This window comes from Pituophis catenifer, unplaced genomic scaffold (genome assembly GCF_029215685.1).
Source record: "Pituophis catenifer annectens isolate HBS135680 unplaced genomic scaffold, rPitCat1.0.hap2 SCAF_1, whole genome shotgun sequence".
NCBI lineage: Eukaryota > Metazoa > Chordata > Lepidosauria > Squamata > Colubridae > Pituophis > Pituophis catenifer.
The window spans coordinates 17,419,176-17,491,264 of NW_027256881.1; the positions used below are offsets into that span (position 1 = coordinate 17,419,176).

At 42.5% G+C, this 72,089-nt stretch overlaps 1 protein-coding gene across 1 annotated transcript; it reads right to left on the reverse strand.

Annotated features, from left to right (window-relative positions):
• Positions 1–4,854: 4,854 nt before the first annotated feature.
• On the reverse strand, positions 4,855–40,916 carry LIG3 (DNA ligase 3). The gene is made up of 20 exons (XM_070946147.1): positions 40,844–40,916; positions 39,222–39,724; positions 36,875–37,018; positions 34,400–34,600; positions 33,886–34,037; positions 32,600–32,766; positions 32,303–32,380; positions 30,717–30,879; positions 28,832–28,987; positions 27,805–27,936; positions 26,889–26,968; positions 26,213–26,300; positions 24,460–24,537; positions 22,386–22,509; positions 18,945–19,087; positions 16,789–16,863; positions 15,389–15,535; positions 10,432–10,606; positions 9,144–9,238; positions 4,855–5,446 (listed from the first exon to the last, which is right to left on the reverse strand). Exons 2-20 carry the CDS (start codon positions 39,505–39,507, stop codon positions 5,210–5,212), a joined length of 2,721 nt encoding a protein of 906 aa, XP_070802248.1. The 5' UTR covers positions 39,508–39,724; positions 40,844–40,916; the 3' UTR covers positions 4,855–5,209.
• Positions 40,917–72,089: the final 31,173 nt, after the last annotated feature.

Consider the following 72,089-nt stretch of genomic DNA (forward strand, 5'->3'; position numbering starts at 1 on the left):
ATACTATCTTCTTCCAAGGGCATTTCAGAAAGACAGTTTTTCTCCCCATGTTGTATAAAAGCCTTAAGAAACATGACACTTTCATATCAGCTGCTTCCTTCACTGTTGTGTCTTAATTCCAAGTCAGCCCAAGTGCTTTCTTAAATTTTGGCTGTTTCCCAAATGGTTAAATGCCTTGCAGGTTGAAGATGCCTTAGTTTGCCTTAAGCCAACAGTACACAATCTGTATCTTCCAGATGTTTTGTACTGCAGTTCTTTTTAGCCTTAGCAGCAAGGGAATTGTATTTCAGAACATAGGAAGCGCCCTATCCCTGCCTTAAGTCCTGAAATGTGTGTAAATAAGAGTAACAGTCAATTTGTGTATAGGTTGCATCGACGGGTAGATAAGTTTTATTGTGGAAAGGTTGCTTTACAAATCTTTCCTCCTCTTCTCCTATTGAATTTCACAGGCGTTCAAAAGAAAGGTTTTTTTTTTAAGAAATCAATTTGCACATGCAACATATATTACCTTCTCCTTTATTATGGTTTCCAAAGATTTAGCCTCAAAATTGCACTATTGGGCATGGCAATATCCCAAATGCCTGGCACATTAGCCCTGGTCCTTGTTAACCTCTGTTCCACCTGCTTTTTTGTAACCGCTTTTGATAACAATTTGCGAGATATAATCCTTACATGTATATCTGTAATCTCTGCAACCAATATTATAGTTTGTGGATAGTAAAAAAAGCTTTTTTTGGAGGGGGTGGGCCTTTGGTGCGTTTCTAAACAACACGGATTGACTGTGTATAAAGCCAATGTGGGAAACAATTTGTAACCCATTTCTTTGGGATGATGGGTGACAGAGTGGAGTGGGAAAAATTTTTTTTCCCATGTAGGAAATCTTAAAACTTCAGTTAATGTTAGAAATCTTATTTGAGTCACTGCTGTTTGGCTCTTAAATTTCCTTTTGCCCCTCTTAGGAAGGACTTTTTAAAAAAACTTTACATTCCAATAGGGGGCCCATTAATGAATATATATATAGTGAACATCAGATGTTGATCATGCATAAAAGAAAATTTCTGGTACGGGTAGTAGTGGGGGGAGAAGAGGTAAGAACCTAAAAAAGGAAAATACCCAAATTTCTTGTAAAGTTCAATGTGAACAGGGGTGGGGACTTAACAAGTTAGACATGGCTGCCCTTTCCAAAGTGTTGGGCTATTCCAGGGGTGTCAAACTCGATTACATTGAGGGCCGCATCAGCGTTGTTTTTGAACTTGGGGGGCCAGGGTGGGTGTGGTCAGGTCGATATCACTCCTGTCGGGGGCAGCTGTGGTGGCCCGAGCACTCTGCTAGCGAAAACGGGCTCCCGGGCTCCGTTTTCGGCTTCCAGGGCCTCCTGCAACCCGCATGCGGCCCTCACAAGTTCCGTTTTCACTGGCAGAGGGTTGCAGGAGGCCCTGGAAGCCGAAAACGGAGCCCAGGAGGCTGTTTTCGCTGGCAGAATCACCACAGGACAGTCCTTTGCTGTTTCCAAGGTGGCCCCGGAGCCCCCGGGCCTTGAGTTTGACACCCTTGGGCTATTCTGATCTTCCCCACTGATGGAAAAAAATAAATAAAGAGTTGGGATGGCAATAATGTTCCAATAATGTGTAAAACAAGTAGCTTGTTCCTTTCTTTCTTGGTATCACTTGTGTAATGAAGTTCCCACTGCCACCCTATTTTGATTCAAAATTTGGTATTTTCCATGACTGTGATTTGAATTTTGGTGAAGCGAAACCTTCTCCATAGTGATGCTGCTTTGTGACTGATAAAGACTGCTGCTGCTGCACTAAGCTATGGAGAATTTCTGTTGTTCTGCCAGAAAAATTTAATATAGCAATGTATGCTTGTCTGAACAGTGGGAAAGTTAATTTTGACTGTGAGAAACTGTGTTTCAACAGGTCTCACTAGCACAGAGTCCTGCTTTATAATTTTATAATAAAATGGAAACGTGTTATTAAATTATGCTCCTCTTTTCTTTTTAAACAAAGAATATGTTTCAGGTGTAATATGAGTTACTTGATACTTGGCAAAATATTGTTTAGACTAATAATGAAAACTGGAAACCGACCCTTTTTAAAAAAATCATGTCTTGATGGCATAACAGTTTGAACAAGAGCCTGTTGTGTCTGCAGTGTACATGAAACTCCAAGGAGCATCCAACAATCCACCTACCTGTTCCTTCCACTATTTGCAAAGAGCAGTTTAAAATTCCCTTTGGCCATTTTTCTTGCAGGTCGGTTATTGTAACACCTCACTCTTGTGGCCCTCAGTTGAAAAACTAAAGCTTATTTATTTATTTATTTATTGGTTCAATTTATATGCCGCCCTTCTCTGGAGACTCAGGGTGGCTTACAATGTGTTAAGCAATAGCCTTCATACTTTTGTATATACCTGCTTAGTATGGCTTTTGGTCCCCCCTAAGCGGAGTTCTTTTTTATACAGCTTATTGCCCCCACAATCCGGGTCCTCATTTTACCTACCTCAAAAGGATGGAAGGCTGAGTCAACCTTGAGCCTGGTGAGATTCAAACTTGAAGTAATTGCAGGCAACTGGTGTTACTTAACAGCACTTAATCTGCTGCGCCACCAAGGCTCTTATTTTGAGCTTGTTTTGAATTCCATTCTCTCTGACAGAATGCTCAAAACGCTATGGAATGAAATGCTCCATTTTGTCCTAAATTTTGTGGGGTGGGTGGGTGGAATCACCAGTGTTTGGTTTTCAGTTCAGAAAATGTCACAACTCCTGCAAAAAAATTCCGTTTTAATTATCAGTATGTAGGACTGGTGAATGTGAATTTCCATGAAACATGGGCTGTTAAGGTAATCTGTTCCACTGCTTAAGGGCTCTGAAGTCAGGAAACTCTTCCTTATTTTGAGTTTGGATTTTCCTCTGAAATCTTCCATTCATTGATTTTTGTGGTACCCATGGGAGTTCCGGAGAACAAACCCACAGCTCTCCCTGAGACAACATTGGAAGATTGGTATCGTGTCTCCCTTTAGTCTTTGCCTCTTTAGGTTGAACATGCCCTGTAAACATTCTTCATAGGATTTAGCCTCCAGACCATTATCTCAGTTGCTTTTCTCTGCACCATTTCACTTTCTCTGCGTCCTTCTTGGATCATGACAGAAATCAGTGCAATATTTCATGTGTGGTCTCACCAATGCAGCATCGAATAGAGCACTCATTTCCAGTGATCTTGACACTGTACCTCTGAGGATGCAGCCGAAGTTTGCACTAGTGCTTTCAGCAGCAAAACATACACTGCTGTTGGCTCATGTTTAACCTGTTGTCTAACCACAGGGGTCTCCAACCTTGGCAACTTTAAAGACTTGTGGACTTCAACTCCCAGAATTCCTCAGCCAGCTGCAAAGCCAGCAAAGCTGGCTGAGGAATTCTGAGAATTGAAGTCCACAAGTCTTAAAGTTGCCAAGGTTGGAGACCCCTGGTCTACCAGGACTCTGTGATCCTTCTCACAAGTACTACTGCTGAACCAGGTACCAGTTATTTTGTATCTAAGCACATGGTTTTTCCTAAGTCTAGAATCCTACAAAGATAGCCCTCACTTAACCATTTGTTTAGTGACCATTGGGGCAAACAAATTACCATTCAAAGGACCAACTAGTCCTTCAAATTAAGACCAAGAGTGTCTCAAGAATGATGTGATCAAAATTCAGCCTCTTGGCAGCCCAGCTGCACTTATGATGGCAACATATGCTTTAACTCCTTCCATCCACTTCGTCGTCTCTGCCCTTTTGGGCACCCTGCACTCTGCTACCCACCACGAGGTGCCACAAAAAGGCCAGCAGCCGTCTCTGCCAAGCCTGCCACATTAGCAGAGGAAGGAAGAAGACAGTGAAGGTCAGCCGGGGATGGTGAGGATAGATAGCAGCAGAGTGCAGAATGGCCAAACGCAGAGATGGCAGAGAAAGGTGGGGAGTTGAAGGAGAGGTGAACTTGATAGGGCAGCAGAGACTCATCTGCAGAACAGAGCTCACTGAACCCAGCTGGGGAAGAAGCTGAGGGATGGAGCCTGCAGTTTGCACATGGCAAGAGAAGTGTGAGGTTCTTGCCTAACAAACACAACTGGAACTGCCAGAACTACCATCGCCAAGTGGTGTAGTCACATGCTATTTCACCCAACAGCAGCTTTGCTCAGTGATGGAAATTCTGATTAGGTTCATTAACCAGGGTCGATCTCAGAGGTGTCAAACTTGCGACGTAACGTGTTGTATCACAACTTTTTTTCCTTCGCTAAACCGGGGGTGGGCGTGACCAGCACATGATGCATTCAGCCCACGAGTTTGACACCCCTGGTCAGTCTATATATCTTGACACTGAACTGCACTTCGTTGTATAGGGTCCTACGTTCAAGTCTATCAGTATCCTTATGAATTTTGAAGCTGTTTTCTGAGATTTAGAAATCTCTTCCAGCTTTGTGTCACCTCAAATTTGATAAGCATCCCTTCTGTCATTTTATCCAATTCATTTATGGAAATACTGAGCATTAGACCCAGGACAGAATCCTGAGGTACCCCACTGGATACCATATTCCAGATTGACATAGAGTACTATATTAAGGATCATGTGGCAGGTATGGTCGTTCAACTCTGAAAATCCATCTGGTAATGAGACCATCTATCCATTAAACATTCTGTCAAAAATAATCAGCTTTTCACTTCAAACAAAACATAAGAGATAAATGCAGGCTAGTAACATCTCTAAAAACATCCAGACACAAAGGATAAAATAAATTATCAAGTAGTGAAGGGCTGAGAAATAGAAACGAAATAGAAACACGTGGTTATGTAGTGCCAAATTGATCTTTAAAAAGTTACATACAAAATTTCTGCACAACATACTATGATTTATGGCACATGATATGTGGAGTCCTTGATGTTGTCTAAGCTTGTTTTCTTGCAGATGTTTCATTACCCAACTAGATAACATCAGTGGTATCACTGAGTGAAAATTAGGGAAGGGAGCTTCCACATAAGGTTTTATTCGTATTCTTCATTAAAAAAAAAACCTACACATTAAAAACCAGTGGAAATATTTTAAATTGATTGCTATTCAGTCATTTTTTCATTAGGTACTTGATTCATTCCAGATGGTGCTCATTTAATGGTTAAGGAGTCTCTTAAATTTAATCATTTTTTCCCATTGGAGCCATTTGCTTACATCAGATAATCTAGCATGGAGTCACCAGTCTTCTCTTTCGGATGCATTCCCAAATCCACTCAGGGGAGACGTACTTAGCAGCTGGGTTGTCTTCCATCCTCTCCATCACATGCGTTGCTGAAGTGGCATCATACTCTTGAACCAGGTCTCCATCATAGGCTACGAAATAACGCTTGAGTTTCCTGAAACCCTCCACAGAAGGGGGAAGATAAAGCTTAACCCCAGTGAATATGTCCAGTAGCATCTGCTGTTTTGAGGTAGGAAACACACGAGAAAGATGATGAACAGACAGTGAGAATTATGTTTTTAAAAGATTCTAATTCAGAAGGAAACAGGGCTGTGGCAATATATGGTAACAGCTTTCATTAAGAGAAACATACTTCAGCATTTAGGGGCTATTAAGAATGCTTAACCAGGTCTGTGGAAGATTCTGGAACAACTACATTTCCTGAAAATGCTAAACTTGGTTAGAATTAACCTAGGGCTTTATTCTTGCTTTGCATGCTGTGGGAATGCAGACTATAAGGTACTCCTTGACTTACGACCACAATTGAGCCCAAAATTTCTGTGGCTAAGCAAGACCAGTTAAGTGAGTTTTGTCCCATTTTATGACTTTATTTCCCACAGTTGTTAAGCAAATCACTGCAGTTGTTAATAACAGAGTTAAATGACTCTTGACTTTGCTTCTGGGGGGGGTGTCACAAAAAGTGGTCACATGACTGCAGGGCATTGCAACCATCACAAATAAATGCCAGTAGCCAAGCAACTGAATTTTGATCATATGACTAAGGGAATGCTACAGTGGTCCAGTGAAAAACAGTTATAATTCACTTTTTTTTTCACTGCCACTGTAACTTCAAATGGTCACTAAACGAATGGTTGTAAATTGAGGATTTGGTTAAATGTGCTGCGTGCACCCAGAAAATAGATCATTTTAATGAGATGATGAAGTTTATGTGTAAATGCAATTAGTGACAAAATGTAGTTCTGTAGCTACTTAGGATTTTAAAAAGCGGAATAATTCAAGAACCTTGCTTTACTTCAAGAGGAAGGAAATTCAAGGAAATGGTAAGCGGGAACCCAATTTATAATGCATTAGTGACCTGTGACAGCCACTAGGGAAAAAATAAACAGCCCCCAACCCCCATCAGATGGAGAAATCACCTTTCTGGCAATTATACTCAATGTTGCAAATTATACTCAATGCTTGTTAAAATGTGAAATGGTTGCATCCAGTGTCTTTTCTTCCTCTCTTCCACATCCCAGAGAATTTTTCTATATACAGGGGTGAGGTGATGCACTCATACCAGAGTGCAAAGCTACCAAAATTCAAATTAATTGACCAACTGGGTTTTTTGTGCTGTTTTTTTTTTTTGTTTAAGTGAAAAGTGTTTAAAATTTGTGAATAAGAGTAGAACAGTCTGGTTTACTGCAGTCATTTAATGGCTAAATCTGAGATGGTGTTTTGAGAGTATGTTACGAGGTCTCAAATAGGGCCTGGTGTCCTTACTGCCTTCCATTGAACAAGAGAGAAGTGCTCTCCGCTAGCTCTCCAATTCAGCTTCTCTGTAAGAAAAACAATAGTTGTGCTGAAGAACTCATAGTTTTGTAATAGGCACAGGATCCTTGAAAAATCCAACCATCTCCTTGCCAAGATAGTATGTAGTTCAATATTGTTTCTAACGAGGAAGGAGAAGTAGACAAAAAGATGCTTCTGGAAACTTTCAGCTCTGTTCTCAGCATATCCTGAATGGGTGATTGGCAACAGATTATCTTTTAATGGAGAAATGCAATTCTTTTATATTAGTCAAATGTTGGCGATCAAACCGATCCTCTAGGAGATCAACTCTGACTGCTCTTTAGAAGGCCAGATCCTGAAGATGAAACTCAAATACTTTGGCCACCTAATGAGAAGGAAGGACTCACTGGAGAAGAGCCTAATGCTGGGAAAGATTGAGGGCAAAAGAAGAAAGGGACGACAGAGAATGAGGTGGCTGGATGGAGTAACCGAAGCAGTAGGCGTGAGCTTAAACAGACTCCAGAGGATGGTAGAGGACAGGAAAGCCTGGAGGAATATTGTCCATGGGGTTGTGATGGGTTGGACACGACTTTGCAACTGACAACAACAAGAAGCCAAATGTTGATCAGACAATACTGTCCGGCTCCCCTCTAGAACAATTCCAATTTCTGCAGTGCAGACTATATTTCTTCAAGAAATAGCTGAAGCTAAAGAGAACTTTCAAAATGCAGACTGGCTACTATACGGAAGTCCTCAATTTACAACCATTTGTTCAGCAACCATTTGAAATTACAAGGACACTGAATGAAGGGACTTGTACCCAAAGTTACATCTGTTGCAGCTCCCCCATGATAAAAATCCAGATGCTTGGCTGTCTGCGCACCCACACTATGACTGCAAGGATGCTGCAACCCTCCTCACCCATCTATCTCTTTCCCCATCTCACCCGCCCACCCATGCATGCAAAGGTGCTGCAATCCTGAAGGCCTGCTCTCCAACTCATCACACCCAGGAGGCCCAAGCTTGCTCCCCACCCACCGGATCTAGGAGGCCTTGATTGGTTACAATTCCACAGCGTGTGCAAATTGTCCCACTTAGCTTTGCAGTTTTTCTACAGCTGCGGATAGGCGCATCCAGCCTATGCGAGGCAGGGCCGCCTTCCCACCAAGGTGGCCCTGCTCCAGTCTTTAAGCAGGCACTATTTTTGCAATTATAGTTAACCTATAAAGCCCTTCATGGCTTTATAGGGCCTGGTGGCTCAGGAGACTGATAGCATTGTGATTAATACCAGCTGTCTGCAATTACTGTAAGTTCGAATCTCACCAGGCTCAAGGTTGATTCAGCCTTCCATCCTTTCTAAGGTAGGTAAATTGAGGACCCAGTTTGTGGGGGAAATAAGCTGGCTTTGTATAAATATACAGAAGTATGAAGGCTATTGCTTAACGCATTGTAAGCCGCCCTGAGTCTCCGGAGAACGGCGGCATATAAATCAAATTTAAAAAAAGAATAAAAATGGCTTAGGCCCAGGTTATTTGTCGGACTACCTGCAACCAGCGTCAACTTCCCATCGCCTGGTGCGCTCTCACAGAGAGGGCCTACTCAGGGTGCCGTTGGCTAGACAATGTCGGTTGGCGAGTCCCAAGGGTAGAGCCTTCTCTGTGAGCGCCCCCACCCTTTGGAATCAACTTCCCTTGGGGCTCCGGTTGGCCCCTGACCTTCACACCTTCCGCCGTGAATTGAAAACCTGGCTATTTATGTCCCCCGGCCTGGACTGATGGGGTAGTATATTTTAATTTTTTTTTAAGAAAAAAACTTTCTTGATTTTTATGTATATTCGTTGTTTTTAACAGTTGCTTGGTCTACTGTCGTTGTGAGCCGCCCTGCGTCCTTGGAGATAGGGCGGCATACAAATTTTATAAAATAAATAAATAATAAATAAATAAATATTTGGAAGGCTGTTTCTTAAAATTGCATAATGGGCACCCTGGGCCTGGAAGGGAGCAGCCACGGAAGGTTTCCACATGCTGGTGAACCCTGAAGTCTCTGTGTGCCAGGCTTCCAGTGCCTACTCCAATCCCCTCAGACACCAACATGCTCCTTACCTCAGACTCTCTATTTACCGACCTGAGAGACTGCTTATGATCACGACTGGGACTACCAAAATTGTGGTTGTTGAGCAAAATGGTCACATGACAACTCACTTAATGACTGTTTTGCTCAACAACTTGAGATTCTGATCCCAATTGTGGCAGCAAGTTGAAGACTACCTGTAATATGAAATGCTTGAGAACTGGAACAGACTCGAGTAACATTGACTTGGGGCGTGTAATTCAGTTCTCCATCCTTATAAAAAGCTTAGAATGTAAAGTATAGATGACAAGGAGGTTCACAGAATTTTCTAATTTGTTTACATTGAGATTCTTACCTTTCTTTTGTCCTCTTCCATCTCGGGTGCTTTTCTTTTTTCTCCTCGCTTTCCCTCAGTTTTCTTCAGTGGAGATTTATCTACCAGTTTGCTGGCTAATGAGGGGGAAAAACATTTCTACATCAATCCTAAGGAGATGGCAAAAAACAATGGATTCATATAAGAAAAACTATCCTGCCTATGCAAACATAGATAGAGGACACCTTCAGACAGGCTCTACAGCCATTCCTGCTGACTGATGTTATACCGTATTTTTGGGAGTATAAGACACACTCCTCCCCCCCCCAAAAGAGGCTGAAAATTTGGGTGCATCTTACATTCTGAATGTAGCTTTTTCAAAGCTTTTTTTCAGCCCTAACAAGGCGCTAGCGAGTGAAACAATCTTAGTGCTTTGCCTGCTTTTCTCATTGCAGTGAAGCAATCTCAGCTGTGCTTTAGAAGCTGTTTTTTATCCTCAAGCAGGGGATAAAAAAACCAGCAAACTAATGTGCTGAAGCTGACCAGACTAAGAATACTAGCCAGATGAATACCTAGTAGGCAGATTTTTTTTCCTTTCCTCCCCAAAAACTAAGCTGCATTTTATACTCTGGTGCGTCTTATACTCCGAAACATACGGTAATTGAAAATAACAAAGCTTTTCATCCTGATTTTATAGCTTGCTTCATCATAAGATTCAAAGTTGGTAATAGGTAATTGTTTCTGCAATGACTAGAATGATGTATGTACCTTCTCACACCGACCACCAAAAGCAACCTGAGGAAAACCTAATCTTTATATTATACCCGAGAACATTTTGAAAATTGGTAGCACAAATCAAAACAGAACTTGATTCAGTTTCTAATGGATCAAAGTTGCCCATGAGAAGTGAATTTTCATTGCTGAAGACAGGGAATGGCCCAAAAACATTTTAAAGCTTCCAAAATATATAACGGTAATTAGCCCCACATATCTACCAAATAAGTACTAAAACAATACTTTTATATTGTTATAAAATATAACTGATTTAATAGATTAGCTAAGCACCTGGCAATGTAAATAGGATCCATTAAAAACATGTTTAAATTGGAAAGAAGGTGTTGCAGTGTTTAAATCACAGTGGAGGAAATCACTGTGCACATGGGGTACACAGCAATTATTCCAAAAATTCTGGTCCTCACAACCATGATCCTCTCTGAAAACTCTCCAGAACAAAATCTTACTAGAAGAAATTAACTGGCGGGGGGGGGGGGGGGGGGCGAGTAAAAATGGATCCCTGGAGACTTTTTAATACCTTTTCTTCACTGCTCACCTTCAGGCTTCTTGGCTTTCGCAGGGGACTTCCTGGAATGCTGTTTTGCAGCCTTCGGAGGAGAAGACAACTTGGGCTGGCCCTCAGTTTCTCCACTGCTGCCCGCTGTGGAGTTGTCCTCTTCTGCTGCAACTACCAAGAAGTCCGATTTTTCTTTAGATAATTGGTACAGCTCCTGCACAAAAACCAGAAAGTTCCATGAAGAGGGTGGGGGGGAAACACTTTGTAGCAAGTCCTTCTATAACTTCCCACTTCTGCCTGCAAAATACAATTCAGATTCTTTTGGAACAAACAGGACAATAGGCAACTGGCAAATGATTTCCAATGAAACATCTGGGCAACAAATGGCACAGATTCCAGCTTCATGTTGATGAGAGAATTCTGGGGTTATCAAAAGCTTCAATTTATTGTCTTTTTCTCAGTGTGTACATACTAACTTTTTAATTACTGTTGACTATTTTCTCTTGAAGTAGAATTTACATGCTTTCACTCAAGCCAGCCTCTTCCAGATAGATGGGTTTGAATTATCCTGACTGACAGTTGGACAAAAGCTGATCTACAAGGCCAGATGTGAATCAGACTGATCCACCAACTCTGGATCCCATTACCCCACAATGTCACCCATATGCTTTTCAAAGAATTCACCAGTGCAACGTAGAGAGCAAAGGTCTGTCCAATATGAGGAACCCAGAAACCTACCGAGAGACCCATTCCTACATTTCATGGCTAAGAACACTAAACAATGCTTCCTTTCCCATTCCTATATTATTGCTTATACCTATTGCTATTCTTAGCGTGGCCACTGAAAAATGAAGATATCTTATGGTTATCTTGACCAAGTAAGTGATTCAGGAGATGGGGATTCTTTTTCAAAAGGGACTCTGAGATAATGGGTTGGAGAAGTTCTCAATGACAAGATGTAAGCCACAGAGGAAAGATGAAGTGTGCGGGTACCGTGTTTTCCCAAAAATAAGACCTCTCCGGATAATAAACCCTTCCCCAGAAATAAACCCTCCCCTGAAGATAAGCCCTCCCTGAAAATATTTAAACGCATGCACAGCCGGTCCCCACCATTTCCTCTGGTTAGGGAGACAGTGCTGAAAATCAGGTAAGACAGCAAGAGGAGCCCTGTCTAGCTCCACGCGCCCCAAAATAATAAGACCTCCCTGAAAATAACGCCAAGCGCTTATTTCAGGGTTCAAAAAATGTAAGACAGGGGGCTTCCGGTTTGCTGCTTGTCCCTGCTGGACGCTCCTTCGGGATCGTCGAACCCACTGCCTGTAAGAGCCGCCTTTTTCAGCGGAATGGCGGCTCGAAAAAAGAGCCGGCTGGGGTGGGAAGAGTCCTCTGCCTAATCCCAAAAGTTTTTTATTTACTTTTGGGAGGGAGCGGAAGAGACTCCCCGTATCCCCAGCCGATGCTCCGGGCTCTGGGAAATCTCTGCTACACGCAGAGCTAGGGGGCAAAAGCAAGCCTGTAAATCTGTCAAATAAATTAATTAAAGAAGATATGAGTTGGACCTCTGATCCTGAAGTGCAAGTATTCTTTTTATTCTATTTTGCCTAAGAAGTGAAGTGAAGGGAAAAAAAAAGTTTTTTTTTTAAAATGGCGATTGCTGCTGCGGCTTGAAGAGAGGCTGAAAGGGAAACTCCTTCCGTTTTCAATTACAAAGTAGCGGAATGAATATTTTTGGCTGTAACTGAGGCAAAATCTCACTCTCACTTCTGTTTTTTTTTTTTTTTTTTCTTCTCTTTGAGGATCTGATATTGATCTTGGTTGGAAAAAAGTTTTTTTTTTTTTCTCTCTTTTCCAGTAAATTTTGTCTGCGTGGAAAAATGGCACTGAGACTTATAAAACTAGACAAACAGGCAGTGGGGGGGGATTCCCCCATTAATAAATTACATCAACAAGTTTTAACTCTCCAGTCTCAGAAACCTGACTTTAATATAATAGAATTTCTTCTTGAGGAGATTGTAAGAAGGGATGAGATTGTGAATCAGCAACTTGAAAAATTTAAGTTGGAAATCAAAGAAATTGGTGAATTGGTGAAATCTAAGTTTGGCTTTTTGGATCGAAAGATTCTAAAAGTAGCTAAAGGCTTAGCAGACTTTATGACTCAGTTGGAAGCAAATACTAACTCTAAAATGAAAGAAACTGAGGAGAATTTGGATGACAAGATCCAAAAAATTAAAAAGGATTTGGTAAACATTCAGGATAATAGTTCAGAAGACAAACTTAAAATGGAGGCTGATCAAAAGTCTGTTAATGAAGAAAATGTACAATGTACAAATGTACAACAGAGGATTGAAAGAGAAGTTTTAATGATCCAATACAATTTTACAGAATATGCAATTAGACTGAGAGGTTTGCAGGAAGATGACAGAGATGATTTAAGGAAGATATCCTCTGAAATTCTGGCTGGGATTTTAAAGGTTCAACCTGATGAAGTGTTTTGCAGGATTGACAGAATTTATAGAATAAACTCCTGGTTGGCAAAACAAAGGCAATTGCCTAGAGATGTGGTGATTTATTTTACAGACAAAGAAATTAGAAATAATATTGTCCAGAATTCTTATGATTCTGCTTTGCAATTTCGTGGAAGAAAGATTTGGATTTTTAAGGAACTCCCGCCCAAGATGTTAATGGAGAGGAAGAAATTTGGTTTTCTAGTGAATGAGTTAAAAAAAAGGAATATTCTATTTAGGTGGGACGTCCCAGTTGGTTTAATATTGAGATACCAAGGCGTAAGATACCAACTGAATACTGTCGAAAAAGCGGAAGAATTTTATCAAAAAATTTTAAAAATAAATTTAACATCTTTAGGCATAATACAGGACAAGCAAAAGGAGTTGGAAATAAAGGGAAAACATCAAATTACAGAGGCTGTGGTAGATAAACTGTCTTTGGACTCTTTGGATACCCCAGCTGGACTGTCTATAAATTTGAGAGCAGTGTCATCTGATTCTAATGTGATGAACTATCAACTTACAGACAAGTGCGCAAATCAATTAGTTGATATACAAGTGATGGAAAAGACATATGAGATAATAAAACAAAACCAACAAGATCAATCTACAAAGCAGAATGACAACCGAACAGCTGATACACAACTTGTAGGAAGGAAATCTGGATGGAAATGCAACCCGCAAAAGAAAAAGAAAAGAAACAGATCTCGTAGAAATAGTAGTTTCTAAACCAAGCAACAGTGAAGCCAGGGATTTTAAAAAAAATAAATGAATATGTGAAAAGATATTGGAGGCGAATTATTGTTTAACACTATCTTGAGGAAAGTGGCAGATCTCTGCAATGCCGTGATTTTGGGATGTGGAAAGAGCCTTATACTGTTGGATTTGAACTATCTATTTTGGATTTCTTTTACCGATAAATATATCTATTTTGAGTTACAAGGCAAGAGAGTCATGCTGGGGCATGCAGAAGATCTGGCTGTTACCCACTAAGATGATGGGGATTTATAATCCTGATGAAAACCACAATTACAACTATATGGAATATAATTATAATGTCACTCGGGTGGTTGTTTTTACTTTTATATATACATGAGGATATTCATTATTGATGGGGGCAGAAGATGACTGAAGATTTTGAATAAACTGTTGCACCAGGATGCTATGTTACCCTATTATGGATGACGGATTTAATAATCTAGTGGAAAGACATCAAAGAAGATACTAAATGAATTATAAATTTAAAGTTATTGTCTTTTCTTTTTTTTATAAAATGGAATGTATATATAGACATATGTATATTTTAGCAGAGTGGGCAGTGGATTATATTTAGAATTGTAGTGCATGGTAATCTTGCAGGAAACTGGGTTGAAATAGGTTAGTTTAGTGATTGATTAGTTTAAGAAAAAGGATTTTTAAGTTATATATTTCGGGGAGTGGAAGAATTGGATAGAACTGAATAAATGTTAAATTTGGAGAAGGCTGCTTTGAAATGTTAAATTAATATATATAAAAGTAAAGGTTATGTTGTAATAATAATAATATTTTATAAGTTTGGGGGAGGAGAAAAAGGGTAGATTGTGAAAAGCGGAGAAAAGCGGAGTTATAAGAATACTATGCTAAGGGTCAGTATTTTGAGGAGTGAGTAAGGGTATGGTAAAATATTATGTAATTAATTATGAATTAGTTTATTGTTGTGAAGAAGAAGTCACAGGGGGGGATGGGTGGTGAGGGGGGGTTAGGGAAGAAGGGAGGAAAAGGGGGAAAAACTTGTATTCGAAAAACTTTTTCAATAAAAAAAAAAAATGTAAGACAGGGTTTTATTTTCAGGGAAACACGATATGTATGTATGTATGTAATGTATGTATGTATGTGTATATATGTATATGTATATATATGTATCGGGTGAAATGTTCCCGGTTCAGACCAGATCGGGTGATCCAGTAGCGACTGTGGCAAGTGGTTTGGAGAACCCGTAGCTCCGCTCACCTGCCCGGGTGTCATTAGTTCCTGCTTTTAAAACGTAAAACGTAGACGATCGCGCGGCACAGCTAGGATTGTCAGAGCTTTTTTTTTTTTTTTTTTACTTTTACTTTTTAAAGCATTTTTTTTTACAACTTATTTGGCCAAATAGGTTGTAAAAAAAATGCTTTTAAAAGGTTTTTAAAAAAAGTTGGCCACGCCCACCCAGTCACATTCCCACCACCAAGCCACGCCCACAGAACCGGTAGTAACAAATTTTACATTTCACCACTGATATATATGTATGTATGTATGTATGTATGTATGTATGTATGTATGTATGTATGTATGTATATATATATATATATATATATATATATATATATATATATATATATATATATATACATACACACACACACACACACAAAATGCAGAAATGCTGAGAATGATATTCACATAGATACAGATCTCAGTATAGTATGTTCAGAATATATAGGGTGGCTATATCTGTAAAACAAGTGACTCACCCTGAGTTGTGGGAGGGTGGTCGAGGTAGTCCAATCTTTGTCATCCCGGATACGAGTACACCGGGGGAAGCGGATTGAGATCCCATCAGCTGTGTGGGCCTCTGCTTTAGAGAATTCAGCGCCTGTGATCTCCCACACTGGTGCTGCCTAAGACAAATGGTAACGACTGAGAAAAAAATCCTCCTCGCCAATGAACCAAGAGATGGAGTTCTGTGTGGAGCACCGTGAGTGATGTGGCGTCCTTGGTGTTCTCTGAGCTTGTTTACTTGCAGATGTTTCATTACCCACCTAGATAACATCACTGATATCACCTAGTTGGATAATGAGATGTTTGCAAGCAAATAACCAAGCTCAGAAAGCATCAAGGACTCAACAGTTTAACAATGATCTACATATATATTTTCTTCTACAAGAACCATGAGTAAACCATCAATTCTATACATGCTTCTATGTTTTTCGTTAATTTTAAGAGGCAGGCCCAAAATTGAGCGTTTTGGATTGTGTGATATCAATTTGAGCTATTGTGTTAGATAATCTAGCCAATCAGAAGAATCCATGCAGAGTCCCGAATTAATAACCAAATTAACACAAGTTATTGATTTGTTTGGCAAAAAAACCTTTTTATGCCATTAAAATATTGGATCAATTTGGAAGCATCCAATTTGGCTTTAATCAGTTCAGAAAGGTTTTTTCATTAGGACAGTCAACTGAATCACCTTTGGACTAATACCCTAAATGTACCAAAAGGACATTTATGGTATTAAATCCAAAGTAAAATACTCTTAACAGAAGGTTATCTGTCTCTTCTTGAATATCTCAAGGCAACAATCTAGTATATAAAAGCAGGACTTTAGTGCAATTTTTGCCTAGAGTGAATCTGGTTCAGAATACCACAGTGTGAGACTTGCTCAATTTCAGTCTATTTTGTTTTTAATTTCTAATCTCTATGGCTGTATAAGCTATATGAATGTACAATACATCAATGTATAATAACTTCTACAAGGTCCAGTTTCCTATCCCCACTTTTCCTGACTTTTCATAAATGGATTGGTTTGTATCTGCTACTAGCATTCTTCCATGATTTTTCTGCCTACACATTCAGAAATCTGGAGAAGTGTATTGGTTACACAGTGCTCTCTAAATGTCCTCCATAATTTGGATAAAAGATGAGCTTTGTAAATAAAATGAAATAATGGGAAAAATGTGAAAGAACAAAGGTCCTTTCCTGGACTGCAGTGGATTTCCTTCCATGGGATTGATAACATCCATGCTGATTTCATTTCAGCAATTCAGCTGCATCAAATGCCTGCAAAATGCTTAAAAGTGCCTCTCCCAGGAAGGATTTGTGGCAGGGAACCAACTTTTGCATGGGAAACACCCACTCCCATGAGACATTTTACCTTTGGGTCTGGAACAATGAAATCCGGATAATAGTTCTTATTAATCTTTAACCAGTCTGGAATTTTACTGGGATCCTAGACAATGGAAGAAAAAGAGGCATCCATCAATTTAGCCCATTATTATGGGATGGGAAATACTTTAATAATGATTAAAGGAATAAATGGTTCCCCAACATCTAAGAAAATTACATTGCACTGCAGTTTTCAAAGCTTTGACATAGAAGCTGTCCACAAGCGAACATTTAATACCTGAATAATTCCAAAGAGATTAAAGACCTAGTATAGAGCAAGGTAGACTGAATACGGCTGCCATCCTCCAGAGAAACTGAACCAAGAGTCTGTGTTCAAGCATCCCAGAAACTTCCTAGCAAATTCCTGAAGTTATTTCAGATTAGAATAAAGTAGTCCTCGATTTACAGTCATTCATGTAGTGACTGTTTGAAGTTACAACAGCAATTAAAAAAAAGCAACTTACATCCAGTTCTTACACTTACAACTGTAGCACCATCCCCTCAGTCATGTGATCAAAATTTAGGTGCTTGGCAACCAGCATATATTTACAATGGTTGAACATCCCGGGGTCATGTGATCACCATTTGCAAACTTCCCAGCCAGCTTTTGACAAGCACCATCAATGGGAAAAGCCGGATTCACTTTAACAACTGCAGTGATTCATTTTGTGGTGGCAAAATCAGGTGTGGCACATTTAAGAACTGCCTTGCTTAGTAACAGAAAGTTGGTCCCAATTGTGATTTTAAGTCTGTAAAAAAGATTATTCTAGCTTTCTTCCAAATTAGCTACTAATATCTGGCTTTCATGAGGCAGTAACAATGAAGCAGTAAAATTTGAGACTGAGATATTTTGGGATGTTCAGTAGTCTAGAAGGTAGGACCAATAAAATAATAGTTTCAAGCTTTCTAACACCATCAAGATTTTGATTAACTGGGTTCACACACTGTGCTGGAACTGGGCCCACTGATAATGGTCTAATAATCATGGTTTGCTAGTGTCACAATAATAGAACTTTTTATTGTCTATGCTGGCTGGGGCATGTCGTGAGAATGGCTGATGATCGGATTCTGAAAGATCGCCTGTATGGAGAATATAAGGATATCTGCAAGAGGGACCTAAAGGCCCTGGGAATGGACATTAACAACTGGGAAAGCTTGACCTCCGATCGTTCAGCTTGGAGGCTAAAGACGCAGCATGGCCTTCTCCAATTCGAAGAGACACTTGTCAGCAGGCTGAGGCAAAGAGGCAGTCCCGGAACCAGTGAAATCTGGGGGCTGGGCAAGGGACAGAATGTATCTGCCCTCAGAGTGGAAGGGATTGCCACTCTCGAATTGGTCTTTTTAGTCACACTAGATGCTGTTTTAGGACCTCTTTCCAGAGCACGATACCATAGTCTCTTGAGACTGAAGGATGCCAATGAAAATGATTGTCAGAGACCATGATTTACAAATTGCTATACCTGGACAACATACTAAACAAAAAACAAATAATAGAAGATTATTTCAACAGGACTTTGGTGGTAGTTGTGATTGTGGGAGACAATTATTTCATAATTTCAATTGCTTTATGGTGCATGGAGTTCTATAATAGGGACAATATACAAACATTGCAAGGTTTTAACTTAGTATAGGTAAGTACATTATCATAGGCCAGGCCCTATCTTAACCCAGCATTATTCTGAGATACTAGAGAAAGAGATGAAATGATTGGAAGAATAATTCAATTTCAATATAACAACAAACAGGAATGAGAAGGAGCAACCCTCTGTCTTCTGCACCTCTTCCTTATTCTTTCCGCTTTGCACAAACCTGAGTTATCAATTAGGACCAAGTTATAGTAAAACGGCATTTAATATTCCTTTAAATGCAGCGATATAGAGAAAAACAGCATGGTCCCTCTGTGAACTTTAAAAACCCAGATCTGGATGATCATCTGAATGTACTATCTGTGTACATGGGCAAATAAGGAAAAGAAACTGGATCTCGATCTTTAGCATTAAACTCAATCGGAGAGAAATTTAATGCTAAAAAAGTTAGTTTTAGCTTCAGTGTTTCAAGTTGCAGCAAAAACGTTATTTCCTTGCAAAGCAAGAATCACAGGGGGCTTTTTCATCTGGTGAGCCACAAGGCCTTTTACACACAAACCTTGCTGATTTTCACCATGTCCAATTCCTTCTGCAGCCGGGCAAGTGTGGCATCATCATGTCCACCAGCACATTTGGTCACCGTGCACCACTTCTGGCTGTCGGGATCATAGCAACCCATGAGAAAGATGGACATCATCCCACCTAAAGCAGTGAGAAGAGACAAAAATGGCAATCTGGTGGAGAAGGGGAATAAATCTAATTTTACCTTCTAGAATCTCTTCTCACGACAACAGTCAGAGACTGCAACTAACACAATTTTGTTGCGGGTATTTCTTGAGCCTTGGTTAAAATGTTGAGAAAGGCTGCCTGAGCTGCTGAAAAGCCACAGCAGAGCAACACACACAGGATTATCTTATTTTTCGGAGTATAAGTTGCACCTTTTCCCCCCAAAAAAGAGGGTGAAAATCTGGGTGCATCTTATACTCAGAATGTAGCCCCTCCCAGCTTCTCAAACGGAGGTTTCAGAGGCTGAAAAAAGCATCAGAAACGAAGCTTCAGAAAAGAAGCCCCCCAAACGAGCTTCAGAGGCTTTTTTTTCTGAAGCTCTGTTTCGGAGGCTTTCAGAGGCAGGAAAACAACTTTTTTCTGAAACAGAGTTTCAGAAGTTTCAGAGGCAGAAAAAAAAGCAAGACACAGAGCTCACAATCAAGGAACCTGTTGCTAAAATTCATCTCTGGGAACAGCTGATTGGGGATATTCTGGAAGGCCGATCCACCTGCCAATCAGTTTTTTTCTTATTTTCCTCCCCAAAAACTAAGGTGCGTCTTATACTCTGAAAAATACAGTAGGTTAGAAGTAGGCTTATAATGAGACAGATTCCTAATCAAATCAGTTCTTTATGTAGTGAGGACCAGACTTGTTAGGATATGGTTTGAGCCTAACTATGTTGTCCAGGCAATATAAGTATCCTGTAACTTTAATCTGAAAATGTATTATGTGGCTTTAATGCTGAGTCATGCTGTAATCACATAATTACTGGTTGTGAGAATATTTAAGCAAGGTACTGCAACGTGTTCAGTTGCTGCTATGATATGCTGTTGAGAGGTTGCTGTTATGATGCTGCTGTTGATGATGAAGCTGTGATGATAAGCTACCATTGAGAGGAGGTGCTATCTGTAATCATTGTTTGATGGATCTGCAACCATCGTGGTTTGTGAACCAGAGTGAGTTTGTTATTCTAACCAACTACTGTTTGTTGGGTAAGAAGATTCTGTAACTACTGGACTGATTTACTGGCAAAGACTTGGAATTTGTTTAAAGACTATGAGACTGTTTTTCTACTATAAAGTAAGCTTTTGATAAACCAGTTTGCTTATCTCTTATTGCTCTCAGCAACGTTTCTCTGTGCAATCTACTCTGCTGGTTGGTAACACAACAACAATAACCTTAACATTGGTTATGGGCCCAGAGCCAACCATAACTAACTAGGATTGTAAATAGCTAAACTGAGAGGTAATGTGAATAGAACAAACTGTGTTTGTGATAAACAATCCAAGTGAAGATGGCACTTGAACAAGCAGCAAATTTTTCCATGATAACCCGGCTGGATGGAACAAACTATGTATCCTGGTCTGCAAAATGTACTCTACTTCTGCGTAGGGAAGGACTGTGGGGCATAGTTAACAATCCACCGGATGTAACAGCATGGGATCCTGCTAATGAGGAAGATGAGAAGAAATTAGCCAAGTTTAACAGAGACAATGAACGAGCTCTTTGCATTATTGGACTAACACTGGGTGACCAGCAGCTTGTCCATATTCGTGGCGAGGAGTCTGCTGCTAGGTGTTGGACCAAGTTGAAGAAACTATATGTTCGTGACTCTGTGGGTGCTCATATTTATCTCACACAGAGATTATTTAAACAACATCTTCTTAAAGGTGGAGATATGATGGCTCATTTGGAATCCATGACCAGAATTTTCCAGGAGCTGCATGAAAAGGAACTTGTTTTCTCTGAACTACAACAAGTTTATATAATTCTTTCTTCATTGGACGATAGTTATGATGACTATGTTTCTTCGTTAGAGGTTTTTGTCCAGAGATGAACTGACATTGGCTGGCATAACCGGTAGGTTATTGGAAGAATCCAAAAGAAGACAAGAAAGGGATCAGTTGAGAGTGCAACAGCCAAAAGAAGAAGAAAAAATGTACTCAACTGCCTATTTTGTAAAACGTTGTTTTGCTTGTGGGGCTAAAGGGCATATAGCTAAGTATTGTAAGAATAAGAAAATGCCTGTTAGGGACAATACTAGACCCAAGAAGGGTTGTAATTTAGCTATATCCAGTTCAACCACTGATGTTAACCAGGATTGTTGGGTTGTTGACAGTGGTGCTTCTCAATCAATTTCTAGAAATAGAAATATTTTTGTTAAAATGGAGAAGAGTAACCAGCATGTTAAACTAGCAAATGGCTGGAAGGTTAAGGTAGCTGGAGAGGGTGTTGCTTGTTGGTCATTTAGCAATGAACCATTACCTATGTTATATATTCCTGGGTTAAAATTCAATTTATTATCTGTTAAATCATTATTGCAATTTGGGTTTACAGTAACATTTAAAAATGAGAAATGCTTTATTGAGAAAGATGGCAAAGTTGTTACTGCAAGTTTAGAAAATAGTGTTTATAGTAGTGTTTATAGACCTAATTGGACCCAAGAAGCCTAGCATAGGAGGTGCCTGCTATATTCTGAGCATAGTAGACCATTATTCAAGATACGGATTCTGTTATCTAATGAAAACAAAATGTGAAACATTCTATTTGTTATTCTAACCAACTACTGTTTGTTGGGTAAGAAGATTCTGTAACTACTGGACTGATTTATTGGCAAAGACTTGGAATTTGTTTAAAGACTATGAGACTGTTTTTCTACTATAAAGTAAGCTTTTGATAAACCAGTTTGCTTATCTCTTATTGCTCTCAGCAACGTTTCTCTGTGCAATCTACTCTGCTGGTTGGTAACACAACAACAATAACCTTAACAAGACTCTTACTATTTGTTATGAAACATCCCATAGTTTAATAATCAATCATGTGCTCTGCATGTAAAACTTCCCATGTTCCACTCCCAATCAACTTCAATAGGCTAGAGCAGTGTTTTTCAACTTTGGCAACTTTAAGATGTGGGGACTTTAATTCCTCACTTGGATGGCTGGAAAATTCTGGGAATTAAAGTCCTCACATCTTAAAGTTTGCCAGGGTTGAGAAACACTGGGATAGAGATTCCAATCTGAAATTCTGGAGCCCTATAGTTAGTGACTCAATTACTACACCGCCTCAGTATAAATACGGGTAGTTCTGCTCTTTATTGATCTGGATGCAGAACTTTCCAAGTTCAAACATCTTGGGAAGCATCTCAAAGCTCCCATCTAACACCTCGGAGAACTACAGCAGGTCTGTGCGAACTAGAAAGAATAAGAGTTTGGATTTTTTTAGAAATACCCACCTTTGCTCCCCTGGCCATAGAAGGCACCCAAAACCACCAGGTCTGCTGTGTCTGCCATTGCTCCCTCATTCAGATAGTCCTTCTTCACTTTGAGCCAATGGCGTTTTCCTGGTTCATAAATACTCTATCCAAGACAAAGGCAGAATGGGAATGATACCGATTCCAGGGAGAGTGAAACCAGTCTCACTCTCTTTAATGCAGATCCCACCTTTGGAGATAAAGGGCCGTAGGTGGCCTTTAATTGGTATGGACACTCCAAAAGGTAAAGGGGAAGGCAGATCAGAGGGCAACTCTTGATTTCAACTAAATTACACTCAACACGGACCTCATAATTACAATTAGACTGATTCCCTCATCCGTCACAACAAAAATTTACAATTCAGCAGCAACTTTTACAGGAACTCTGGGAGGGTTTTTGAGAGCGTTCCTGCAATCCCGGCGTCTCAAACTGCACAATTCTTCTCTAATTCTCATGACAATATAAGTTCCCACCCATTTTATATTCTTCCTAATCTAATAATTCTTATGGTTAATATATTGAGAGATATGCATAAGCAGCTACCGTATTTTTCGGAGTATAAGATGCACCTTTTTCCCAACTAAAAAGGGGGTGAAAATTTAGTTGCGTCTTATACACCAAAGGTAGCCCCGCCCACCCACTGGCCTCCACCCTTTGGCCTCTGTCTCCCAGCAGTTTACCTCTTTGCAGCAAGCAGAAACAGCTCATTTCAGCTTCAGCACAGCCTAATTAGCACAAGTCGATTGGATCGGCCTCCTGACTCTCAGCTGTTTTGCTCTTAGCTGTTTAGCACTGGCCTCTGCTGCTTGCTGCAAGGAGGTAAATTGCTGGGAGCAGTTTTTTTTTTCTTGTGCTAATCAAGCTAGGCTGAAAATGAAAATGAAAGTAAAGCAGGCTGTTTGCTGCAACGAGGCAAATTTGCTGGGAGGCAGAGGCAGATTTCTTTTTCTTGTTTTCCTCACCAAAAAAGCTAGGTGTGTCTTATAGTCTGGAGTGTCTTATACTCCGAAAAATACGGTAATTCAACTTTTTAAAAAAGAAAATTTTTGTCAATGTATTTTTCCCCCCAAAGATAGCTTTAAAATCATAATACCATGACTTCAACATCTTTCCTACTCAATTCTAGAGGTCTGCTTATCTGCAATAAGGAATCGGTGACTTAACACCATTCATTTTATAGCCTTTTCTGGCTCCGAGTTCCATAGAAACAGCCTTGATAGAGTCAAGGTAAAGAATGAAAGTTTCATCTCCAGAATCGATTCTTTTATCATTCTGGGATTAAATGCTTTTTATATTTGGAGATTTGGAAGGAATGCTGAAGAGGACCAGTCAAGATCAGGGGTGTCAAACTCGATTTTATTGAGGGCTGCCTCAGGGTTCTGTTTGATCTCAGATGGGCATGGCCAGGGTGGGTGTAGCCAGCTCAATGTCATGAGTCGGGGGCACCTGTGGTGGCCCAAGCGCTCTGCCAGCAAAAATGGGCTCTTAAGCTCTGTTTTCAGCTGTGACGGCTTCCTGCAACCCTCTGCCAGCGAAAACAGAGCTCGGGAGGGCTGCCTGTGGCCCTTGTAAGCTCCGTTTTTGGCTGCGACGGCCTCCTGCAGCCCTCTGCCAGTGAGAACAGAGCCTGGGAGAGCTGCAGGAGGACGGATCTATCAAGGCTTTATAGTTTTTAATACTTTTTTTATATCAATTTTTTTTGGTGTGTGGAGATATTTCTGAAGTCAAAACTGCTTTCCAGTTATGGCTTTTGAGCCGCGGTGGCGCAGTGGTTAGAGTGCAGTACTGCAGGCTACTTCTGCTGACTGCCGGCTACCTGCAATTTGGCAGTTCAAATCTCATCAGGCTCAAGGTTGACTCAACTTTCTATCCTTCCGAGATCAGTAAAATGAGGATCCAGATTGTTGGGCTGACTCTGTAAATTGCTTAGAGAGGGCTGTAAAGCACTGTAAAGCGGTATACAAGTCTAAGTACTAGTGCTAGTGCTATTTTCAGTTTGACAGACTTTGTAGCCTGCTGGCATAAATGGGTGGGCAAAAACAGCAGCTTGTATACCTTCACATCTTTCAGCACCAATCCCTCCAGCCCTTCCCGGATGACTCGGTTGATCATGTCGGCGAGGTCTGAAGCTTTCTGGAAAAGAAGGAAAAGAGAAAGTTGCAAAGGCAGGACTGAGATTAGCAACCCCACTGGATATTTAAACATTTCCGAAGGTCTTATCCAGATGATTTAATTGGCCTGTTGTCCACATTTATTTCGGATAATAAGCCAACTCACTTATTTCATTTTGCTTGAAAATTCCTGGCCTCCTAAGGCATTTTACCTCTTATGACCTATGTTTGGCACACATGCCTTTCATAAATTGTAAAGTTAGAAGGGTTAGCATCTCATTAAAGCCTATTTATCTTAATTCTGCTCCATTTTTTCAGGCCAGATCAGAAAATCAATTCAATAGAAACATTAGAACTATACCTGATTGAAATTGGCTGTAACAGAATCTTGCAACCTTGATTGTTCTGTACTTCTCCTCCTTCTCAGACCCCAGTGAATCAGGGAAGATTGCCTGTTTAAGTCACTTCTGAATATGATTTTGCTTCTTGGGACTGCAAAATTGTTTCATCTCTTTGCTTAGGTGATGGTTCTTGAATGTTTGTCAAGTTTGCTTTCTTACATTTGATACTATTATCTATTAATCCAGATGGATTGGAAGATGAAAGCAGTTATATGTAACATAGGATCCCAGGATGGGGAATCTAGAAAGAACACTTCACAGCTGGACTAGCCCTGGGGGTGGGGGGGTGGGGGAATGGTTGCTGTTTTTATTGCTTTTGTGTGTGTGATCTAGAATCATTGTATGAGATGGGCAGCCATATACATAGCAATAGCACTTAGACTTATATACCACATCATAGTGCTTTTACAGCTCTCTCTAAGCGGTTTACAGAGTCAGCATATTGCCCCCAACAATCTGGGTCCTCATTTTACCCACCTCGGAAGGATGGAAAGCTGAGTCAACCTTGAGCCTGGTGAGATTCGATCTGCCAAATTGCAGGCAGCCAGCAGTCAGCAGAAGTAGCCTGCAGTGCTGCACTCTAAACACTGCGCCACCACGGCTCAAAAGCCATAACTGGAAAGCAGTTTTGACTTCAGAAATATTCCCCCCCCCCAAAAAAAAAGATATAAAAAAAAGTATTAAAGACTATAAAGGAGCTTTGGTGGAGCAGCGGACTAAAGCGTTGTTAAATAGCACTTAGCTGCCAGCTGCCTGCAATTACTGCAAGTTCAAATCTCACCAGGCTCAAGGTTGACTCAGCCTTCCATCCTTCCGAGGTAGGTAAAATGAGGACCTGGATTGTGGGGGCAATAAGCTGACTTTGTATAAAAAAGAATACCGCTTAGGGGAGGCCAAAAGCCCTACTAAGCAGGTATATACAAAAGTATGAAGGCTATTGCTTAACGCATTGTAAGCCGTCCTGAGTCTCCGGAGAAGGGCGGCATATAAATTGAATCAATCAATCAATCAATCAATCAATCAATCAATCAATCAATCCTTGATAGATCCAGTACTGCACTCTAACCACTGCGCCTACATGTATATGTAACTTTTATGAATGAATGAATGAATGAATGGATGGATGGATGGATGGATGGATGGCATCAGGATAGGGAAAAGGACACAAACTTTTTTTTGAGACACAGAAAGTTAAGTACCCAATGGCTCACCCATGTATGGAAGATTCAAGAACTTCCCGCTGAACATTTTTAAGCTTCTCCAAGTCTCATTCTTGCCATCCAAAATGGTACCTACCGTGACATGCTTCATCTCTGAAAAGAGAATTCGATTGGGAATTTCCACCATGTTATCGTGGAGAAATTTGCGACGCTCGCGCAGAGGCCTAAAGGAAACAGAAAATGGGCAAATCACCAGAAGAAAAATGTGGCTGAGACAAAGTTCCTTTAATGATTCTAATGTCAAACAGATCCTGCACATATTTTGTTGAGCACTGTTCTACTTTGTGGAGAATCAGTTTAAACATAAGAGGGTGCGCGTAATCCAGCATAGATTTTCACAGAGCAGAGACCCACTCTCGGCAACCAAAAAGTGTAGACCACTTCTTTGCTCAGATCCAGGCCGATACAAGAAACAATGCTAGCTACAGAGGGCCCTTCTGGGCACATTTTACTGGAGAGGAGGATTAGCACTCATTATGCACCCACCTCAGTGGTGAAATCCAATTTTTTTTACTACCGGTTCTGTGGGTGTGCCTTGGTGGCCGTAGCTTGGTGGGCATGGCAGGGGAAGGATACTGCAAAATCTCCATTTTCACCCCATTCCAGGGGGAAGGATGTTGCAAAATCTCCATTCCCACCCCACTCTGGGGCCAGCCAGAGGTGATATGTGCTAGTTCTCCGAACTACTCAAAATTTCCGCTACTGGTTCTCCAGAACCTGTCAGAACCTGCTGGATTTCATCCCTGACCCACCTGTCCATCAAACTGACGTCATTGAAGTAGATGCAGTCAAAGACAAAAAGGCAAACATTGGCATCCTGGAAAGCAGCTTTCTGCAAAAGGGATAGCAAAAAAAGAAAAAAAAGAAAAAGAAAAAAAAAGCTGGAATTGACTGCATGATATCATTTTGTGAGCAGCAACAACCAAGGATACTTCGCTATTCTGGAGAAGGACAAAGTCTAAACTAGGGATAGATAACTTGTAGCCCTCCTGTGCACCCCTTTTCAGGTTATTTTTGTTTGCATTTTTATAAAAACAGTCACTGAATTGGGAAGAGAGAAAACCGATTTTCTCCCTTTAAAATATACCGCACCCCTACTCCCTGTGCTTTGAAACTATGATGCTGAAATCTGGCCTTTTTACCAGTTAGAAATCTCTAACTTTTAACCAAATAACTCCAGTTCTAGTATTACAAGGGGAAAAAACCCCCCCTCTGTCTACTTACTCTATACAATGTTTTCTAGAATAAATCTATAGTCTTTGCTAATTTGGGATAAGGAATTTTCTCTGAAGAAATATGTTGGGAGAAATCTGGGCTCCATTCCCTCCCCATCAGCTAAAAAGGGCTGTTACCTTTTCATTATTGCATTATTTCTGTTAAATACAGGCTGTTCACTCCCTGCTCTATAAAAGAAGTCTGCTATAAATTGTACCAATGGTTCTCAACCTGTGGCCCGTGGACCCCTAGGGAGGCCGCAATGCGGTCACATGGGGTTTGCAAAGGTGGAAGGAATATTATGATTTAAATTTTGGGTTAAGTCCTGGTGACCCGTGGCCATGGTCCGTGGCCACAAAAGGTATTTAAAGGGGGTCCATGGTGAAGAAAAGGTTAAGAACCACTGAATTACACCATCTCTTTGGCAATGGAAGAGACCTTCTTCTGAAGTACCTTATGCACTCCCAGCGTCCCAAAAGGCAGAGGCTTCCCTATCTTGGTATCAATCAGAAGAACCTCAGCGTCCAAGATCATACTATGTCCTCCTGGAAAGGCCTTGGGGATAAAGTCCTTGAAATGAGCCACCTGATGAAATGCAAGCAAGCAAATACGTTCGGTGAACTTTTCAGCCCATCTGCTGGCCCAAGAACTATCAACTGGCATTAAAAGCAGACAGAAAGATTTAGCTTGCCCAGTGCTTCTCAACCTCAGAGCTTAAAATGTGTGGACTTCAACTCCCAGAAGGACTAGATCAAACAGGACAAACCCATTGGTCGAGCAGTGGTTAAATGCAGTATTGTAGGCAGCTTCTGCCCACAGCCTGGAGTTCAATCCTGACAAAGCTCAGCTTCTATCCTTCTGAGGTCAGTAAAATGAGGACCCAGATTATTGCAGGCAAGATGCAAATAATGCTTTCATTGTGCCCAGAGTGTGCTGTAAAGCGCCAGGGGGCTGGTATATAGATCTTCATGCTATTGCTATAAAAATGCAGCTTTCCTTCCTTTTATCCCCACACTCTTTTTTTCTTTCTTTTGCAATCCTTGTTTTTATTTTATTATATTTTATTCGTCAGATTTTGATACTGCCCATCTCGCTCGTGGAGACGGTTTTTATTTTTGTTGCAAAAATAAAAAGGCCATATGGGAGACGACTGTAGTCTAAAAAGCAAGGTGAAACCAATGGTTAAAAAAAAAAAAAGGTTATGCACATTTATGTTAAGGGGAAAAAAATTACTGCCCACAATTAAACACAAAAGTGCCAAGGAAACTGTGAGGTCAACATTTCATTTGCAATACAATCAAATATACACTTAGAACTATTAGAACTCCTTGTTTTCCCTGACCAAACTACAAAGCACTACAGTTCCGGTACTACCGGATTTCACTGTGGCTGAGATTAAGATTAAACCAAACACTTGATGTCCACACAAGAGCTAGGAACCCACACTTTCCCCCAGAGGCAGCCCATCCACTCCACTAACCTTGTGAGGGAGAACAGGCTTCAGACTGCGGCTGAAATAGCAGAAATGATCTCCCTTTTTGTGCACTTGGACACGTTCTCCATCATACTTAATTTCTGCATACATGCCATTGGGACACTTTTTCATGGCATACTCAATCGATTTACAAGCTTCAGCCTTACAGAATAGGAAAGAGAAAGGAAAAAAAAATCCAGTTAGCTTATTAACAACCAGCTGCCTTCTGGCAAATTAGACATGATTCCATTCACAACAACATTTCAAAGTAAACATCTCTCAGATGTCCTGGACTAGAATTCCCTGACCAGCATGGTCATGGACTGGTGCATAAACAGGTTCTTGCTTGCATGGAAACCAGGCATATGCTAATGTTTCATAGCCTTGGCAACTTTTAAGTCATGTGTCCTTCAACTCCTAGCAACCTGGCTGGGGAATTCTGGGAGTTGAAGTCTACATGTCTTAAAACTTTCCAAGCTTGGAGGATAACCATGGCTCGAGTGGTTGGAATGCTAGGCAGGAGGTTAGCAAGCCCGTGTTTGAGACCAGAGAGCTGTCGTGTGGTGAGGTTAAGCTCTCATTCTTCACTTTAGCTCCTCTCGGGGTCATGAAAGGCACCCCAAACTGGATGTCCCCAGAGCAATGGTGATGTCACTGGCTAATCCTTTCAATCTTTATGCCATTGCATGCATGAAAGTCCCTCTAGAGAACTTTGAATTGATGTCTGAGAGGAGAATCAGATGCCAAAAAGGACAAAACAGTTCACATACGCAAACAAGGTCTTTTGGAGAATGCCAGGCTAAGACTACAGATAACTTAAGAGTAAGCAGTGCTAGGTAGACTGAATGACAAAGCAATACAAATGTTCAACAAGACTTTTGCTTTCTAGGAAACACATTCTGAGGAGCATCCACACTTTCCTATTTTTAGAACAGCAAGAAAATTAGCTTTGGCTTGACCATGGCCTAGAGCTGTATTATCAACAACGACAAACTCTTGAACATATATAGTTAAAGGACTATACAAGGATACTTCAATAGGGCAGACAAGATGACAAAAAAAAACCCATTGGAACTCTTGATTTTTTCCTTGTTTTGTTTTTTTCATACTGCAGATTTCATTGCATTCCATAGCTGCTTCATAAGTGCTGAGTGATGGATACAATTCAAGTAAATAAAAGAATAACACAAACATTAAGATATTCAGCTTGGACAATTGAGACTTAGGTTAAGTAATCACAAACTACATTGCATACTGGCAAATTTGACCTATCCCTCTCTCTCAGCCCAACTTAATTTACAAGGCGGATGTTGGGATAAAATCAGAGGACCTCTTATAGCCCCCCTGTGCCCCCCATTCTGCTCTCAGGAAAAAAAGGAAGACTATAAATAAATAAACAAATGCTTAAATTAAATGTATATTTTTCTAACAATAAAGACTGAACGTAACAGGATGACACAGACAGACAAAGAGGTTGTTCCATTGGAAAGCAGAGAAAATACCTTTGGAAGGAGAAATAATTAAAAAAAATTTAGATTGTGCAGAAATGAATAGATTGACTATGATGATTAAAGAAAGAGAAGATTCAGAATACTTTAAGATATGGAATCAACTCTAACCAACTATTGGTTAGAAAAGAGATACAAATAAGTAAATTAATAGTTATGTATAAAAATGCTATAATCAGAATTGTTGTAATTGATTGGATGAGAATGAAGACAGAAGAAATAACAAAAAGAAGAACGACTGGAGACAACACCAAGATGTCACATGGAAGGAATGTTTGTTTAAAAAATAAAAAACTTTTAATTAAAAAAAAAAGAGGTTGTTCCAGAGCCTGCGGCTGCAACTGAGAAAAACCACATCTCTGCAGACCCCAGCTGTTCCTTACCAGCATGGGCTGAACCGGGGTCATCAGGGCTGCCTGGACACTAAGAATTTTCTTCATGCCTGGCTGAGATTCTTGCTGGTTCTTCAGCACTCGCTCCACCACATCATGGAGGTTACGGGATGCTTTGAAAGCATCATAAGCATTGGGGTCCAATGCATCAAGTCTGGGTAGGAAAAGAGCAGGATGATGATTATTTTTAGAAAGGGGTGAGTGTGGGTATAGCTCAGTGGTGAAATTCTACCAGTTCGCACCGGTTTGGGCGAACTGATAGTAAAAAAAGCTACCGGTATTTCCGACAATCAGCTGTACTGCGCAATTTATATTTGCTAGAAAGCAGGAAAGCCTTGGTGGCGCAGCGGACTAAAGTGCTGTTAAATAGCACTTAGCTGCCAGCTGCCTGCAATTACTGCGAGTTCAAATCTCACCAGGCTCAAGGTTGACTCAGCCTTCCATCCTTTCGAGGTAGGTAAAATGAGGACCCGGTTTGTGGGGGCAATAAGCTGACTTTCTATATAAAAGAACACCGCTTGGGGGGGCCCCGAAAGCCCTACGAAGCAGGTAAATACAAAAGTATGAAGGCTATTGCTTAACACATTGTAAGCCGCCCTGAGTCTCCAGAGAAGGGCGGCATATAAATCGAACCAATAAATAAATAAATAAATAAATAAATAAATAAATAACGCAGCACAGCTGTTCCCCCCCTTGCTGTTCTATTTACCTTCAAACAGCTTTTTCTGTGCAAAGCGCGCGTTTGATGAGCACTGCACATGCATGCAGCATGCATCTGGCACACACCACACGTCTGGCACGCACTGCGCATGCGCGGGCAACAAACCAGTGGCGACAGGCGGAGGAGTTCACCACTGGTATAGCTGGAAAAGGATTGGGGAACCTCAAGGTCAAGTCCATCCCCGCCCATGGAAACTCATAAAGTGACCTTGGGCCAGTAATTTTCTTCCTATCCCAAAGGGATGCTATTGTGGGGAGAAAAAATAGGAGGACTTGCTGTATGGGCTTAGGAGGAAGGGCAGGATCTGAATCTAAAGAACAGCTATACCAACAAACTTAAAGACAATGACTGCTTCTAGTTTCAACCAGTTTGGTGAAGACAAATTTCTCCAAGTTGCATCTCTCTAAATATATTGAATTTACTTTCCAGTTATTAGCGATGTTGACAAGGGCTGATGGGGAGTTTAGTTGAACAGCCTCTGGAAATGTTATTAAGGTGAATGTTTAGTTGGAGTGACAGTTTATGGTAGAGCAACGGAATCTTTATGAGAGGGACTACTTGAGTGAGAGCCATCCCCTCAAGGCACCTTCAAGTCACCCCGTTTTAGTACCCTTGTCCTTTAAAGAAAAGTAATAATCACTCTTTTAATAACAAAAGCTTTGCATGGTCACCATGGAGTCTGGGAAGTCGCTGGACCATACCTGAAAGGAACTTTTCTTCCATAGTGACTGACAATTGGAGTTCAAGGGGTCTTGGAACTAATTAGTAGATATAATTATCTCATCTCCTTACTAATACCGCTAACATGTTCTGCTTTTAGATTTCTGACATTCTCCTCAACATGATCTCAGCTTACACGTGCTTTGCGCCAGCATTCATTTTCAAGTCGTGTTTAATCAGTCGAATGATGCACTTCAGGTCATTAGCGGTGCACCTGAAAATAAAGAGGGATACAAATGCAAAAATGCCTAAGTGAACACACAGCTAAGAAGCTGGGCCTCTAGTTTTCTGTATCTTTGGTGTATCTTTATGCTACCACCCCAAATAGGACTTCCCTGCAGGGAATAGGAGCAGAACCTGCTAGGCTTTGGAAGCATTAAGCAATCTGGCCCCCAACCCCACTTCAAAATTCATAAACATTTCTTTTTTCTACCTCGATGCAACTTCTTGCAGTAGATTCTGCTGCTCCTCTTCTTTGGAAAGTTTGGATAGCTGCGTCAATAACTCATCTACTTCCTGGATTGTCAAAAGGCTCTTGGCAGCCGGAGGGCAAGACCTGCTTGGCTCAAAGAAGATCCGCACCGTTTCCGAAACGTCACCCTGATTTAAGATACAAAAGGAAACAGCTACTAAGGGCAGAGGAGTGTTTGGCTTGTACCTGTAATCAATTGCAATTATAAATGACAATTAATTTAAATTAATTGCAATCAGAAAAGCCTTAGGAATCTTTTGACATCAGCCCATCAAAGTGCAAACTAATAGGGAAGTTCAACCTGTGATCTGCAACCTGTGATCTATATAAATTGCCAGTAAATTGTACTTATAGGTAGTTCTTGACTTACTATTTTGCCGAAAACCATGTTTTCTTCTGGTTTCTGGCAAAAACTGTCCCATAGGAAATATTGGGTTTGCGTTAACAACTACAGCATTTCCCTAACAATGATTGCAAAAAAAGGTGGTAAACTTGGATCTGGTCAGGTGACTCACTTCTTGACCGTCAAGACTTATGAACTTATGTTTAAAGATAAATCAGCCAAATGTTGGAAATGTCACCAGTTACCAGGCTCATATTACCATATGTGGTGGACATGCCCTGAAGCAAAGAACTATTGGAATAAAATTAAGCTATGGTTGGAGGAAATGATACAACGACATATCGATTTTAAACCAGAACTGTTCCGATTTGGTATCTTACCAAAGAAAATCAGTAAAGAAAATATATACCTGATTGTATATGTAATAACAGCGACAAGGATTGTTTATGCACAAAACTGGAAAGCAGAGAATATACCATCGGAGGGAGAAGTAATTAAAAAAAAATTAGATTGTGCAGAAATGAATAGATTAACTATGATGATAAAAGAAAGAGAAAACTCAGAATATTTTAAGAAATGGAATCAATTTTATTACTGGTTAGAAAAAAGATATAAGTTTTAAACGAGTTTGAAAAAAAATGTTGTAACTAGAATATTATATTAGCTAAAATTTCTGTAATGGATTAGGTGAGTACAAAGATAGAGGAGATAAGAGTAGAAAAGAAATTTTTTGGAGATAACACCGAAATATCACATGGAAGAAATGATGTGTTAAATGTTTGTTTGCCTTAAAAACTTTTTTTAAAAAAAGATTTATGAACATGTGGTGCTCAACCTCTTAGGGAAAGAGGTATGCTGTGTAGAGGGATACTGTCCACTAAAAATCTGACTCCTTTCTGCTCACCTTTTCAAGGTCTCGGACCATGTCTTCCTGGCTGCAGCTGAATATCCTACTGAAGAGCTTCACGATCTGCTTGTCATTCAAGTTGTAAACACTTTTAATGACTCCAGGCAAGAGTAGCTTGATGGTTAGGTAGAGATCACCTCGAAAGCCATCTGGAAGAGGTACAGATGTTTGCAATAGATCAGCAAAAACAGGGTTACTGTTTTTCAGACCGGCAGCTGACTTAGCCTCCACCACCTCTGCTCTAGGCTGCATTAGATGAGAAGAATAACGCTAACCATTAAGGATAATGGACACCTCCCTCCCCAAGTCACCGTCTGCTTAGGTGCTCTTGTGCCTTTTTTAGCATTGTGCTATTTCAGTGCTTTTATCAATGAGATGCTGCCACTCTTGTCCTAATTATAATTATATGTACACACAATAAATTGGCATTAAATTATAATAAATATTATGTTTATCCCAGATTTGTTTCTACCCAGAACCACCAGTAAAAACAAAGAGAAAGAAATTGTACCTCCACTGGTTCCCTTCTGTAAGAAGTTCTGAATTATCTGAGTTTTTACATTATAACTGGATTCGTCAGCCACCATTGCACACAGCTTTCTGAATTCCCGCAGCAAACAGTCTTTGTGTTTTGGATCACTCTTCTCAGTGGACAGACTGGGCTTGTGAGAAGAGCCAGAGCTGGCTGTTTCTTCAGAAGTGCCCGACTTTGCTGAACAGACAAAGAGTTTGAGGGCAAACAGAAATGTCCTAATTTTATTCATCTACTATTTCCATATGTTTATTTTATACGTAATTGATCAACTCAAGGCAGCAAAACATACCTAATTTTCTTCCTCTTATTTTTCCCACAATAACAACAATTTGTCAGGTTGGTAAAGGTTCCCCCGCACATGCATGCTAGTTGTTTCCGGCTTTAGGAGTGGTGCTCATCTCTGTTTCTAAACCGAAGAGCCAGCGCTATCCGAAGACGTTTCTGTGGTCATGTGGCCGGCATGACTAAATGCCAAAGGTGCACGGAGCGCTGTTACCTTCCCACCAAAATGGTCCCTATTTTTCTACTTGTATTTTTTACGTGCTTTCGAACTGCTAGGTTGGCAGAAGGTCGGCAGTTCAGTGGTTTGAAGCCCTAGTGCCATGTAATGGAGTGAGTTCCCGTTACTTGTCCCAGCTTCTGCCAACCTAGCAGTTCGAAAGCACATCAGGTGGGTTAGGCTGACAGAAATCGACTCACTTCAAATGACTCAGTTGGGTTTCATACTTAACGGAGGCCTAGAATTCACAATCTCCTGATTTCTAGGCCAACAGCTTAACCGCTGCACCCAATTGGCTCTCTTAATGCTTGTAGGATGACACTCCTATATGCCACACATCTGATAAAATAATTAGATGAACAAGAATAGAAGTAAGGTTTATCAAAACTATGTGCTAGAAGGAAAGATGGAACGGCAGAGATTGACTGTTGCATTTCATCCAGAAGAGAAAATTCATTTGATTTTAACTTTCTCTTTTGGCAGAGAGCATAGAATAGGAAGCTAAACTTTTTGGAGGAAAAAGAGAAGAGGCTGTTGCTTTCACCTCAAAGGGCTGATTCTAATTTTATACATATCTGCAAACATATTTGTTGACAATGAAGACCCACATTCTTACTAGTTCAAAGACCCATTAGAAATTACAAAAGGCTCCACCCTAATCTTTAAAGAGATGAATGCATTTTCAGTGGTAACAGTTCAGTTGCTGAAATTCTGGTAAATCTATCCAGTTCAATAGATGTTGCTAAAAAAAAACACATCCTCTGGTGCTGGAAAAAGGATTTATTTTCAGTTTGAGGCAGTTTCCGAGAATCTGACTCTGGCTCTTTGCCCTCCTGCTGCATTCAAGCAAAGTCAAATTGTGTGTATGCTAATGGAGGCTCCCACCTTTTTTAAACAGAAGTCAAGAGGGAGCAGCTAGCTGGCCACAATAAAAATGGCTGGGATGCTGTCAAGGATGGCCACTCTTTAGCAAACTGAAATAGCCCTCAGTCTGCAGACCAAACAGTCACTAGATCACTAGGGAAGCAAGGATCTGTGGTTAGTGCAAGCATGGTTGAGCATTTCATGAGAGCATAACACAGGTGATCCTTTACTTACAACAGTTCATTTAGTGACCGTTCAAAGTTACAACGGCACTGAAAAAAGTGACTTATGACCATTTTTCACACTTATGACCATTGCAGCATCCCCATGGTCATGTGATTTACATTCAGATGCTTAACAATTGGCTCCTATTTATGACAACTGCAGTGTCCCATGGTCATGCGGTCCCCTTTTGCGACCTTCTGTCAAGCAGAGTGAATGGGGAAGCCACATTCACTTAACAACCGTGTTATTCATTTAACAACTGCAATGATTCATTGAACAAAAATGGCAAGAAAAGCCATAGGGCAAAGAGGGCAAAACTCACTTAATAAATTCCTCACTTAGCAACATAAATTCTGGGCTCAATTGTGGTCGTGTAGTTTAAAAAAAAACAAAAACTTCTGAGAGCAGAGATACATTTTGCCTTTTGATTACAATTCTAAACACAGAATTGTAACACCTTAATTTTCACTCTCCAATCTCATCCTGAACTTTGGGACAAGAATGGCCTTTACTTTTCCCAACTTCATAAAGTTTGTATGCTTGCAGGACACACTGTGCCTAGTTATCATGAGCAGGTACCATTTGTTTTATCTTGCCCAGTAGTTTTTCAACCAGAGCCAGTGGCTTTCTTAATACCAAACATGCCTCTGAATTTCAATTAGATATCATTTCTAGTTAGCATTAATTGAAATTTGAAACAGTTGTGCTTCATCTACTTCCTTCTTCAGAAATTAAAAACTGGTAATAAGTTGCTGAACCTAGCAGGGACATAGCTTATTATTATTATTTTTGCTTGCACTGCTACCTTAAGTCAAAATGAAACGTCAGCAATATGCTGCAAGAAAGTAAAAGTTCTCACCAACCTGTAAAACCTGAAAATTTCCGTGGTGAAGGATTTGAAGAAACCAGAGGCGTTTTCTTGGGTGATGTTATTTGTCCACTAGGAGAAATCTTTGCCTGGACAACAGCTTTTTTCTTTGGGGTGTTTGCAGGTTTGGAAGAAAGGTCTGTGAACAGAGAGGGGATTATTCGTTATTCTGTGTCCTGAACAATACAGATCCGGGATGGCGAACCTATGGCATGTGTGCCACAGCTGGAACGCAGAGCCCTCTCTACGGGCACACGAGCTGTTGCCCAGCTCAGCTCCACCAGGCATGCGCCTCCTGCCGGCCACCTGATTTTTGGGATGCATGTGTGGGGGGCGCATGTGGGAGATGTGCGCACATGCGTGGGGGCCAGGGGGGAGCGTGCGGGGTGGTGGTGTGTCTCCCCCCGGTCCGTTTTTGGGCACAGGAGGCTGCAGGGAGGCTTACTAGGCCCAAAATGGGGGGCCTGCTGGTGGTGTCACGCGTGCATGCATGGGGGGGTGCACGGGGGAGTGTGTGTGCGGGTCACTGCACATACATGGGGGGGCACATTGCATTATGGGTGTTGGCACACTCACGTGCTGTCTCGCATGTGCGTGCTTTCAGCACACAATGAGAAAAAGGTTAGCCATTACTGATATAGATGTTTGAAAGTTCTAACAGTTACCCACTTCTTTTTTCAAGGCTAAAGATGCTCTTTTATCAGGCAGTTTTCAAACTTCTGATAATTCACATTGCCCTTTTCCAAAACTGTCCTATTGTGTAGTTTAACAGAATTAGTCATACAATTTGACTCAAAATGTCCAGAATTTATTCTATATTTCCACTGAGAACATGCAAGTAGATACTCAGGAAACTTCACTTTATTTGGAACTATCCAACCTTCAATATGTTTAGTCTTAGGACATTAATAAAAGTTTACAGCAGGGGTGTCAAACTCGTGGCCAACGGGCCGGATGCGTCACGCACTGGCCACCCCCACCCCCAATTTAACCGGGGGGGGGAAGTCACAATATGTCATGTGATGATGTGACGCCACAAGTTTGACACCCCTGGTCTACAGTACTACAAGATAAATTTGAGACAAATTTGTTACTTAGCAGCAAATGTCTATTGGCAAAAGTAATAGAAGATCAGTTCATATTTTTGGAATCAAACTTTGGGATACTGTTATATTGATTGAATGTAAATATACACCCAATTTAACAAAACATTTGCTAAGAATGGTGACCACAATTGCACCCCCTTCCTAATTTAATCCGGTGAAATATTTATATGCTATCCTTTGGCAAAACTGTTTTAAGATAGCGTGTATTTATTTTTAAAAAAACTCCAAATGCATATTTCCCCCTCAATAACTTTTCAGTAATTTATCCTAACCCTAGTTATCATTTAACTATCTCATTTTATAATCTTGCTTTGACAGAGAGACAATTAAGCTTGGTATAAACAATGTCCTACCAGGTAGAAATGTTGTGAGAGCAACACAATGTTTGAAATACTATCCATCTTCCATATACTACTTATACTACTCTCATGTCTGTAACCTTTAACTGGGCAAAACAGTGCATCTTAGAGCAAAACTTTTTCAGCCAAGGTACTTCAAATGGGTTAATTTACAAAATACATCCAAAATCTGGGACCTGTGAGTCCTGGGGAATTGAAATTTGGCAAATTTTATAAAATAATGACTCACAATTTACTATAAAACATTTTATAATATAAAATGTCATAAAGCATTTTCTGTGGTGAACTGCTGATGTTTGACTGTGGTATACAGTTCAACATGGGCTACTTTCAAGGCAAATACATCTCTGAATATCCCTGAATTTTAAAGAACTTTTTTAGCACATTAACAGGGGTCTCCAACCTTGGCAACTTTACGACTTGTGGAATACTGGGAGTTTACCACAAGCCGTAAAGTTGTCAAGGTTGGAGACCCTTCCATTAGAAGATCTGCCACTGTTGAACACATTGAAGAATCTGATAAGGAAATATTTTTGAAACGATGATCCAATAGGTTGTCTAGTAATTTATACAAATGTCACCAACACTCCTGACAGTACCTTGTCAGTCTTTAATCTCAAAAATAAATGCATAATAAAGAGGCCAGATCTAATTAGTATTTGCTTGGGAAATCAATAGAAAATTCCAGACTTTTCCTAGACTGGAAAGTAAAAAAAAAAAAAAATCACGCATGAAAGCAAAGAAAAATCACTTCCATATTATTACAATAAATAAAAAGCAATATGGATTTCATTCAATCACCAGGAAGGGAGGTCAACTCAAAGAGATTTTTTTATAATTGCAACTACCACTACAATTTCCGTGATGCCCATCTCACCTGAGATGTGCTGATTAATCATTTCCTTTTCAGCCTCCTGCAGTTCCTCCCAGCCTTCCAGGTCTGTGATATCTTCAATCTTCTTCGTCGTGGCCCGAGCTCTTTCCAGTTTCTCAAATATGCACTTGACATGATACCACTCCTTCATGTCCCCACCGGATTCAGTGAAGGGATTGGGCACCACTTTCCCAATGCGCACCATCCCTTTGAGAATCTTCTCTTTGCACTTTTTGCAGCCAGCAGTGCCTCGCTTGGCGTAGTCCACACAGTACCGCTGTTCTGCCATCTCAGAGGCAGCGCAGAAGGATGTCAGACGGCAAACATGCAAAGCTGCTGGAAGGCGAAAGCTGGAGATGCCAGATTGGTGGTACCGGAGGCCAGTCAAAGGCAAGGCGCCCTTATTCAGGAAGCTGAGAACACCGGTCTGACGGTGAGGTGTCTTCTTCGGCAGCCAGGCCAATTTTTCACTTCTGCTATGGCTCCTGGCTGCTTTCAGAAAAGCTCTGAGAGAAAGAAGCATGTAATTCCCTTTGTTGAATCTGATGCTGTGAAAAAGAAATTATTATTATTATTATGCTTTGGCTGCAAAGTCAGCCAAATGTTTAGACTGGATTTGGCATTTTATCCATTTATCAATTCCTTCTCAAGAACCCGGGATAGCGAGGTGTTGTTGAATTATTATTAGGGGGAGACAATGGTTACTGCAAGTCAACCACAGAGAGAAGAGCTGCACCGGTCAGTTGCAAGAGGACTAAAGGGTCCCCAACCCCTAAGACCATGTGTTCAAGGAGAGGGGACAGGTAAATAACCCAAATAGACCCCCCCCTTAAACATTAGGGGATTAAAGTCCTTAGAGGGTAACATCCAGTTTAGAGGAGGAGAGCCAGGAGCTGCCCCACCTGCGACTTACAACAATTTGTTTAGTGACTGTTCACCTGACTAAGTGACTCAGTGGCTAAGACACTGAGCTTATCGATCAAAAAGGTCGGCAATTCGGTGGTTTGAATCCCTAGTACAGGTCTCCTGCATGAGCAGGGGGTTGGACTAGATGACCTCCAAGGTCCCTTCCAACTCTGTTACTGTTACAACAGCGCTGAAAAACGTGGCTTATGACTGCTTTTCACGATTACGACCTTTGCCGTATCTCCGCGATCAAAATTCAGACGCCTGGCAACCGGTTGCATATTTACGACGGTTGCAGCACCCTGGGGTCACATCTTGCGACCTTCTGACAAACAAAGTCAACGGGGAAGCCAGATTCACTTAACAACCAGGTTACTAACTTATCCAACTGCAGCGACTCACTTAACAACCGGGGCAAGGAAGGACGTAAAATGGGGCAAAGCTCACTTAACCCATGTCTCACTTAGCAACAGAAATCTGGGGCTCCATTGTGGTCGCAAGTCGAGGACTACCTCTACTGGCAATATTATTACCCTATTAAAGGGGGCGTCGCAGACCATCCTCGCGCGCCCATCAATCATTTTTTCCCCTGATTCCCCCCTCCGGGACGTCTGTTCTCCCCACTCTAGATCTGGGTTCGCCTCTCACCAGGGTCTCGCAGCTCGCTGGGAGAAGGCAAAAAGGAAAAGGGAGACGAGGGAGAAAAGCAGCCCCCTTACCCGAAGAGAGAGCCAGCATGAACGGGAACAAAAGCCGCTCGGCTTCCCCAATTGCGCCCGCGGCAGCTTTGATTCTCACGTGGCCTGGGCCTGAAAGGAGAAGGAAGGGGCGGAGCAAACGATTAAGAGGCGTGTCGACCAGACGCCTCCGAAGCGTGAGAGGGACGTAGCCACGCCCCCATCGTGTTCGCCTTTCCCCCGCCCACCTTTTTCTTGGACCATTCAGCGGAGATGGCGACGGCGGCGGCCTCTTTCGATCCAGGCCACGCCTTCCGCGTGCGAATAAAAAAAAACCAAAAACGCTCGGCGGTATGACGTCACCACCCTTCTCGCGCGCCTGCTCAGTGATCTCAGACTGTTGTCATCTATTTAGTAAACTGTGGTTAAGCGAGTCGTAGGCTAGTGTAACCATGTGTCAAATGAGCCAGTTTATTTCAGTTCGGCTTCTTCTTAGTACGTATGTTTAGCAATGTAGTCTTCATTTACTTTACGCTCCGCATTATTTATTAATCAATCAATCGATCATGCGGTTAATGGTATTTTAACTTGTTTTAAATAAATACGAGGTTTTGTTTTCAGCTGTGTTTCAGTCCATGCGAAGAACGACTCTTTACAACAAGAATAAAGGCACCCATTTGCACGTATTGGAGAATGCATCATTTCTTTGCAGCCATGAGCCAATTTTTGACAGAGCAAATGAAGGAAGATGTGGAGAAGTTTTTTTCATCTGGGTCTGTATCTCACCAGGCATGTTATTAATGGAACGAATCTCTGGCAATAAAATTTTCCTCTCTCTCTCTCTCTCCCTCCAAGAAATAGCTTGGGAAAAAGAGAGGCTTTTCTGTTCCATGTATTTTTTTAAAAAATGTAAATATAATGAACATCTGTTAGCATTCACCGATAACTAACTGAATATTTGCAGTCAAGACCATTACAGTACGAATATTTTTCTTTTTAATGGAAACTTCTGCCACTTAATTACATTGCACAGTACTCTTTTAGCACTCTGTGTATGCTCAAGAGCATATCCTGTAACAAGTGTACCCTGTAACAATTTCCAAGAGGAGGAGAGCATGTTGAGGAGACATTGTTCTGAATAAATACCCAGAGTTCATCTTCTGTCAGAGATAGAAATGACACATATTTTGGAATAAATATAGTATTGATACCATATTTATACCCTGGTATAAACTTATACCCTGGTATAAATAATGGTATTTCTTGAGGTTCAGCTGCAGCTTGGTAAGGAAAGTTGCATATTTACATTTTTTACATGTACACATACCCACAACACCTTAAAAAGCATTGTGAGTTTTAAATTATATATTAAAAGAGAATGCATTGTCATAATTATGTCCCACCCATCCACATGTACACTATGTTAATGAAGAACATTGCTTTTGTGAGTTACAGGTAGTCCTTGACTTAACGACTATTTGTTTAGTGACCATTCGAACTTACAGTGGCACTGAAAAAAGTGGCATATGATCAGCTTTCACACATACGACTGTTACAGCATCCCCATGGTGACATCAGAGGTGGGTTTCAGCAGGTTCTGACCAGTTCTGGAGAACCGGTAGTGGAAATTTTGAGTAGTTTGGAGAACCGGTAGTAAAAATTCTGACTAGCCCCGCCCCCATCTATTCTCTGCCTCCCAAGTCCCAGCTGATCGGGAGGAAATAGGGATTTTGCAGTAACCTTCCCCTGGAGTGGGATGGGAATGGAGATTTTACAGTATCCTTACCCTGTCACGCCCACAAAGACATGCCCACCAAGCCACACCCACAGAACCGGTAGTAAAAAATTTTGAAACCCGCCACTAGGTCACATGGTCAAAATTCAGATATTTGGCAATTGGCATTTATTTATGACAGTTGCACTGTCTCAGTTCATGTGATTACCATTTGTAAACTTTCCAGCCAGCTTCTGACAAGCAAAGTCAGTGGGAGAAGCCAGATTCATTCAACGATCCCATGATTCACTTAACAACTGCAGTGATTTGCTTCACAATTGTGGCAAAAAGGTCGTGAAATGGGGCAAAATTCACTTAGCAACTGCCTTGCACAGCAACATAAATTTTGGGGTCAATTATGGTAAATGGGGGCTAACTGTAGTTTGCAGTATTTATATCTCAACACTAAGAGTTGTCTTAGTGAGATGGTTGGCATAGAAGTTTAATAAATATAATAGCATGAACTGTGTTATGGTTATTTGTAAGCACTAAATAGATATCTTGCAGCTTTTTCTAATTTCCCTTCAGAGTAGAAATATTTTAAAGGTTTGTTGTTTAGCAGTAAACACCCAGAGGTATGTTTAAATGTTTATATAATAAACATGTGGACAGAAATTAAAGGACTTTGGACGATCACGGGAGGAAAAATGCAGGCTGATGAAGTACGGTAACTAAGATTAATTAGCAACATGAACACAAAATTGGTCCTTAATCATTTGAGGGAGAGGGAAGGGCTGCCTTTGGTAAGGCAAAAGTTAGAATGGACACAGCTTGATCCTATATACTGCAATGGTGGGATTCAAAATTTTTTACTACTGGTTCTGTGGGCGTGGCTTGGTGGGCAGGGCATGACTTGGTGGGTGTGGCTTGATGGGCATGGCAGGGGAAGGATACTGTAAAATCTCCATTCCCTCCCCACTCCAGGGGAAGGTTACTGCAAAATCCCCATTTCTTTCCGATCAGCTGGGACTCAGGAGGCAGAGAATAGATGGGGGCGGGGCTAATCAGAGGTGGTATTTACTGGTTCTCCGAACTACTCAAAATTTCCGCTACCGGTTCTCCGGAACTGGTCAGAACCTGTTGAATACCACCTCTGATATATTGGTGTGGTTGAAATTTTCTTTCTGCGATAGGGTGGGGACAGACGGGGGTTTTTTTCTCTTCGTTTTTAAAGCTTAAGCCCATCAGGTTTTGTGTATCTCACCTCAAAATGGGAAACAGCTCTGCCAATTTCAGCCCTTCTGAGGATAGGACTTGAGGCTATACAAGACGTCGTGCAAATTGCCCCCCCTGTGTCTCCCCAGGACAATTTGCTTCTTACATAATTGATCACAAAATATTATTTTATCCCTTTTTATCCTCTTTGACTTCCTTTCTTGGATTAGTATGTAGACTGTGCACCATCTTGGCCAAGGAAAGGAATGTGGGAAGTGATGAATTATTAACCAATAAAACACTTTGATGTTGCTGTGTGGAAATGTTGTTGGGTGTTCTGTAATCTGGTGCTATCCAGATCTTTTGCAGTATAACCCCAAGCGAGGATGAGTAATGTCTAGGATTCTGATAGCTTTAATTGAAAAGCTCTCTATGGTAGTATTCATATATCATGCAGTTGAAAAAGCTCAATTTAGTTTATGTAGTTTAAAGCACAGGTCCCCAACCCCCAGTCCACGGCTTGCTTCTGGGAACTGGTACGAGCAAGCAGTGCGTGAGTGCAAGTGTGCAAAGCTGCATTTGCACAAGCGGCATGCGTGTATTGTTAGGAAATGGTCTTTGCCTAACTAGTTGGCCAGGAAATATATAAGCCAACATTGTATGTTTGTAATATGAAATTGTATTATGTAGCTTTTAAGAACATTGCTGAGTCATTCTGCATGCTAATTGGATGAGCTCTGTAGCCAATGTATTTAAGGAGAGCTAAATTGTGGTTAGTGTTGACACTACACCATATTTTTACCTGCTACTATGCTGTAACTATTTTTGATCTCTCTAAATGGTCATTGTTTGATCATGCTGAATCTTTGCCCCCCACAGAGAGGGCTCGCAATCTGGGTGTCCTCCTGGACGCACGGCTGTCTTTAGAAGAGCATATGACGGCCGTGGCCAGGGGGGCCTTTTATCAGATTCGCCTGATCCGCCAGTTGCAGCCCTTTCTGGACCGGGACGCCTTGCGCACGGTCACTCATGCCCTTGTCACCTCCCGGCTGGACTATTGTAATGCTCTCTACATGGGGCTCCCCTTGAAGAGCACTCGGAGGCTCCAACTGGTCCAGAATGCGGCCGCGCGGGTGGTTATGGGCGCAACTCGTTGTGCCCGCGTGACACCCCTCCTGCGTGAGCTGCACTGGCTCCCAGTGGTCTTCCGGGTGCGATTCAAGGTGTTGGTTACCACCTTTAAAGCGCTCCATGGCATAGGACCCGGGTACCTTCGAGACCGTCTTCTGCCACCAATAGCCTCCCACCGACCAGTCCGCTCCCACAGAGAGGGTCTCCTCAGGGTGCCATCAGCCAAGTTATGTCGGCTGGCGACGCCCAGGGGGAGGGCCTTCTCTGTGGGAGCCCCAGCCCTGTGGAATGAACTGCCCCCGGAAATACGTAAGATCTCCAACCTCCGGGTGTTTCGCTGCGCATTGAAGACCCTGTTGTTCCGCCAGGCCGGGCTATCAACATAATAATTTTAAATTGGGGTATTTTAAATTTTTGGGGTTTTAAATCGGCCAAATCTATTTAATTATTTTAATTTTTAATCATTGTTGTGTCTTGTGTTTTTAAATTGGCTGTACACCGCCCTGAGTCCTATAGTATAGAAATAAAATTATTATTATTATTATTATTATTATTATTATTATTATTATTATTATTATTATTATTATTATTGTTGTTGTTGTTGTTGTTGTTTATTTATTACTGTTTCCTGATATTTATTGAACTGTTTTTAATATTGTTCCTGAATATCCCTTGTATTTTTCTACAAACTGGTAAGGTTTTCTACAACCTTGTATTTTTCTACAAACTGGTAAGGAGATTTTATATCCCTGGATTGATTTTATATTGCACTTTATATGGCTAAGACTTGGATTGTTAAAGGACTATGATTTCACTTTACCCTCAAAGTAAAATACTATAAAACCAGTTTGTCTGCATGTTATTCACAATTACTCTCAAAATCGTTTCCATGGGTAAAAAACTTCTGATGGTACTCTGCTTTATGAACCATGACTCTGGTGGTGACACAACAATATCCTTAACATGTATGCTAAACCATCCCCTCTTCCCATTTCCTGCCACCAGTCCGCAGAGCCAGATAGGTTGGGAACCGCTGGTTTAAAGCACAGGTATTCTTTCATGGAGATGATTAGAAAAAAAGCTCATTGTACAATCTATTTAATTTCTGAAGGTAATGTATAGGAGACATTGATACTCTGTTAGGTAAGGTCTCTGTTAATTTGAGAGCAATATTCATAGATATATTAAGAGCATCTGCAGGACAGAATAAAGCTAGATAAACTAAATTGAATCTTGATTATTATTTAAATTTATTAGCCACCCAATTTCAGTGATTAGTAGCAATAGCACTTAGACTTATATACTGCTTCACAGTGCTTTTTAGTCCTCTCTAAGCAGTTTACAGAGTCAGCATATTGCCCCCAACAATCTGGGTCGTCACTTTACCTACCTTGGAAGGCTGAGTCAATCTTGAGCCTGATGAGATTCGATCTGCCAAAGTGCTGGCAGCTGGTGATCAGCAGTAGTAGCCTGCAGTACTGCACTCTAACCACTGTGCCACCGTGGTTCTAGTAGACCTATTTTTCATATCATGAGCAAAATAACTATGTTGGATTAACATGTGGGATACGAAATGGATACGATACAGAGTTTTCCTCTCAGCAATGGCTATATATTACATTCATTTTTAGAATATTTTAGAAGAAAACCTCCTATACTACCACCTCTTACAATACTAGACAACACAGTATCAACAGTAGAGTCCTTCAAGTTTCTAGGTTCTATCATATCTCAACACTTAAAATGGACACTGTTGTAGCACGGGAATAACGAGAGGCACAAGCAGGCTAGTGACAACAGCTCTTTAATTCAGGGTGAGACTTCAGCAAAGGAACACAGGCAATAGCCCTCTTTATATACTTTTCAGGGGCAACCATTAACCAATCACAATTCACAGGGCATTTGAATTTCCCCGCACAAAATAGATACATACATAACAGACACCTAACATCAAAAACATCATCAAAAAAGCTCAACAAAGAATGTTCTTTTTGCACAAACTCAGAAAGCTCAAACTGCCCAAAGATTGATTGCTGGTTCAGTTCTACAGAGGAATTATTGAGTCTGTCATCTGCACCTCCATAACTGTCTCATTTGGCTCTGAAACCAAACAAGACAAACACAGACTTCAACGGATAATTAGAACTGCAGAAAAAAATAATTGCTACCAACAACCTGCCTTCCATTGAGGATCTGTATAGTGCACGAGTCAAAAAGAGGGCTGTGAAAATATCTATAGACCCCTCACATCCTGATCATAAATTATTTCAACTTCTACCCTCAAACCGACGCTACAGGTCACTGTACACCAAAACAAGTAGACACAAGGACAGTTTTTTCCCGAATGCCATCACTCTGCTTAACAACTAATTCCCACAACACTGTCAAATAATTTACTAAGATTGTATTACTATTATTCTTCTCTTCCTTACTAGTATCTATTTCTTCCCACTTATTACTATAACCATGTGACTTGTATCTTTCAATTATATTGTTTTTATTTGTTTCCTAGTATGATTTGATAGCTTATTAGTAACCTTGACTATCACTAAGTGTTGTATCTTTTTATTCTTGATGAATGTATTTTATTCTCCTTATGTACACTGAGAGCATATACACCTAAGACAAATTCCTTGTGTGTCCAATCACACTTGGCCAATAAAGAATTCTGTTCTATTCTATTTTCAGTAGTGTGAAGTTTATATTTCCACATATTGTGTGAATCTTGAAACAAGTTAAAGGCTTTTCCTCGCACTCCTGGTGATGTGTTTTCATCTAATCTTCAAAGTGGGAGGAAAAGATGCCAATTGGAAATTCACTGCCCTGTATCTGGCTTGCAACAAGCAGAGACAATCAAGAAGCCAGTATAAAAATTTCAAGTTGCAGTCATGTGATGTCTTGAAATGTCTTTGAATATTTGTATAGTCATGTGATGTCTTGCTTAATATCCCACAGCGATTTGCTTAATGACTCCAGCAGAAGTGAGGTGGTTCTATAAGTCCATTGTGATCACATGCTATTTTGCTTACGGCAGGGGTGGGCAACTGTGGCCCTTTTACAACCTGTGGACTTCAACTCCCAGAATTCCTGAGACAGCCAAGCTGGCTCAGGAATTCTGGGAGTTGAAGTCCATAGGTTGTAAAAGGGCCACAGTTGCCCATCCCTGGCTTAGGGGGCTGTGGTGACTTGCTTAACAAATGAATGGGAAGTGATGCCATAAGTCTGTCATGTTCATGTGATTTCCCACTTAACAACTGTGGTCACTAAGTGAGGACTACCTTTAAAGGCTGAGGAGGTATCTGGCTATTGCAGTACTGTAGCCATCTCTCTCTGCCCACATGCAGAATACTCGTTGTCAGATCTGGTACCTCTGAGCCATCAACACACCCTTCCTTTCCCTTCTGCAGATAACTTTTCAGCAGCTGGGAAAAATGGGCAGCCCGTTGCCACCCTCCAGGGAATGGAAAGGACTGGCTCCATTAGGCTGTACTCCACCTGCAGGTAAGGGGGCTGCCTCAGGATATAGTATGGGAAACAGGACACCTGGACAAGGAGGAGCAGGCTATGAGTGTCTCCTCCAGGACAGTTGATGCTAGAGGAGCTTCCAACGAAAAATTGCAACTTAAAGTAAACACTCCCTTAATTTGTGTAGGTGTACAGGTGTGCAAAAGGAGATATTGGTCTTGAAGAAAGTCTTTCATAAAGTTGACATTCTCCCTACTGCTGAAAAATGGCCACTAGAGGGAGCTCAGTTTCCTATGACAATTAAAGTATGAATGGTCACTAAGGCCTTCCAGAGTAATTTTTATTAAATAGGCGGCCATATAAATTTGATAAAAAGGGCATAGAGGCAGTGCTGGGATTCAAGTAATTTAACAACCGGTTCTGTGCCCTAATGATTTCTTCCAACAACCACTTTGCCAAACTGCTCAGAAAGCTAACAACTGGTTCTCCCGAAGTGGTGCGAACTGGCTGAATCCCACCACTGCATAGAGGCCCACAGCTTGGGGGAAAGAGGTGGGTCTGCCCTAGGCCAACTACAGCCCTGCAGGATTTCCCACTTCCCTCAGGCTCCAACTTCATGTAACACCAAGCATTTGGCTAACTAGGCAGTGCTTCTCAAACTTGGCTACTTTAAGACGAGTAGACTTCAAATCAGAAGTGAAATGCTACTGGTTCGCACCGGTTCGGCTGAACAGGTAGTAAAAAAAAAAGCTACCCGTTTGTCTGAACCGGTATTTCCGACGATCAGCTGTGCCGTGTGATTTATATTCTCTGGAAAACAGGAAATCCTGCTTTCTAGCAAATCTAAATCGTGCAGCACAGCTGTTCCCCCTACCTGTTCTACTTACCTTTTTAAGCCACATTTTTTCACATGAGGTGCATGTTTGGAGTGCACAGTGCATGCGTGTGCAGTGTGCATTTGGTGCGCATTGGATGCGGTTGGTGTGCACTGCATGCATGTGCAACGTGCATTTGATGTGCATTGTGCATGCATGCGCAGTGTGCTTTTGCTGCACACTGCACATGCATGTGCGTTTGGCACACGGCACACATGCGCCGGCAGCAAACTGGTGGTAATCCACGTAGGATTTCACCACTGCTTCAAATTCCCGGATTTTTCACCAACCAGCATGCTGGGAGTTGAAGTCCACATGTCTTAAAATGGACTTTTTAAAAATGGACTTAAAATACAGCTCAAGGAAGGTTTGTTCATTTTTCAATGGAAAATACTATGAAACTCCCTACAACTGGGTCAGATCAAGAAAGCAGGAATATATACAAACGTCAATAAGGTAACTTTAGTGCTAAAATGGGGGTAAATGCAAAGTATTGGGAGCTACAAAAGGCATTTCCAATTCCTCATTAGTTTTTTAAGTCACAATCTCTCAGAATGTTTTGAATACAGATAATTCTCAATTTACAACTGTTGGTTTAAGCAGCCATTTCAATATTTGCTGGCTGGAAAAGATCTAAAAGTTGTCCCACATTCTGTCAAGGACCTAGGAGTACTCACTTCAAAAGATTTAAATCCCAGAGCTCACTGTAACATCATTGCAAAAAGGGCATTAAGAGTTGTCAATCTTATTTTATGAAGTTTTCTCTCTGGTAACGCTATACTTCAAACTAGGGCATATAAAACCTTTGCCAGACCTATACTCGAATACTGTTCACCTGCCTGGAACCCTCACTGTATTTCAGACATCAATACATTAGAGAGGGTCCAGAGATATTTTACTAGAAGAGTACTCAAATCTTCTGCTCGAAATAAAATTCCTATTGCACCAGGCTTGAACTTTTAGGTCTGGATAGCCTTGAACTATGCCATCTACGTTCCGACCTATGCTTAATTCATAAGATTATTTACCAAAACGTCCTACCCAGGGGTGGGTTCTAATTTTTTTTACTACTGGTTCTGTGGGCGTGGCCTGTTTTGTGGGCGTGGCTTAGTGGGGGGTAATGTGACTGGGTGGGTGTGGTCAACATTTTTTTTTTAACTTTTAAAAGCATTTTTTCTACAACCTTAAGAGGTTGCAGAAAAAAATGCTTTTAGAAGCTTCTGACGATTAGGCAACTCAGCTGGGATCGCCAGAGGCTTTTAAAGGCATTTTTTCCCAGCTGAGCCACACGATAATCAGAGACTTTTTTTTTTTTACTTTTAAAAGCATTTTTTCGGCCGAAGAGGTTGTAGAAAAAATGCTTTTAAAAGTAAAAAAAAAAAAAAAAGCCTCTGATGAGGTAGGCGGGGTAAGCGAGCGGCGACTGGGTCCAGGACCGGTTCGGAGGTGTGGCCAGCCAATGTTATTACCGATTCTCTGAACTGCTACAAATTTTTACTACCGGTTCTTGCGAACCGGTGCAAACTGGGAGCAACCCACCACTGGTCCTATCTGTAAATGAATACTGTAATTTCAACCGTAATAACACAAGGGCTATCAATAGATTCAAACTCAATGTAATTCGCTGTAATCTTGATTGTAGAAAATATGACTTCTGCAATAGAGTAGTAAATGTCTGGAACACTCTACCTGATCCTGTTGTTAGTCTCGCTAATCCCCATACCTTTTACCTTAAACTGTCTACTGTGGACCTTTCATGTTTCTTAAGAGGTCCCTAAGGGGGTGTGCATAAGTGCACCAGCATGCCTACTGTCCCTGTCCTACTGTCCCCATTTATATGTAATCATTCTATGTGTTTATGGCTATGTTTTGCCTATTTATATTCTTTTATTTGTGCCAGTTTTTTTCATGTGTCCATGTCTATGTCTATACTGTTACTTGTTGACAAATAAATAAATAAATAAATAAATAAATAATAATAATAATAATAATAGTAATAATAATAAATAAGTTACAGTGGATCCCTTGAGGGTACTTATGACCCAGTTCTGATTACTGATAAACCCCCTCCCCCAGTCATGTGACCCCAGTCATGTGACATTTTGGGTGCTTGGCAATCAGCCCTATTCTGACCTCATGAGATATGGATCTATAATATCATTGATCAATCATCATTAAACTCTTACCAATTTAATATTTTCATATAGTATTAAGTTTATTGCTGTATTGCAGATAGACGCTCCAGGGATTGACTAGCAGTATAGTGCAAATGCAAATGAAGGTGGTTTTAATTCAAACAGATGCTGTTTGTAGAGATAACGTGATGGAATGATTCAATTATGGATTAATAATGTTAAATGAAATGGTCTCTTATGGTACAGACAGCTGTTGATTACTGACAATCACATCTCAGTAATGGAGGATGTCAGACGAGCTAGCACAAGCTGCAAGCTTTGAAAATCAGATAGTTCCAAGGCTAAATTAATTGCCTGAGCATTCAAATGGCAGTGAAATGAGTGGTTACAGCTATTAGCATGAATAGTGCAAACTGGTAGATAGCATAGGTCATGGCTGGAGGATCCTGGGAGTCTTAAGTACGCACATTAAAATTGCTAAGGTTGAGAAATAATGTAGGGAGTGTTGGGGACATGTCATTCAATATACATTTCTGAACAATAGTAACATCCATGCAGACATTTACTTTGGCTTCTTAGCAATCTAGGTTTTAATATTCTGAAGCTAGAACCTTTAGATTCCCTAATCAATTATGTGATCTTGGAATATCCCATTTTTGAATCCCCATTGTCACCTAGATACAGAACGCTGAGCAACCTAAAATCCTCATTTTTATAAGCTTTGTTTCTCTTCTCCCAAATTTGTCTTTTCATTTAACTATCAATAGCACTTTATCTTTTGCTGCTTCCATGATCTCAGTGGCAAAGGAATTTTTATGTGCTTTTAGCTCCATTATAATGAAAAATTATTCATGCTAAAATGCAAAATGCAGTTCTTGTACCTTGGGGATTTTCACAGCACAAGCGTGGGAAGATTTTTCATAGCTAAAGACAAAGCACAAAGAGGGTACATTTTTATGCCTGGTCACCATGATCTCACTCCACAATTTTCTAATAGTTAAATTTGTTAGTTATTAACTGCAAAGTTTCAAGCTATATATTTTAGCTTGTGATGCAGAAAACCCTCTTTCAAACAGAACTTGAGTCTTGATGGCTCCATGGATGCATCTAGGTCAGGGATAAGCAACCTACGGCTCTGGAGCCTCATGTGGCTCTTTCACCCCTCTGCTGCGGCTCCCTGTCACTCAAAATAGGTGTCACAACCGCCAACGTGCGACACCTGCCGGCACACGATTTACTGAGCTTTTCAACCCCCAGTAGGCCAACCATGGATAAATCCAAGAAAAGAAAAGTTTCAGAAGAAAGCAGAACCTTTAATTCAACTACATATGCTAGTTTTGTGGCCACTCAAGAAATAGTCAGGCACGGGAAGGGTTTTGTGGCTCCCGGTGTTGTCTTTTCTGTGGGAAAGCGGTCCAAATGGCTCTTTGAGTGTTTAAGGTTGCAGATCCCTGATCTAGGCTGGCAACAATATAGAAATATTTGACTGTTGTCTTTTTGTAAGATTTTTTTTCCAACTTCCCAGTCTAGCCTACAGCCTTTGAATCTCCCGCGTCTGTTGAATTCAATACTGTGGTTTTTGAGATCAGCCAGGTTTGGCTAGGTGCTGCCATCTAAATTTTTTAAAACAGTGAATGAATGGGCTGTTTATGTATGATCTCAACTTTTACTATTGTTTGCTAATAACACAACTCTGGATATCAATTTAAAACAAGATTCCAACAGTTTGTACCACCACCTCAATCAAGCCTGCTGGTGGATATCCCAACCCTCCCTAATTCAGTGCTGATGGAAAGAACCAGGTCTTCTGCACTCTCTTCAAGAGAGGAAGGATTAGGATTGTGTTGATCTTGCGGGAAAGGTTGTTCCAGAGGGAAGGAGCAGGCACAGAGAAGGTGTATCTTCTGAGTCCCAGAAGGTGGCTGTTCTGTCCCCAACCCCACGCACACACACCAACAGACGTTCAGGAGTTAAAGACCAAACCAGCCGGCAAAATCCTTTTCCTTATGATAACGGAACTTGGCAACAACCTAGTGGCTGCCTTACAATCAAGTCCAGAGATAATCCATCTTAAAGCAAAAGTCCGGCAATGCAGAATGGCGTGGAAGCTTTCAGCTTTGTTCATCACAAGGTTTGACTGGCCACCACACTCCCTTTTATATCCTGTGGAGTGTGGTCCAGTGACTCAGCCTAATCTCGGGCACGCCCTTTCTTCTGTTGCGCGCGCTTCTCTCTGCGACGCTGGCGTGAGTCCAGCCAAGACTCATTACCCTCATCACTGTCCATCAGTGGCTGCGTGGACGTGCTTGGCCCTGGCCCTATCTCTTGCCCTTCGGTGGACACCGAAGGCATTGCCAGAGAGGAGGGTCCTGGAGAGGGAGGCCTTGCCAACTCCTCCCCTTCACTCTCGGAGTCCTCTCCTGACGATGACACAGGCTCCGGTAATGGAGCCACAACAGTGGCATTGCTGAATAGAAGGGAGTTGAGACATTCCCTCTCAGCCCCAGGAAGAAATCAGTGGCAAACTACCTCCAAAAATGTTGCCAAGGAAAGTGCAGAGCAGCAATGAAATCCAATTTTTTTTTTACTACTGGTTCTGTGGGCGTGGCTTGGTGGGCGTTGTGTAGCTTGGTGGACGTGGGGAAGGATACTGTAAAATACTGTAAAATATTGTAAAATCTCCATTCCCACCCCACTTCAGGAGGAAGGATATTGCAAAATCTCCATTCCCTCCCCACTCCAGGGGGAAGGATATTGCAAAATCTCCATTCCCACTCCACTCAGGGGCCAGCCAGAGGTGGTATTTGCTGGTTCTCTGAACTGCTCAAAATTTCTGCTACTGCTTCTCCAGAACCTGTTAGAAGTTGCTGGATTTCACCCGTGGTGCAGAGACTTCATCCCTTCTGGTCACTAGGAGTCAAGGTTGACTTGCTAGATTGTAACAGCAGGTGCAGGATAATACTCACCAACGTGAAGAGAACAACAGCAAAAGCAATAATGTATGGCAGAGAGGTACTTGAAATAGCAGAATGAAACACATGTCATAACTCTGCATAACCTACTAACCTTAGTATAGTTCAGGCTTGTCAGATACTCCAGGACATGTGGGGAATGATGGCCTTTTATGACTTCTTGGGGATTTCAACCCCCAGAATTCCTGAGTCAGCCATGCTGGCTCAGGAATTCTGGGAGTTGAAGTCCCCAAGTCAGAAAGGGACCATCGTTCCCACCTCTGCTGTAGGAGAATAAGTGCAGTGAAGTTGGGCTCAGTTATCAGAGGCAGGAGCAAATGTGCAAGTAACATGACCTGTAAGATTCTTAACCTCTGCAAATTAATGCCCAAGTCACATATTAAAACTCCCCACTGCCTCTGAAGCCCCCCACTCCTTCTGTGCTACTACATTTTGCTTCACCAAGGAGTCCATAGAATAGAATAACAGAGTTGGAAAGTCTTCTAGTCCAACCCCCTGCCCAGACAGGAAACCCTACACCACTTCAGACAAATGGTTATCCAACATCTTCTTAAAAATTTCCAGTGTTGGAGCATTCACAACTTCTGGAGGCAAGTTGTTCCATTTATTAATTGTTCTAATTGTCAGGAAATTTCTCCTTAGTTCTAAGTTGCTTCTCTCTTTGATTAGTTTCCACCCATTGCTTCTTGTTCTACCCTCAGGTGCTTTGGAGAATAACTTGACTCCCTCTTCTTTGTGGCAGCCCCTGAGATTTTGGAACACTGCTATCATGTCACCCCTAGTCCTTCTTTTCATTAAACTAGACATACCCAGTTCCTGCAACTGTTCTTCATATGTTTTAGCCTCCAGTCCAGTCCCCTAATCATATTTGTTGCTCTTTTCTGCACTCTTTCTAGAGTCTCAACATCTTTTTTACCTCGTGGCGACCAAAACTGAATACACTATTCCAAGTGTGGCCTTACCAAGGATAGGATATGGTAAAAAGAAAAAAAATCAATATGGCAGCTGTGATGGTGTGGTCAAAGCACACAAGTTACTTTGTTGGATCAGTTGAAAAATCTAGTGGCTTCATTTTTCTCAACACCCTAAAACTAGTCCTGATATCCCTAGATAGAATGTTTGTATAGTATGAGACTAGTCCTCTCAGTTGTTTATATATGGTATACAGTGGATTGTGCCAAGTTAACATATTGTATGATTATCCATTGCATGGCCACAGAGTGTCAATGGGTCTATATTTATATGCATTTTTACTCCGTTATTTTACTTATATTTTTTAAAAGAAATTCCCCAATAATAGGAAATCTTCACTCCATATTTCTTTTGTGCTCTGCAGATGCATTTTACGGTTGTGCTTATTTCCCTGACCACCTCCCTGGCCTTCATTAGCCAAGGAGGCTGCTGCCTGTCATATTATAGGAGCTCGGGAGATACTCTGCAAAATGAAAAATGCCTGGTGTTTCTAATATCATTAATTTTTAAAGACCCGTCTTTCTCTTTCAAGGCATCCATTGTTATTAGTATTAAATGGTCCACCCAGAATTAGTAGAAGTAAGAAATCTCATCCTGGTAGGCGCATGAGAGATTTTACAAGCTATTCCAGAGACCTCTCTGCTACCATTAAACGGACAACTTTGCAAACTGGTATTAATAATGTGCTCAATAGTTAATTGCTGTTCAGGGTAGGAGACAGAGTAGCAAGTGATGAAAAATAGCTGCTTCTTTTAAGCATTATATTATTTCATTCACACACACACAAATCTGTCATGATAAATGCCTAACTATTACTTCTCCCTGACCACCCGGTCCTTCAAGGGTTAACTAACCACATATCCCATAATCCCTGTAACCACTCCTTACCTCTTGACCCCTCCTCCTGGGTACAAAAGGGCCAACCACATGTTCCACAGTTGATTCCAGATGTATACCTGAAAGAGAAAGGTACAAGGTCAGTGACCTCCAGTACCAACAGACCAACAATAAAACTACTGAAAAGAATTGGGCTATGTCTTTGAGTTATTGGGCTAGATCCAGTTTATAACAAAAATGGTAGCAGAGGTCGGTTGCCCATAACTCCAGACAATGACTGAACCCAACACCTATCCTGAAGAAGCAAACAGAGCACAGACCAGAGCTCTTACCAAGAAGATGGCTGAGAAGCTTGCAACCGAAGCCACAGCCATGGAGGAGACAGAAGCTGGAAGCGAACAGGACTCCAGCCTGGACTCACAATCAGATGAAGAGGGGCCATCCAAGGAAATCATCGCCCCGGAAGAAGAAACAGCACAGAAAATGAATAAATTCAAACTCTCCATCCTGAAACTGATGGAGGGAAACAGCAACAAAGAAAACCTCATCGCGGACCTTCAAAGCCTCTTCGAGCAACAAGAAGCAGCGATCGAGGCCCCAAAGACCACAGAGAAAGAAAAGCCAGCAAAAAAGGGTAAGCCACCCCAACCCGATGACCCTGAGCCGGCAGAATCCATCTCCGCGCCCCCTTCCCGGCGGCCATCTTGGGACGAGCACCAGCCAATGGGAAGCCAGGATTTGAATCCCTTGGCGCGAAAATGCCCGAACCCCGAAACAGACGAGGGAGACTCAGAAAGTGACTACGAAGAGCCCAACTCTGAAAGCGACCACGAAGAGATCGCAATAACAAAAAGAAAAACGCCCACCGATCTCGAGTTGCAAAAGGCAATCGAGACCATCACCGCTGCCCTAGGCTCTGCTTTCGAGCCTCCCGCGGCACTCAATAAATCGAAGAAAAATCCCGGGGGGCACAAGAAGGCCAGGACAACCAACAGAGACCAGGCAACCGAGGCACAGCCCACAAAAAACTCCGCGCGCACCAGCAACCGGCACAAAAGACCGCCCGCCTGCAGGAAAAGTCAACCGCAGGACTCGAACTCACCACCCGCTACACCGACAACGCGAGGCCCGAGGCAGAAGAGAAGGACCGGCTACTCACCAATGCCACGACACCCATCAGGCCAGTCCACGCGACCAGGGACCAGCGACCACGAGGGAGGATCAGCCGCCGCCGCCGCCATTGCCGCCGAGCCGCCGGGAGCAGGAAGTCCTCAACCTACGACCTCCGCTGCTGCCGCGCCGCCGACCCGCGAAAGTCCTCGACTTACGACCGCGTCGCCCCCTCACCTTCTGCCCTTCTTCGCCGGGGATCCGGCCATCCAGCAGTGGTGTCCACCTCAGGGAGGGATCTTCGGACCCACCGGAGGCGGGTCCAGCCTCCCACCGACGGGCCTAGGCCTAGGCCTGGGAGCTCCAGCAACAGAAACCTCACCCGATGGACTCCAGCGCGGAATGAGCTTCGCGCATGCCCAGTACCTGCCTGTAATAAGAGAAGCAAATTACATAGATCCAAGCAAGTACAGAATGGCCACAGACATCCCAAAGCCTTATTGTGAATTTAATCACAACTTGGACCATGGACAGCTCCCCCCAGTAAGTAACCTTACTAACATTTCTGGGGCAAATTATGCCAATTTGCCAAAACTGCAGTTAGATGGGGGTAATATTATAGAGTGGAGCCAACAATTAAGAGTTGCTCTCATGAGAGAGAATGCACTGTTCCTAGCTAACAAACCTCCCCAAAAGCCCTGGTCACTGGAAATTGACTGCATTCATCACAGGGCATTTTGCATCATGTTAACCTCCATTCCATCCGCTATGTATCCATCTATTGAGGACAATCTAACTGTTTATGATATTATGCAAAAATTATGTAACCTGTTTTATAGCCAAAGCAGAGCCACCACCACTAGACTATCCAGGGAGTTCCACTCCACCAAGCATAAGGCAGGGGTCCCCATGAGTGAGCACATCTTAAAGATGAATGCTGCAAGGACAGAACTCATGCAGAGGGGGGAAATCATCACTGAAGAGAGCATGATAAGCATAATCATAAACTCTCTTGATAGCAGCTGGGACATATTCATGACCCAACTAAATAGCCTCAACATGCAATACCTCACACTAGGCTCACTGACCAGTCAGCTTGTTGCAGAGGACACCCTGAGGAGGGAACGCCAACTAGCCAAAGGGGACCCCAGACCCACAAAGAGGGTGGATTTCCAGGATAGGGCCAGGGATACCTCAGAATGTTATGCTTGTGGATCGAGGAACCACTTAAAAAAGGATTGCCCCAGGAACCATAGGGATAGGGGGCAGCACGACAGTAGAGGGGGAAGGTCACCTGAACGCAGGTACCCAAAGGAAAGGGGGCGAGGATGGTCACCCAACCCCAAGAAACACCACGAGCGCAGAGACCACTCCAGGGAGAGTAGCTCTGGCTCCATGTACGGGATCAGGCACGATGACCCAGATGACAAACACAAGATAGAGAGAAACTCATGGCTTCTAGATTCAGGGGCCACAAGTCACACTACCTGTAACCCAGAGCTGCTAGACTCACTCACAAAAATAGACTCAGAGATAAAGGTGGCAAACCAAAGCAAGGTCAGAGTAGTGGGGAAAGGAAACGTACACATCACACAGCTAGGGGACTTAAAGGAGGTACTGTACATACCAGAGATTCCCCACAATGTGCTGGCCATCACGAGGCTAACACGAGACACAAATATAGAAATAAAGTTTAAAGATGGAAAGGCACACTTGATCAAGCAGGGGAAAGAGATAGGAAAGGTAACCATACACGAGGGACTCCCCTACTTCACACCCAATGCAAGAGAGGAAGAAGGCATTGATACCAGCACAAACCACAGGATAGATAAGTATCCAGAAACAGAGGGGGTGCAGCAGGAGGCAGGAAGTAGCCATGAGAAGACAAGCAAGTCCGTATCTATCGGCAAGCCACTGCATGATAACTGCGCCCATCTCCTCCACAGGAGACTGGGACACATAAGCTTCCCCATTGTAAAGAAAATGACGGAATGTACCGAGGGTCTCAAAGTAAAGAACTGCGAAAACTACTTGGAGTGTTCAGTTTGTAAGCGTTCTAAGATCAAGGTTAAGGCCATCCCCAGGGGATCCAAACGAACCACGGAATACCCCTTCCAATTGGTGCATATGGACTTGGTAGGGCCAATGAAACCCTCTGTAGGACATAGGAAGCGGTTCTTCCTCACGATTGTAGATGACTACACCAGGTACGGGTATGTCTACTCCCTGAGACACAAAAATGAAGTGTTCCAAAGGTTTAAAGAATTCCACAGGAGAGTAGACATGCAACACAACATGAGAATAAGGCAGATAATGACCGATAGGGGCTCAGAGTTCATGGCCAAAGAGTTCACAAGGTGGCTGAGGGAGCAGGGCATAGCGCATTACACCTCTTCACCTTTCTCCCCCTTCCAAAATGGAGTCTCAGAGAGAAAAAACGGGGTGTTGCAAACCATGATGAGATGCGCCCTGGAGGATGCTGAGATGGGGCAGCATTTCTGGTCAGAGGCATTACACTACGCCAATTACACCCTGAATAGACTGTGGTCAAGCTCTATCAATAAGACACCATACGAGATGCTATACAACAGAAAGCCCAACATTGCTCACTTACACATATTCGGCGCCCCAGCTGATGTCCACATTCCCAGGCAGCTAAGAAGAAAGGGGGAAAAATTATCAAAAAGGTTAAGGTTCGTGGGTTACGAACCGGGCACAAAGGGCTACAGATTTGTCGACAACAATAACCGTTTTGTGGTTTCCAGATCAGCCAGTTTCCACGAAAACGCAAACTGGTCGAGGGTACACTCCAATGACATCCCAACCAATAGGGTCACGTTCGAGCATGACCAAGGGGAAAGGGAGGTCAGAGAGGTCACAGGGCACAAAGCCAACCATCGCAAGGCAAGCGTCAAAGGTTGGAAAGAAGGGCACCCCTCACTGAAGATAGATGACCTAACGGATAATGAGGCAGACAACATGCAGGAAACCGAACCAACCCCCAGCAGGCCAATCAGAGGAACCAGAAACAAGCTACCAAAGAAGTTAGAGGACTACGTTATGACCATCCACAACACCCATTTCACGCCCAGCTCATATGAGGACATCCTCGGGCTCCCCCAGGAAGAAAAAGAAAAATGGATGTCTGCCATGGAGAAGGAGATGGAAAGCCTAAGGAACCTCCAGGTATACTCACCTGCCCAAGTTCCAGGGGACAAAAAAACAATAGGAACCAAATGGGTGTTCAGGGTCAAGACATTAGAGGACAACAAGGTCCTATACAAGGCAAGATTAGTCGCGCAGGGTTTCGCCCAAAGATACCCCGAAGACTATACAGACACCTACTCGCCAACCGTCAGGGCGGAGAGCGTCAAAAGCGCCCTGGTGATAGCCACCATCCTAGGCTTGGAGGTCTTCCAGTTCGACGTGCAAACAGCGTACCTGCACGCCGAGTTGGACAAAGAAATATACGTCAAGGCGCCGCCTGGATACAACAAAGGCGAGGACCAAACCTGGCTGCTGAACAAAAGCCTGTACGGACTCAAGCAGTCAGGCAAAAGGTGGTATGACTGCCTGGCCAAGGCCCTCAGATCCATGGGCTTCGAGGCCACCTCAGCCGACAAATGTTTCTTTACGAGGAGAGAAAACAACACATTCGAGGGTGTGCTCGTTTACGTGGACGACATCTTGTACATCAGCAAACACAAGGACAGATGTGACAAGTTCGCCACCGACCTGGGTAGCCACTTCTCCCTAAAGTCACTCGGGAAGATTGACAGGTACCTAGGGGTCCAAGTGATAAAAACCAACAAGGGCTTCCGCCTCTCCCAGAGAGAAAAGATCATCGAGCTGCTGTCCAAATGCAACATGTCCGAAGCAAAACCCAGCGAGACCCCCATGCAGCCTGAGTTCCTGAAGACCATGTATGAGGAATCTGAACCCTTCACAGACAACAAACTGTATAGATCAACGATAGGGTCACTGCTATACATATCCAACTGGACCAGGCCCGACATCGCCTTAGCCGTCAATCTACTGTCCAGGCATGTAAGCAAGCCCACGTTAACACACTGGAACGCCATCAAAAGACTACTCAGATACTTAAAATTCAGCGCGGATGCCCTACTCTGCCTAGAACCAGAAACATCCGAGAAACCAAAGCTAACCTGCTATGCTGACGCTGACTGGGCTGGGGACATAGGATGCAGAAAAAGCACCTCTGGCTACGTGCTACTACTCAACAATTGCCCCATCCATTGGTACACTGGAAAGCAAAAACTGGTGGCCACATCAACCACGGAAGCAGAATTTGTTTGCCTATCAAAGGCCGCAAACAATTTAGTATGGTTCGATGACCTGCTCTGCGACATCTGGGCTGAACCCTCATATCCAATAGTTATCCACGAAGACAACAAAGCAGCAATAGAGATCTCTAGGGCCGATGCCATAGGTCAGCGTTCTAGACACATTGACATTAAATACAAACACGTCAGGCAGTTTTCAGAGATAGGATTCATTAGAGCAGTACACTGTGACACAGAGGAGCAAACAGCAGATATTCTCACTAAACCCCTACCACATAAACAACATGCTTACCTAATGTCAAAAATGCGTGTTTGCTTGTAATTCATGTCTGTACTTGTGTATTTCCTGTATGTGCGCATACATTACCCCTGGTATCCAGTTAGGCATTTAGAGGGGGTTTTGTCATGATAAATGCCTAACTATTACTTCTCCCTGACCACCCGGTCCTTCAAGGGTTAACTAACCACATATCCCATAATCCCTGTAACCACTCCTTACCTCTTGACCCCTCCTCCTGGGTACAAAAGGGCCAACCACATGTTCCACAGTTGATTCCAGATGTATACCTGAAAGAGAAAGGTACAAGGTCAGTGACCTCCAGTACCAACAGACCAACAATAAAACTACTGAAAAGAATTGGGCTATGTCTTTGAGTTATTGGGCTAGATCCAGTTTATAACAAAATCTACAGCTGAGGTAGAATGCTGAGGGAATGCCAAATGAGCATGAAGAATTTATTTTGCGTCCAAGAAACAGTTAGCATCAGGGGGAAGAACTTCTCCTTCCTTTCTTGAAGCTACTCTAGTGTGGCTCTCCTGATTCAAGTCAGTTCCTGGAATGCTGTAAACCAGGGCTTCCCAAACTTGGCAACTTTAAGACGCATGGACTCCCAGGATTCTCCAATCAGCACCGTTCTGGGAATTAGTCCATGTCTTAAAATGGCCAAGTTTAGGGACCCTTGCTCTAATCCGTTGTGTAGATTTGCATCCAAGTACTTGTAGGATCACTGGCTTAAAAGAGCATTTACCTCTCCAATGCACACATCCTAGAACAGCAATCACCAGCTGGTGGTCCATGGACCACTGGTGGTCCGCAAGAAAATTTTGGTGGTCCGCAGAAAAATTATTAGCATTTTATATATTGCACTAAATCAGGGATCCTCAAACTACGGCCCCTGAGTGGGATACGTGCAATGAACGTTTGTGTTGCTGCAGAGAGTCTCTCCATTCAGGTTCTTTTTGTGCGGGTTGGAGGGGGGCAGAAATTCTGACTTGCTTCAGCCTCCTGGTGCAGGGCTTTGGGCAAAGGCTGGAGGGAAGTGCCTCTGGTGGCGAAGAGCTGGAGGGTCTTGTTCCAGTGGGACTGCACCATGGCCTGGAACTGGCTGACCATCTCAGCCTGCTGAGCCTCCAGGCGTCGGTACCTGGCTTTGCACTCCCGCAGGTCTCCCTCTGCTTGGAAAGCCTATGCTTGTAGTCCTCAGTGAGGTGCTTCTGCTGAGCCTCCTTCAGATCCAATTTGAACTGAGCCAACTGTTTTGCTAACTCTTTCTTGTGGTGGCTGCTTAACTCCAATAACTGCTTCCTGTTGGGGCCCTAAAGATCCGGGTGGGCAGATGAGAAGTGGCTGGGAGGGGTGAGTAGAGGCCGGCGAGGCGCTCCTTGATGTGAGTGACATTGAGTTGGCCACTCCCACTCAGTCACATGACCACTTAATCACTCTCCACGCAGCCCGGTCATCAGGAAAATCATATTAGTGGTCCACAGGATTTAAAATTATGAATTTAGTGGTCCCTGAGGTTCAAAAGGTTTGTGACCCCTGACCTAGAAGATACTGATGTCATGAGAGATGTGCAAAGCAAGTTTTCTCCACTGTCTTTGTAACAGCTGCTTCCTGGAGATCTGGATTGTTAGATCGTGGGTGATTAAGAAGGACTGGACACACAGTAAGCTTAGACACTTTATTTGGCTCCGTAACAGCAATGGCAATCCCAGCCGCAGCAGCTCCTTTTAAACGGAGCTGTCCCCGGCTTCAGCCACTGATGCTTCTCCGAATTTCCTGCTCTCAGGATTCACTCCTGATTGGCTCATTTAAACTGTCACTTAATACTTAACATCCCTCCCCTCTAGTTCAATATCCACCAATCCGGTGTCCCCTAAGCAACGTAATCCCGCAAGTAGGCGGATCGCCTTGGGTCTCGACTGGACCTGCACAGATCAGTCGTTCCGGCATTCTTGGAGTGAGAGGTCGAGTTCCGCTGCTCTCCTGGAGTCGCCTCCGGAACTCTCTCGAACTCTGGCACTGGGTTGGATTTATTCTGCTCGTTTGAAGTTCTTGTACGCGATGTTGAACATGCTGGTGCCCACTACTGGAATTCGATGCCCTTGGTAGTCGATGAGTGTTAGGCGTTGTCGTTTGAGATCGCGGCTGGTGATGTGCAGGATTAGCTTCTTTATTGTTGCCCAGGATACCATTGATAGGCAGGACCCCGAGTCGATCTCCATCTTGCAGGGTCTCCCTTCTATGAGGATGGTTGCCGCCATCTTGTTTGCTCTTCCTGCACTGGCATGGCCCACCACGATGGTCTGGTGGGTCTCCCCTCGGTCTGCTCTGTGGTCCTCGCTCCTCTGGCCTTGTCCGAACGGCTGCTTTCTTCCTCTGTGCTGGAATTTCTTGTTACTGGGTGACGAACGGGGTGGCCAGTTTCTTCTGGAAGCTGGCTGAGATGCCCTGCAGGCTCTTGCTATGTGCCCCTTCCGCTCACATCTCTGGCATATAGCATCGCGGAACCTGCATTCGGATTGTGGGTGGTTGCCTTCGCATCCCGAGCACCAGATTTCTTTCCTTCCTTTCCCTTGTGGCTTCTCTCTACACTCGGACTGTAGGTGATGGACCTCGTCTTCCTCGTCTTCTTCCTCCGATTCCATCTCCACTTCCTCATAATGCACTGAGGCTTCATCCTTTACCGGTGGCCCGTTTTTCATCTTTTTCATAGCCGCCGTGGATTTCTGGGATGCTTCGGTTGCTGATGCCTCTTCCAAAGCCTCCTTGAATGTGATTTGTGGCCTGGCTAGCAGTCTGCTTTGCAGTGTGAGATCTCTCAGTCCCAGTACTAAACGGTCTCTCATGGCCTCCTCCAGGCTCACGAAATCACATGTGGCGGCTATCTCTCTTAAGGTTGCCACGAATTCGCTGACCGTCTCGCCCTCCTTCTGGTCCCTCCGATAAAATTCATGCCTTCTCACCAGAGAGGATGCTTGTGGTGCATAGTGTGCCTTTAGGATGTCTTGTAGGGTTGGCCAAGTCATCGTTCTTAGGTCAGCCAGGGCGGTGAGCGCTTTGGCCATCTTGAATACTGCTGGCCCGCAATGTGTAAGAAAAAGGGCTCTTTTCCCCTGCTCTGATAAACGTAACAGATCATTCGCCTCCATGAACATATAGAAGCGCTCCATGTATGCTTCCCAATCTTCTCCGGCTGGGTTGAACGGAGCAGGTGGACTGATGGCAGACATCTCTGTAGCCGATGATCTAACTGGTACGGTGTCGTCGATCTGGTGGCTGTTGATTGCTTGTGGAGTTCGATGTTCCGTCTTTGTCCTTCAGGATCCCACCTTCATCGCCAGTGTTAGATCGTGGGCGATTAAGAAGGACTGGACACACAGTAAGCTTAGACACTTTATTTGGCTCCGTAACAGCAATGGCAATCCCAGCCGCAGCAGCTCCTTTTAAATGGAGCTGTCCCCGGCTTCAGCCACTGACGCTTCTCCGAATTTCCCGCTCTCAGGATTCACTCCTGATTGGCTCATTTAAACTGTCACTTAATACTTAACATGGATGATGCCCATCCTGAGCCAGCAGTGTGCAGTGGCAGCCAAAAAAGCCAATGCAATCCTAAATTGCATTAACAGAGGGATACAAGCAAGATCAAGTGAGGTACTATCACCACTCGATCAAGCCTTAGTAAGACCCCACCTGGAGTACTGCACCCAGTTTTGGTCACCACACTATAAAAAAGATGTTGAGACTCTAGAAAAAGTGCAGAGAAGAGCAATCAGGATGATTAGGGGACTGGAGACTAAAAGATATGAAGAACAGTTACAGGAATTGGGCCTGGCTAGTCTAGTGAAGAGAAGGACAGGGGAGACATGATAGCAGTGTTCCAATATTTGAGGGGCTGCCCCAGAGAGGAAGGGGTGTCAAGCTATTTTCCAAAGCACCTGAAGGCCAGCACAAGGAATAATGGATGGAAACTGAACAAGGAGAGATTTAACCTGGAAATAAGGAGAAATTTTCTGACAGTGAGAAACCATCAACCAATGGGACAGCTTGCCTTCAGAAGTTGTGGGAGTTTCATCACTTGAGACTTTCAAGAAGAGATTGGACTGCCATTTGTCAGAAATGGAGTAGGGTCTCCTGCTTGAACGGGGGGTTGGACTAGATGGCCCACAAGGTCCCTTCCAACTCTGTTAATCTGTAATCTTCAGCAAGGTTGTTAAAACCAAGCTATTCAGAAAAGCCTCTGAGGATTAAGATCACTGTTATTTGGTATGCCTGTAGTAGTAGTAGTAATAATAATAAAAATAATGAGCTTATTTGTTTTAGTAAAAACCATTTTATGATTTAATAAAAATGCAAAGAAGAGGAACTAAGATGGTTATACGCCTGGAAACTAAAACATATGAAAAACAATAGCAGGATTTAGGTTTGGCTAGTCTAGAGAAAAGAAGGACTGGGGGGAATAGCAGCGTTCCAGTATTTGAGAGGCTGCCATGAAGAGGAGGGGGTCAATTTATTTTCCAAAGTACCAGAGGGCAAGACAAGAAACAATGGATGGAAACTAATCAAGAAGAGAAGCAACCTGGAATTTAGGAGAAACTTGAGGGCAATTAACCAATGGAACGGCTTGCCTTCAGAAGTTGTGGGTGCTTCATCACTGGAGGTTTTTAAAGAAGAGACTGGACAGTCACTTATCTGAAATGGTATAGGGTCTCCTGCTTGAGCAGAGGGCTGGACTAGAAGACCTCCAAGATCCCTTCCAACTCTCTTCTGATTCATTGACTGATTTAGCTTCATTCTTTGTTGTAAATGGCTTAGGCCCGGGGTACTTGCAGGACCATCTCCAGCCGCTCTCCCACGTCCTGTGCGCTCTCACAGAGTCAGCCTCCTCAGGGTGCCGTCGGCCAACCAATGTCGGCTGACGGCCCCCAGGAGGAGAGCGTTCTCTGTGGGAGCCCCGACCCTCTGGAATGGATTGCCCACCGTGCTCAGGACAGCCCCCGACCTTCTTTCCTTCCGTCATGAGCTGAAGATGTGGCTCTTCCGTCAACTCAACTGATCCGTTGGGGGTACACTGTCATAATTTTAAACTGTTTTTAATAGGGTCGCTGATTTTAATTTTATTTCATTGTGATTTGTATTGGAATTTGTCATTTTGTAAGCCGCCTTGAGTCCCCAGGGAGAAAGGCGGCATATAAATCTCAATAATAAATAAATAAATAAATAAATAATTCTGCAACAAATAAATTTATAAGCTGTAAACAATTTTTTGCTATTACTACTGCCTTTACTACTACAGGCATCCCAATTGACAATGATCTTAAGTTTTAATGTTGTAAACCGTCACAAATCTTGTGAAATGTGGTCATATAGAATTGTAATAAGTAAACTACTCATTAAATGCTTTTGGTGAAGGGACTCAGGTGCTGGGCTAAGAAACAGAAGACTCTGAGTTTTAGTTCAAACATGAAAGTTAGCTGGGTGAAGTGGCCAGTGACTTTTTCTCAGCCCAATTCACCTCACGGGGCTTTAATAGAAGGAGGAAGCATTGCATGCATCATCCGAGGCTGCAAAAAATAAAGACAGAATCAAATAAATGCATTATGACTGTATTCTACTGTATGGTGTGCTGGTGTAAATAAATGCATTGTGACTGTACAGTTCAGTATTTGGTTGTACAGTTCACTGGTGCTTTCCTGTGCTAAGCACAAGAATGAAGTATTGTCACTCTTTCAACCATGTGATCAAAGCTCGACTCCTTTGTACAGGGTGTATGAACACATTAAAAGTAGGTGGGGTTTTGACTCTGTGGTTGTGGCTGCCATTTTGACTTTTTTGACCCCTTCCCTGTTGATGCTCCTGCTTCAGACAACATTAAAAGAACATTGCTGAGTTGGACCAGAAGTCCATTCATTCATGCGTCCCATTTCCCCTTCAGCTGTATATTGTCACTGAACCTAGAAATACTGTTTATGTGTTATGTATGTTATCATCCATGTTGTTTTCCTACTTTAAGGTGTTGGAAGAAATGTCCTTCTGAGTTCAGCTCCAAGTGGGAAAAAAGACACTGGAAACATGGAGACTGCTTGGAAAGATGGTTTAATGGTGGACAGGATCACTTGGTTTGAGTTCCTGAACAGAAAAAAGGGTTGAGATGCTGAGTGTGCCTTAGTTTTATGCCCTCTCTGAGCTTTGAACTTCCTGGGGCACAGGAAGAGTATCCTGATTGGTTGTCAGACTCCCAGGGTGTGTGTGTGGGGTGTGTCTTAGCTAACCTTGCTGGCTGCTGTAATCTTCCCAGGTGCCATGTGGTGAGTTTCTGTCGCTAGATGGGTCCTATTGTATTAGTTTCTGTTGCTAGAGGGTCCTATTGTGTTGCAGATGATGGTCCATTGACAAAGGTGGGGGGAATGAGTGAGCTTGGCTGAGGCCTTAATGCCCATTGACAAAGGTGGGGGGAGGCAGGAAGCTGCTTTGTCTCTAAAACATGTTTCTCCATTTATCATCCTTGGAAATATAATATTCTGCCTTTTTAATATTTCCTAAAATATTTCATTCTTCTAGGAGAGGGATGAGTGCTAACTTCCTTCAAAGGGACACTGAATACTCTATCCCAACATTCATTTGAGCCAGTGGTGGAATTCAAATTTTTTTCACTACCGGTTCTGTGGGTGTGGCTTGGTGGGCATGGCAGGGGAAGGATACTGCAAAAGCTCCATTCCCTCTCCACTCCAGGGAAAGAGATACTGCAAAAATCTCCATTCCCTCCCCACTCCTGGGGCCAGCCAGAGGTGGTATTTGCCGGTTCTCCGAACTACTTAAAATTTCCGCTACCTGTTCTCCAGACCTGTCAGAAGCTGCTGAATAGCACCCTGATTTGAGCCCTCAGTAAGCCATTTTTCCTAGTGGGAACCAAGTGCTTCCTCTGAAATGCATGTCATATGATAAGAATAGGAAGGCTTTCAAAGTTTATTTTAAGGTGCACAAAGGCTCTGTTTACTTATTTTTAGGACTCTCATAATTGTATTTTAGATGGCTGTATGACCTTACCAACAACCCTTACCAAGATAGGGACCTCCTAGGTGTAAAAATGGCTAATTAAAACAAACGCAGTAGCATTTCTCCTCTTGTGGGGAATATAACTACGTATTGTGCAGAGATTTTTCTTAATAACAATTTCTTTTAAGCCAAGTTGAAATATAGGAAAGCTTTCAGACTATTTGTGTAAAAAAACAACAACCTCTGGTTATGCTAGATTGTGCTAAGCTACAATGGAAGCTTTCTAATTAATTGAAGCGGCCGTGGAGATAATGGGTTTATGGAAATAGAGGGTTCCTGCAGGAAGAGACTGTGAGCTACAAAAGCATTAGCCTTAATGGGATTTTCTTGACTTTCCTTCCCACCACTAGCACTTTATTGCAGCTTGTAAATGTTTTTATTCTTCCCCAAGTCTGTTTGTGGCTGTAAAACTAAGTCTAACTCTTAAACTAAGTCTTGCGAAGTGAGATTGAGGGAGCTTGACATGTTTATCCTTGCGAATAGGCGGTTGGAGGAAATGTAATCGCCCTCTTCACACACAGAGGCAAGACTTGTTCTCTTATCATGCCAGAATGCAGGACATGGAATAATCATTTCACTTGATAGAGAAGCATCTTCAGGTTGATTGTCAGGAGAAACAGCCTAAGAGTTTAGGGAGGTTGGACACAATCATATTGTTGGAAGAAATGTTCATCTGGGTTCAGTTCCAAGTGGGGAGAAAGACCCCGGAAACATGGAGACTGCTTGAAAAGATGGTTTAATGGTGGATAGGACCACATGGTTTTGAGCTCCTGGGCAAAAAAGGCAGAGATGATGAGAGTGCCTGGGTTTTATGCCTTTTGTTGGGATTTGAATTTGAGCTTGTGTTCTGATTGGTTGTCAGACTCCTATGGGGCCATGCAGGGTTAACTTTGTAGGTTGTCTTTTGAGTCCCGGACTTGGTTGACTCTTGCTGGGTGATGATGTAATGAAAGGGCTTTGGGCAATTCCTACATGGCTCTGCCTGAAGGGGGTAGATCTTTGTTATGTAGAATAGACTGGCCCAGGCCTTAATGGCCCATTGACAAAGGGGGGGGGGTGAGTTTCTGCCTCCCTTTTAGGGGAAATATTCTGCCCTTTTAATATTTCCTAAAATATCTCATTTTCCTAGGAGAGGGGTGGGTGCTAACTTCCTGTAGGGTCCTTAGTGCTCTCTGGTCTTGGTTGTTTGTTCCAGATGTTTCATGACCTAACTAGGTTACCTCATCTCTGCTATTCCATCAACACTGACAGGGCAAACCAGTTGTATATAAACACAGATATAAGCCCCACTTTCTTCCAGCACTGATGATTTTACTTAGTTAAATGATGAAATATCTGCAAGAAAACAACCAAGACTAGAGAAAACTAAGGACTCCACACAGAGTTGATAATTTTACTGTTTGACAGAAAAATGCTCTTTATGTAAAGAAGTGACGGCTTCCCTTCATTCGATGTGTCAAGGTAGAAGTTAAATAATCATCTGTTGGGACACCTTGAGCTTAGATTCACATTCATTGTGACTATCGTTTGCTATCCTTGTAAACAGTCCTTGCTTCACTGTGTTCATTCATCTTGTCATACAATACCTTTGGATCTTTAAACTTCTCGCTTATCAACTCCACGCAACCAGTTTCTTGGGCTTCTCCTCCCTCTTGGCCCATTCACTCTTTGTTCATACATTTGCTTTTCAATTCAGCCCTCATTCATTCTTTCTGTATCACCCAAATCACCTCAACTTGCTTCTTTTCTAGCTCTCCCTCACTTTTGTATTCCATATACATCAGGGGTGAAATCCAGCAGGTTCTGACAGGTTCTGGAGAACCAGTAGTGGAAATTTTGAGCAGTTCAGAGAACCGGTAGTGGAAATTTTGAGCAGTTCGGAGAACCAGCAGCAGAAATTTTGAGTGGTTCGGAGAACCAGTAGAGGAAATTTTGAGTAGTTTGGAGAACCGGTAGCAGAAAGTTTGAGCAGTTTGGAGAACCGGTAGCAGAAATTTTGAGCAGTTTGGAGAACCGGTAGTGGAAATTTTGAGCAGTTCGGAGAACCGGTAGCAGAAATTTTGAGTGGTTCAGAAAACCAGTAGCAGAAATTTTGAGTAGTTCAGAGAACTGGAAATACCATCTCTAGCTGGCCCCAGAGTAGGGTGGGAATGGGGATTTTGCAGTATCCTTCCCCTGGAGTGGGGTGGGAATGGAGATTTTGCAGTATCCTTCTCCTGCCACGTCCACCAAGCCTCGCCCACCAAGCCATACCACGCCCACCAAGCCACGCCCACAGAACCGGTAGTAAAAAAATTTGAATTTCGCCACTGCAACACAGGTATAGAATCAAAGCCAGACAAGTACCAGTAGCCCAAGAAGCAGGACTGTAGGATTTGTCCTCACACCAAAACATTTTATTCAGGCAGAAAAGCAAGCTGTGAGGATAGAACTTGATAATCCATATGGTTACGTTCAAAATGTATCCCTAAAATCACAAAATCACAAGGCTGAAAAGGATTTAAGAGCTGTGGTGGCGCAGTGGTGAGAGTGCAATACTGCAGGCTATTTTGACTGACTGCCGGCTGGCTGCCTGCAATTTGGCAGTTTGAATCTCACCAGGCTCCAGGTTGACTCAGCCTTCCATCCTTCTGAGGTGGGTAAAATGAGGACCCAGATTGTTGGGGGAAATATGCTGACTCTGTAAACCTCTTAGAGAGGGCTGTAAAGCACTGTAAAGCATTTTTTTTTTAAAAAAAAGCGTATGACATGTGTTAGCCAGGGATCACCGAAGCGGCTGGCTGCCTCTGTGAAAGAAATTTTTTTCGGGCAGTGTTATCTTACCCATGGGATGCCTGAATGCCAGTCGGCAATCAGGGGAGGCTCCTTTCCTGTCCCTACACGGTTTATTTGCTCATGGGAATTGAGCCTCCCAGCTGCCTACCTCAGTGGAAGGTTGTAGGTAGGTTGTAGCGTCTTACCACGTGAGCCACCGCGGCCCCCTGTAAAGCGGTATATAAGTCTAAGTACTATTGCTATTTTGTAGGTCTTCAAGTCTTCTTCCTGCCCCTTTTTCAGCAGGTCGGATCTTGGAGAGATCGACGAGATGGAGAGGTTCCTTCGGAGTTCGAACGAGGGGTAGTGCAAGCTCCCGTTAGGCAAGAGGAGCCCTCTGAATATACATGGAAGAAATCTGCTTGATAATGGCAGATCCAGAGGCATGACAGCCCGATGATTGGTACA

Coding starts and splice junctions, on each gene's coding strand:
- LIG3 (XM_070946147.1), bottom strand. CDS start 39,507: ATGGCAGAACAGCGGTACTGTGTGGACTACGCCAAGCGAGGCACTGCT. Junction 30,880..32,302: donor AATGCTGGCGCAAAGCACGT/GTAAGCTGAGAT, acceptor TTTCCTACCCAG/ACTTGATGCATTGGACCCCA. Junction 24,538..26,212: donor CAGAGATGAAGCATGTCACG/GTAGGTACCATT, acceptor CTTCTTTTCCAG/AAAGCTTCAGACCTCGCCGA.